Source organism: Dendrobates tinctorius, unplaced genomic scaffold (genome assembly GCF_039654945.1).
Source record: "Dendrobates tinctorius isolate UK_male_01 unplaced genomic scaffold, ASM3965494v1 ptg000051l, whole genome shotgun sequence".
Lineage (NCBI taxonomy): Eukaryota > Metazoa > Chordata > Amphibia > Anura > Dendrobatidae > Dendrobates > Dendrobates tinctorius.
In genome coordinates, this window is record NW_027361719.1 from 7,066,862 (window position 1) to 7,138,950 (window position 72,089).

General features: G+C 47.1%; 1 protein-coding gene across 1 annotated transcript; it reads left to right on the forward strand.

Annotated features, from left to right (window-relative positions):
* Nucleotides 1-16,381: 16,381 nt before the first annotated feature.
* LOC141091373 (chymotrypsin-like elastase family member 1) lies at nucleotides 16,382-30,705 on the forward strand. The gene is made up of 8 exons (XM_073576929.1): nucleotides 16,382-16,421; nucleotides 17,589-17,686; nucleotides 23,360-23,460; nucleotides 25,813-25,938; nucleotides 27,948-28,084; nucleotides 29,631-29,776; nucleotides 29,937-30,160; nucleotides 30,624-30,705. Exons 1-8 carry the CDS (start codon nucleotides 16,382-16,384, stop codon nucleotides 30,703-30,705), a joined length of 954 nt encoding a protein of 317 aa, XP_073433030.1.
* The last annotated feature ends 41,384 nt before the right edge of the window (nucleotides 30,706-72,089 follow it).

The window sequence follows — 72,089 nt, forward strand, 5'->3', positions numbered from 1 at the left end:
ACGACTCCTTAGCTTACAATGAAAACAGGAGAAAAAGTGGAGTCCAAAGCTATTTGAATAAAGTTAAGCTTTTATTAGCCAAAAGACACATATGAGAAAACAAGACCAATTTAATATATTAATAGATGAGGCATCATGTGAATAAATAGCCCAGAACCAATAGAAAAAACAGACCAACACCGAGATAATAATCATAACATCCAGTTGGATAGCCTAATGAGGGGTAAGTAAGTCAAAGTTACATTAATACGTCAGGGCGGGAAATAAATCCTGAGATCCCTAGATGACAAAATAAGCCCTCTCTTTTTTTTTTACAAATGTATAAACTATTGCACCTGACCCAAAGAGTATATCAAGGCAGTAACACCTTACTGCAGCTGTGAAGGTGGTAGACCCAGACATGGAAGAACCCCAATACATTGTATATGCAAAGTTGCCTTCATAGGTTCCATCACGCCCGAGACAGCCACAAAGCACCACCATGAAAAGGTCAGATCATATAAAACATACCAGTAAAGGACATATTTGTCACAGATGTGCCGGGCAAGGAGTGACTTCCCATTCGGTGCCCAGAGGGGCATAATCTGACTCCGCCCAATTCTGAGGAAAGAAAGAGTCGTTTGCCATAACAGACGGCTCACTACCCAAAGATGCCTTCAGCCAAATATTAAAATTCAAACATCAGAACCAACTGCCTTAATAACTCTGCAATGTCCGGACACTTTGAAGACAGTATATTAATGTCACCCACTACACCTGGGCTGTCCGACAACAAGGTTATTCTTTTATTAGACAAATTTGTATCCCAAAGATTCATGGCAAATAAGACGGCAAAAACCTTGGTCAAAACCAGGCGACTTCTGTCACCTTTGCCGGTTGTATGAATCGGAAATAACTCCACCACCCAAAGCTTACTGAATCGGAGGCAGAAGCCCGTGTCCGTAACTAAATCCAAAAAAGGCCCAAGTCTGATGAGAAAAAAAACTGGTCTTGTATATAGCATATCCCGTTAAAGCCTCATAAAGATCGGAGCCAGATAAATAAATCCTCTCTCATCGCCTTAGAAACCCGTATATGAGCAAAACTGGACAAGAGTCTCTTCATGCTGTCATGCAAGTGCCTACAAAAAACCCTACCGAACGGCATAATCCATAAGGCAAAATTGAGGCTACCTAAGGGGGTATAAATAGAGCACCTTCCCCCGCACTTTTTCCAACCAATCCAAACGACAGCTGACAGACAGCCAGGCCAGCCAATCAGGGCGATCACCTGCTTCTGTTACATGACAACAAGGACTATTAACCCTTTACCAGATCAAATCCCTACATACCATAAGTTTAACCCTAAGTGCCACGAGCCCATGCAGCCCCTGCTCTAATTGATGAGGGGATTTCCAAGATGTCCGTTAACCTCTTTCTGACATCGGACATACAATCCCGTCCATGTATGACCGGGAAAAGGATAGTATATCTAAGCGATCAGCGGCGCCCCCAGGGGGGAGCGCCACTGATCACGGCCGGGTATCAGCTGACTATCACAGCTGACACCCAGCACTATGTGTCAGTGGCGGTCACGGACCGCCCCCGGAACATTAAACCCTGGCACACTGCGACCAAACATGATCGCAGTGTACCGGGGGATCAGGGAAGCATCTAGCAGGGAGGGGGCTCCCTGCATGCTTCCATGGACCTTCAGAACAGCGCGATGTGATCGCGCTGTTCTGAGGGCCTCCCTCTCTGCAGGCCCCTGGATCCAATATGGCCGCGGGGGCCTTCGGGGCCTGCAGGGAGGCGGTTTCCTCCGTGCCTGCTGAAAGCAGGCACTGAGAAAGCCTGCAGCAGCGCCTGTAAGATCGCTGATCTGACAGAGTGCTGTGCAAACTGCCAGATCAGCGATCTGACACTAGACAGTGATGTCCCCCCCGGGACAATAAATAAAGTAAAAAAAGAAAAAAAAAGTGTAAAAATAATTTATAAAAATAAATTAAAAAAATAAAATTCCCTAATAAATTCATTTCTTGTTAATAAAAAAACAATAAAAGTACACATATTTACATATTTAGTATCGCCACGTCTGTAACGACCCGCCCTAGAAAACTGCCCCACTAGCTTACCCCTTTAGTGAACTCCTTCGAAAATAAAAATAAAAAACAAAGCAAAAAAACAATGCTTTATCACCATACCACCGAACAAAAAGTGCAGTAACGCGTGATAAAAAAAATGGATATAAACAACCATGGTACCGCTGAAAACGTCATCTTCTCCCGCAAAAATGAGCTGCCATACAGCATCATCAGCAAAAAAATAAAAAAGTTATAGTTCCAGGAATAAAGCGATGCAAAAAGAATTATTTTTTATATAAAATTGTTTTCATTGCATAAAAGCGCCAAAACATAAAAAAAGACATAAATGAGGTATCGTTGTAATCGTACTGACCTGAAGAATAAAACCGCTTTATCAATTTTACCACACGTGGAACGGTGTAAAGGCACCCCCCAAAAGAAATTCATGAAATGCTGGTTTATGTTCATTCTGTGTCCCAAAAGTTCGAATAAAAAGCGATCAAAAAAGTCACGTGCCCGAAAATGGTAACAATAAAAACGTCAACTCGTCTCACAAAAAATAAGACCTCACATGACTCAGTGGGTGAAAATATGGAAAATTTTTAGCTCTCAAAATGTGGTGATGCAAAAACTATTTTTCCAATAAAAAGCATCTTTTAGCGTATGACTGCTGCCAAACATAAAAACCTGCCATATATAGTGAATCAAACCCCCCTTTATCACCCTATTAGTTATGGAAAAATAATAAAATTAGAAAAAAGTATTTATTTCCATTTTCCCATTAGGGTTAGGGTTAGAGCTAGGGTTAGGGTTAGGGGTGTGTTGGGGATAGAGTTGGAGTTAGAAATGGGGGGTTTCCACTGTTTAGGCACATCAGGGGTTCTCCAAATGCAACATGGTGTCTGATCTCAATTCCAGCCAATTCTGCATTGAAAAAGTCAAACGGTGCTCCTTCCCTTCCAAGCTCTGCCATGCGCCCAAACAGTGGTTTACCCCTCACATATGGGGTATCAGCCTACTCAGGACAAATTGCACAACAATTTTGGGGTCCAATTTCTCCTCTTACTCATGGGAAAATAAAAAAGATTGGGGACTAAAAGATCATGTTTGTGGAATAAATATGATTTTTTTATTTTCACGCCCGGGCGTTATAAACTTCTGTGAAGCACTTGGGGGTTCAAAGTGCTCACCACATGTCTAGATAAGTTCCTTGGGGGGTCTAGTTTCCAAAATAGGGTCACTTGTGGGGGGTTTCCACAGTTTAGGCACATCAGGGACTCTCCAAAGGCAATATGACACCCGCAGACCATTACATCAAAGTCTACATTCCAAAACATCACTACTTCCCTTCCGAGCTACGACGTGTGCCCATACAGTAGTTTTCTCCCACATATGGGATATCAGCGTACTCAGGACAAATTGGACAACAACTTTTGGTGTCCAATTTTTCCTGATACCATTGGGAAAATAAAAAAATTGGGGACTAAAAGATCATGTTTGTGGAAAAAATATTATTTTTTTATTTTCACGCCCAGGCGTTATAAACTTCTATGAAACACTTGGGGCTTCAAAGTGCTCACCACACATCTGGATAAGTTCCTTGGGGGGTCTAGTTTCCAAAATGGGGTCACTTGTAGGGGTTTCCACTGTTTAGGCACATCAGGGGCTCTCCAAAGGCAACATGACACCCGGAGACCATTCCATCAAAGTCTGCATTCCAAAACGTCACTACTTCCCTTCCGAGCCCCGAAGTGTGCCCATACAGTAGTTTTTGTTGGCATAAGCAACAGAAATGGACTTATTGTTTATGTAAAGGAGGACTTTACACTAGCCTGACAGCAGATGGCGATAGTGTGAAGTTATATGTTTGCTGTATTGTGGGGAGGGAAGCTCTCTTGTTGTTGTTTAGGTTTTACTTTCACTTTTGACTGTGTTATAGCAGCAGCACGGCTGTGTGCTTCTGAATTCTTATCTCATGTTTACCCATAAGAAGTAAATCCTGTTTACTCAAGATAACTTGCTCAGTGAAGTTCTCCTGTGTACCAGAGGATTCTCAAAAGATACACTCTGCTACAGGTTATGGGCCCAGACACCCAGAACAGGAGATAGTCCCAGACACCTAGGACAGAGACACCCAGAAGATAACTCCAAGCAATAAATCCAGACACCAGAGAAGCAGATAATCTCTGTTAACAGAAGGAGATAAAACCCAGTGAATGGAGACTGAAAATAAAAATCCAGCTACAGAGGGACAAAGGAATTTATGACCCAGGAACTGGAGGGCCGCACAATGGAGATAATTACAGAGAATCACCACACACACAGGATATACAGGAACTCAAGAAGAAAGAAGAATATCTTCATGAAACAAGTAAGATTATATAAAAATGATGTGCAGCACTGAGCTGAAACTCACAGTAGCTAAGCTGAACAGTGAAAATTATCAGTTATGGAAATTCAAAGTAGAGATGTTGTTATCTAAAGATGTTTTATGGGAAGTAATCAATACAGATAGACCTGATGAAGATAATCAGACATGGGATAAAAAGAATAGAATAGCGAGAGCCACCATTCGGTTTTTAATGGATGATGCTCAATTAATACACATAAGGAATGAAGAAACAGCGAAAGGAATGTGGGACGCATTGAAAAAGCTATATGAAAGATCTAGTTTAAATCAAAAGTTATTTCTATTAAGAAAGCTTTACAGTATGAGATTGAGTGCAAATGACGATATGCAGAAGCACATATTCTAAATGATGGAAGTAATATCACAGCTAAAGTCTATTGGTGAAGACATTAAAAGAAAGTCATGTAGCAGCAATATTATTGTGCAGTTTACCAGATTCGTATACAGCCTTGATAAATGCCCTAGAGACAAGACCAGAAAAAGACATCACATAGATTTTGTGAAAACCAGACTAACAGATGAATATCAGAGAAGAAAAGAACAGACAAATGATTCTTCTACTGAAAAGGACAGTGGAAACGCTCTTAAAGCTTGAGAATTTAAAAAAAACCTATAATAAAGAGACAAGAGAATGTTTCAGATGTAAGAAAAAAGGTCATTTAAAGAAAGACTGTACCATATAGAAAGCAGAACAACAAAAATTACAACATAAAGAGCATACACAGAAAGTGAAAAATACAATTTCCGATTCATGTGAGAATAATTGGAATGGCACATTTAAAGTAACAGACAAGAAATCATCACTTGGTTGGTTTATTGATTCAGGAGCAACGAGTCATATGACAAGTGACAAGAATTTCTTCACTGATTTGATTTAGAAAAGAAAGAAGCCATTTATCTTGCAGATGGAAGCAAAATAACCGCAGAAGGTATAGGACAAGGTATGCTAAACTGTTCAAACAAGTTCGGACAAGATTAAAAGATACTTGTACAGGATTTGTTGTATATTCCAAAATTGGAAGGCAGATTGTTATCTGTGAAGTGTTTATCAGCTAAAGGACTCACTGTAAAATTCAAAGACAATGAGTATGCAATTCTAGCAGGAAACAAGGTGATAACCAATGTCAAGGCAGATGAACAATTATATCATCTTGACACACCAAAGGAACAGATGAAGGTATGTAAACTGTATTTACATGTGGCATAGACGTCTAGGACACAGACACCCTGACAGTATAAGGGAACTACAAAGAAAATAATTGACAAAAGATCTAAAGATATCAGATTGCTCAATTACCGTAAGATGTGAATGTTGTATAAAATCTAAATCCACAAGAATATCTATTCCAAAAGAAAGTGAGATGAAAAGCAAAAGACCACTTGATTTGGTGCATACTGATATATGTGGACCCATGCAAGTGACTACATCAGGAGGAAATAGATACATGGTGACTTTCATAGATGACTACTCAAGATACACAGTCACATACTTAATTAAGAACAAAAGTGAAGTTTTTGATAAACTTGTAGACTATGTAACAAGGTCGAGTAAGAAATTTCAAAGGAAGCCAGTTGTCATCAGAAGTGATAATGGAGGTGAATTTACAGGTCACAAAATAGAAAACTACTTAAGACAGAATGGAATAGAACACCAGAAAACTGTTCTGTACACACCTGAACAAAATGGAGTAGCAGAAAGGAAAAACAGAACTCTGACAGAAATGATGAGATGTATGCTGACAGATTCCAAACTACCAGAGAAATATTGGGGTGAGGCAGCAATGACAGCTACATATCTACAGAACAGACTTTTTTCCAGAAAACTGAAGAAAACTCCATATGAACTGTGGCAAGGTATGAAACTAAGTGTAAATCATTTAAAAGTTTTTGGATGTAAAGTTTTTATATTCATTCCAACAGAAAAACGTTCCAAACTTCAAAACAGATCCATGGAGGGAATAGTTGTTGGATATAGTGAAAATTGCAAGGGATACAGAATCCTAGATCCCAAAACAGACAGTCATGGTGAGTAACAGTGTGACATTCATTGAGGATCTAAATGAAGACACTATGATTTCAATTGACACAAAAAATGAGAAAAACAGCAGTGACATAGCTGAAGAGGTTTCTGATGAGAAAGTAGTTGAAATTGATGAAGAACAGAATACTGAAAATGAAAAATACAACTACAAACAGACACAGAACCAAGACGTTCAATGAGAGAGAACAAAGATAAACCACCAAAACGTCTCTAATACAAGACAAGCAGATGTAAAATTTGTGAACCTACTTCCTGGGAAGACATATCTAAACTCCCTAAAGAACTAGCTAGTAAATGGATAAAAGCAACAGAAACAGAAATTAAATCTATGCATGACTCAAATTCATGGACACTGACAGATTCACAGAAGGATGAAAAGCCATAGGATGTAAATGGATTTTTAAAGGAAAATACTAAACAGATGGCATACCTGAAAGATACCGAGCAAGACTCGTAGCTAAAGAGTATTCTCAAAAATATGGAGAAGGCTATGATGAGACATTTGCTCCAGTTGTCAAACATACTACAATAAGAACTTTACTTACAGTTGCAGCAATGAGACAGATGGAACTGATACATCTGGATGTAAAGACAGCATTTTTGAATGGAGATTTAACAGAAGACATTTACATGGAACAACCTCCAGGATTCAAAGATGAAAGAAACCCAAACAAAGTGTTACAGGATGGTGGAACACACCAAATAATATAATGATAGTAAGTGCGTTCGCAGCCCGGGGTCCACCATGCAAAGGTGGTAAAATGCTGCTTAGTAATGGCGGATGTATATAGCAGTATACAAAGGTCATACGAGGGTTAATGTCACCCGGTGTGAACAGGAGCGGTCTCTGTTACGTCACAGAGCCGCAGTACCGCGAAACTTAAATGCCGGAGTCTGTTAGCACTCACAGAGCTTGGCAAGGGGGCACTCAGAATGTGGTCACGGAACTCTGCCCCAAGGACATGGGGTCAGAGTCCCTCTAGACCTTCTGAGCACGTGGCGTCGCACCTGCAGACACCACTATCGATGCTGACCTTGGAATATTGTCGAGCACGTGCACTGTGGCATGTAGAGCCAGCGGTGGACACTGATTCTAGTCTCTGACTTAGCCTCTACCTACACCTAGACCTGGGCGCTTGACAGGCTAGTCTGCACAACACATGCGTACCAAGGGTAGGGGTTTCCAATGAGTCATTCACCAGAGACATTCATACATGCATACAACACTCACGCCACATGGTCTAATCTTCATCTATACTAGCGCATGGCTGTGCGGCCATGCGACTCTTTTATAGCAGCGTCCTTCCGGGACCTTCCTGACCTTCTTGATGGTCCAATCCGAGCTGGAGAAGGACCTCAGCATGTGACCTCCGATCTCCAATGAGAGATCATCCCACGGGCATGCTCAGTGGACCGAAAGGAGACCTTAGTCCCTGGAGGAACTCGCTCCTGGCCAGCCTGCATTGCTATAGCTGGACCAGAGGTGGCAGCAGCAACTAAACCTACAGAGCTGGTCTGAGCAGAACGCCTGGAACAATGAGTCTGCTGAGCAGCCTCCTGTGCGGCTGGAGAGGCATGGGAGACTGCCACATGCAAGGCTCGGAATTCCTGCTGTGCAGGGACCGGAACCTGATGCCTAACATTACCTCCCCTCCTAGGGCCCCCTCCTCTCTGAGCCTCGCTACGCTCAAATGCCGAAATAAGGAGCGGAGCTTGGATGTTCTCCACTGGCTCCCAGGTCCAAGCCTCTGGACCATGACCCTTCCAATCCACCAAATAAAACTTTTTGCCCCGCATTACCTTGCATCCCACGATGGCATTGACCTCAAACTCATCTGAAGACAGGTCTGATGTCCCGGCAGATGACTCAGAGAACCGGGACATGTGAACAGGCTTAAGGAGAGACACGTGGAACGTGTCAGAGATAGCCAAGTGTGGTGGAAGGGCCAGACGGTAGACCACAGGGTTGATCTGCTCAAGGACCTTGAAGGGGCCAATGTAGCGTGGTGCGAACTTAGCAGACTCAACCCACAGCCTGATGTTTCGGGCGGAGAGCCACACTAAGTCGCCAGGGGAAAAGGTCGGAGCAGGGCGCCGGTGTGCATCAGCAGAGGTCCTCATTCTCTCCTTGGAGGCCCGGATAGCATCCTGAGTGTGATCCCAAAAGTCACGTGCCTCCAGCACCCAGTCTGCCACCCTAGAGTCGGTGGATGATATGGGCATGGGCACAGGGATGTGCGGATGCTGGCCGTAATTTAGGAGGAATGGGATCTGACCTGTGGAGTCAGCCACAGCGTTGTTCAAAGCGAACTTCACCCACAGCAGCAAGGATGCCCAGTCATTCTGCCTAGCCGAGACAAAATGTCGTAGATATGTGACCAGGGTCTGGTTGGCTCTCTCTACCAACCCGTTCGTCTCGGGATGATAGGCCGAGCAGAGATTTAGCTCCATGCTGAGCAGGGAACAGAGCTCTCTCCAGAACCAAGACGCAAACTGAGGACTCCGGTCGCTGACAATCTTATCCGGAATGCCGTGCAGGCGGAAAACGTGCTTAATAAACAACGCTGCCAGGCCCCGTGCAGAAGATAGCCGAGAGAGTGGTACCAGATGCACCATCTTGGAGAAATGGTCAGTGACAAGCCAAATGACGGTGCTGCCACTGGACTTGGGCAGTCCCACTACAAAATCCATACCGACCATCTCCCAGGGCCTATCCACTACCGGCAGGGGGTAGAGTAGCCCAGCGGACCGCTGCCGAGAGGACCAATTCTGGGCGCAAGAGACGCACGCCTGAATATAGTCCCTGACGTCACGGGCCATATGCGGCCACCAGAAGCTCAGAGGCCCGTTTTGTCCCAAAGTGTCCACCCACCCTGGAAGAATGAGCCCAAGAGAGGACCTCCGGTTGCAGACAGGCAGGGACAAAAGTCTTGCAGGGAGGTACAGACTCAAGGGCGACCGGAGCCACGGTTTTCAGGCTCTCAGATGGGACTATCAGCCGAGGCTCCTCCTCCTCTGATGACACCACGGAGCGGGAGAGAGCATCGGCCCGGACGTTCTTCTCCCTGGAGAGAAAATGCAGGGTGAAGTGGAATCGGCAGAAGAACAAGGACCATCTGGTCTGGCGAGAATTTATCTGCTGGGCTGTTTGTAAATAAACCAAGTTAATGTGGTCGGTGAACACCTGGAAAGGGTGGCGAGCTCCCTCCAGGAGGTGTCTCCACTCTGAGAAGGCCAACTTCATTGCTAGCAACTCCCTGTCACAATACTAGTGGAGATAACTGGACACCAGTGGCTAGGTCAAAGAGACTGCAGACACAATGGGTTGCGCAAGCAATATTGTATTAGTGATCTGAATGCAATATAGCATATAAGTCCAGATAAATGTTCAGTCAATCTGATAAATGGTAATGGCAGAGTTGATACTCTGCGACACAGCATTCAAAGTTACTGAGCAATGTGGGCACAAGACACAGACTCTTGCAGAGTGGAGGAACACACTAGTTGGCTGGAGTTCTTACTTCACCGCAGATGTAGTCAGGCAGAGGTTCCTGAAGTCAAGTGTTCAGCAATCACTCCGTCAGCAAGCAGGGATCCAGACGTGCAGGTCGACAGAGGACTCCGCCATTAAGAGAGGACTAACAGGGATAGTAAGTCCAGGCTTGGGACTGCAGAGGCACAAAGTTCAAAACATAATACTCAAGCAATGAAACAGAACAGGTGCTGGCTTTATATACAGCTTTGGCAGGAAGCAAGATGGCCGACTTGTGAAACATCAAGATCCATGTTAACTAAGGGCAAGTCTAAGGGCAAGAAAAAACAGATTCTAGGACTAGATACTGACATTACTCCCACCTCAAGGACGGCCTCCGGACGACCCTAAACCAGGCTTGCCAGGGTACCTTTTATGGATCTGCTCAATCAGTCAGGAGGCGTTAATATTATCCATGGGTTCCCAGGAATTCTCCTCTGAGGAATAGCCTTGCCATTTAATCAAATACTGCAGTTGATTTCTGTAGATTCTTGAATCCAGAATCCTCTCAACGATGAACTGCTCTTGACCATCCACAAGAACGGGATCAGGAGGAGGAGATGAACGTCAAGGAAAAAGGATTTGGTACTACAGTCTTTAGTAGAGAAGTATGAAAGACAGGATGTATCTTCAGTGTTCTTGGGAGTTTTAAGCGACATGCAACAACACCTACCAGGCCACTGATCCTATAAGGACCGATGTACTTCTGTCCCAACTTAGGGGAAGGGATCTTCATCTTTAAATTCTTCGTAGATAACCAGACTAAATCTCCTACCTTAAATGTAGGTGTTGGTTTGCGAAATCTGTCAGCTGCATTCTTGTACCTCTCTTGTGCGGAACCCAAAGTCTCTTTCAGAAGTTCAAGGTTCTATTAAAGTGAAGAGATCCTGTCGGCAACTGCTGGTAAAGATGTATCTACTGGTAATCTGGGGAGAATGCTAGGGTGATATCCCAGGTTAGCGTAGAATGGAGACTGCTTGGTGGAGGCACTCTGAGAGTTGTTATAAGAAAATTCAGCCAATGGGAGTAGCCTTACCCAATCATCTTGGAAATGGCAAACGTAGCAGCGAAGATATTGCTCTAGTGTTTGGTTGGTACGTTCTGTCTGCCCGTTGGACTGTGCGTGGAAAGCAGAAGATAAGTTAACTTCTATGTCTAATGCTGAACAAAAGCTTCGCCAAAACTTTGAAGTAAATTGAACTCCACATTCAGAAACAACTTCATCCGGAACCCCGTGCAGGCGAAAGATGTTCTGGATAATTTGGTCAGCAGTGTCCTTCGCAGAGGGTAAACCGGAACAAGGGATGAAATGGGCCGCCTTGGTCAGGCGATCGACCACCACCAAAATCGTACTCTTTCCCTCGGAAAGGGGCAGTTCTACAATAAAGTCCATAGAAATGGATCCCCACGGGCGAGACGGCATCGGCAAAGGCTGTAACAGACCAGTAGGGGAGGCACGTGGAACCTTGAATTTGGCACATACCTCACAAGATGAAACGTACTTCTGGACATCCTTCCGAAAACCTGGCCACCAGAAGAAGAGAGATAAAAATTCTTGAGTTTTCTGAATTCCTCTGTGCCCTGCAACCTTAGAATCATGAACCAATCTCAACACTCTTAACCTCACGGCTTCAGGAATGTAGAGGCGCCATTCCCGGGTCCAAACTCCATTCCTAAAAAGAAGGCTTACCTCATCAGATGGGTGAGTCTGGAAAAGATCAGAGTTGTAAGCTTCTTTGATGACCTGCAACAAATCTTGATTATGAATGACTCCTACAAAATTGCAATCAGAAAGTATGGTCTTAGGTGGAGCATCTGGAACAGCGTCAGTGGAGTACATCCGGGATAGAGCATCTGCTTTTCCATTGCGCGAACCTGGTCTATAAGAGATTGTAAAATTGAATTGATTAAGGAAAAGACTCCAGCGAGCCTGCCGTGGGGTCAGGCATCTTGCTGACCTGATGAACTCAAGGTTGCGGTGATCCGTGAGGACCACGATCGGTTGTGAAGCTCCTTGCAGAAGATGTCTCGACTCCTTGAAGGCGGCAATGATAGCCAGTAATTCTTTATCTCCTACGTCGTAGTTCTTTTTGGCAGGAGACAGTCGTTTGGAAAGAAAAGCACAAGGATAAAGTAAATTCTTCTCACCTGTTCTTTGGGACAGTATAGCCCCGATGGCACAGTTTGAGCCATCTACTTCAATAATGAAGGCGAGTTCCGGGTCAGGGTGGATCAGTACCGGTGCTGACGTGAACTCGGTCTTGAGCCGAGAGAATGCTTCTTGGGCTTGAAGGGACCAAATAAATGCTGTCTTCTTCTGTGTCAACTGGGTGATGGGCGAGACGATGTCAGAGAAGTTCTTGATGAAACGTCTGTAGAAGTTAGCAAATCCGATGAAGCGTTGGACCTCTTTGATGTTCTTGGGGATTGGCCACTCCTGAATCGCCTTGATCTTGCTGTTATCCATACTCTGACCCTGTGGGGAAATTACATAACCTAAGAATTGGATCTCCGATTTGTGAAATTCGCATTTCCCCAGCTTGATGTACAGATGGTGTTCCCTCAACCGCTGCAAGATAGTCTTGACATGTTGCTGATGTTCCTCCATGGAGCTAGAAAAAAATCAGAATGTCATCCAAATAGATTACGACAAAAAGATCAAGAATGTCTCTGAAAATATCATTTACTAGATGTTGGAAAGTTGCTGGGGCATTGCAAAGTCCAAATGGCATGACCAAATACTCAAAGTGTCCATATCGAGACCTAAATGCTGTTTTCCATTCGTCTCCAGATCTTATACGGACTAGATTGTAAGCACCGCGTAGGTCCAATTTTGAAAAGACCTTGGCCTGACGAACTCTCTCGAGAAGCTCCGGAATTAATGGCAGGGGGTAGCGTTTCTGGATGGTTACCTTGTTAATTTCCCGGTAATCAACACAGGGTCTGAGGGATCCATCCTTCTTTTTAACGAAAAAGATGGGTGCACCGGCTGGAGAGGATGAGGGGTGTATAAATCCCTTAGACAGGTTCTCGTCGATATATTCTTTGAGAGTCTTGAGCTCAGGACTGGACAATGGATAAATATTACCAAAAGGAATGGAAGCAGCAGGCAGAAGCTCGATTGGGCAGTCATAAGAGCGGTGTGGTGGTAATTTATCTGCATTCTTTTTATCGCACACATCCGAAAATTCTTTATAAACTGCCGGTAACCTTAGGTCCGATGATGGGTTGCCCGGAAATGGATCAATCGATTTCTCAGAAGTTACCTCTTTAGCTGGGAAGCGTAATCTCTTAGTCTCCCAGTCAATGATGGGATTTTGAGCCTGCAACCAGGGTAAACCCAAGATAATAGGGAAATGTAGACAGGAAATCAGAAGGAAGGGCAATTTCTCCTGGTGATCATCTCCCATGAGGACCTTCAGTGGTTCAGTCTGCTGGTCTACGGGCCCCGAGGTCAAAGGGGACCCATCCACAGTCTTTATCAGAATTGAAGATACTCTTCTCTGTGATCGGATTCCATATTCCTTAGCAAAAGAAGTGTCCATGAAGTTACCGCTAGCCCCAGAGTCTATCAGGGCGGAACTGTTCACCCAACGGGAGTCAATCCAGATCTTGATAGGAAGGTAACAATGTGAATCTTTTTTTTTATTGCAAGGGTATGAAACTGCAGAAGATAGAATAACAGCATTAATGGGTAGCATCGTTTCGGATGTAACAGAGTTCATATCTGAAAAGTCATAATCAGGAACTGTTGCTGCAATTTTGGGTGGCCCTGATTCAGAAGTTATGGAGTATGATTCAGAGAAGTCGCGTTCTACCACAGCTGCGGTTGTCCTGCGAGAACGATTGGGGCAGTTGATAATAAAATGTCCTGACTTCCCACAGTAAAAACATAAATTCTCCTTGAAGCGAAATTCCTTCCGTTCGTCACTTACTTGACTTCATAGGGAAATTACCTGCATCGGCTCAGGTGCGGACTCCTGAGGACTTGGGTCTGGATTCTCCTTAGGAAGGAAAGGAAGAAGCGATTTATTGCTGCGGTTCATCTCAGACCACCTTTCTAGTTTTCGTTCAGAGATGCGAGTGTCTAGGCGAATACAGTGATTGATGAAATCACCTAGAGCAGTGGGAGCCTCTGCACGTGCAAGCTCGTCCTTGATAGAACTGGACAACCCCTTCTTAAATATTGAGTACTTTGCTGCACTATTCCAGGTGGTGTCCTGAGCCCACCTTCTAAAATCCATAGCATACTCAGTCACTGGGCGTTTACCTTGACGCAAATTCAGCAGGGCCGTCTCAGCTGTAAGGCCACGGTTCGGATCGTCAAACATCTGCCCCATGGTGGCGATAAACATATTGAAGTCGTTCAGACATGCATCCTGTGATTCTATCAGAGGGTTTGCCCAGGCAAGAGCCTTATTAGTCAGCAACATGATGATAGTCAATACTTTGGATCGGTCCGTAGGAAACTGTGTGTCATGTGCAGCAAAGTATAAACGACACTGGTTCAGAAACCCACAGTATTTGTCTCGGTCGCCACCAAACCTAAATGTCGGTAGTTTGGGGATGGCAGGAACAGAAGCCTGAGATTGTGCCTCCAGAGCCGCAACTCGGCCACGCAATTCCTGAAGGGTCTGACTGAGCACTTGCATATCATATTTAGTCTGCCCCTCTAGGCCTTCTATTCTGTTGTTCCATGTCTGCACTTCAGTGTGTAAAGTGGCAGTGATATTATTTAGCTTCTTAACACGCACTTCTAAAGTCTCTGACCCAGCGGCATCCATTTTTTATGGCTTGAGTATCCTGTCACGATACTAGTGGAGACAACTGGACACCAGTGGCTAGGTCAAAGAGACTGCAGACACAATGGGTTGCGCAAGAAATATTGTATTAGTGATCTGAATGCAATATAGCATATAAGTCCAGATAAATGTTCAGTCAATCTGATAAATGGTAATAGCAGAGTTGATACTCTGCGACACAGCATTCAAAGTCACTGAGCAATGCGAGCACAAGACACAGACTCTTGCAGAGTGGAGGAACACACTAGCTGGCTGGAGTTCTTACTTCACCGCAGGTGTAGTCAGGCAGAGGTTCCTGAAGTCAAGTGTTCAGCAATCACTCGGTCAGCAAGCAGGGATCCAGACGTGCAGGTCGACGGAGGACTCCACCGTTAAGAGAGGACCAACAGGGATAGTAAGTCCAGGCTTGGGACTGCAGAGGCACAAAGTCCAAAACATAATACACAAGCAATGAAACAGAACAGGTGCTGGCTTTATATACAGCTTTGGCAGGAAGCAAGATGGCCGACTTGTGAAACATCAAGATCCATGTTAACTAAGGGCAAGTCTAAGGGCAAGAAAAAACAGATTCTAGGACTAGATACTGACACTCCCTGTCCCCGATGGAATAATTCCTCTCCGCCGGTGTGAAGGTCTTGGAGAAGAAGAAGCATGGGTGCTTCCGACCTTGTGAGTCCTTCTGGAACATGACTGCTCCAGCACCGACGGAAGAGGCATCCACCTCCAGAATGAAGGGTTTATCCACATCGGGGCCGATGCAGAATGGGAGTGCTAGCAAAATGGAATTTAATAGAGGAGAAGGCCACCTCCACAAGTGGCATCACTACTTTAATGTTTCTTCAGTGATTTTCTCATATGAAAAAAATAAACTGTAAAGCTTCTCCTACCCATTACAATGTAAATCATGGACACCACAAAGACTATACACTGGTGCCCTATGTGTGCTGCCCATGATTTTCATGGACTTATAAACTTGTATGGGTAAGTTTTATTTGTGACTCATATCACAATGGTCATTTCTCCTTGATTTTTTTTCTGGACAAACGTTCCGCAAAAAAAATCAGACATGTGAACAACTCCATAAATTATAATGGGAAAGTGTCCTTTTCATGAAGAACACATTCATGAAATTTGGATGACTGAACAAAGCCCATAAGAGATTTTGGGCCTTATCTATTTCCTCGTTTTATGTTTTAGACAGGATACCTAAAATTACATGGAGTCAAAAAAAGTACATCCTAGAAAAACCTGAAAAAAAATATTAATTATTAACATTTTCATTAATGGAGAAATATGCTGGTTTAGTAAATCCATATGCTCTGGAAAAAGCGTTGCAATCTTCTCTATATTATTTCCATTTCTGATGCAAAACTTAAAAAAAAACATATTTATTTACATAAGTTTCTTGACCTTGAGAAAAATTGTATTTATATTTTCCACTACACCTGGAAGCGTTCCCACTATAAGCCAGCACTCCGATAATGGTATATAAGCCAAGGTAAGCACAGGAGATTTCTCAGGGAATTGTCTAACAATGCTCAGGCTTCTTGTTCTCGCTGCTCTTGTCATCTGCGGTAAGGTCTCCTATTATTTGCAATATATATTAATACCTGTTTTTAGACCAAAAATTTTATTGCTAATTTTTCCCAAATCTCTTAAAAAAGTAACCTAACAACAGGAAATGCAATGCTTATAAGTGAATATATAGTGCTATTATATTAATAGATGTTGATAAATAAGCATCAGAAAGATATTAAATGTGACCATGTACTTTAGATAAATATCAACTAAAGCAGGCAATTATTACTGTGGGCCATAAATGCAAGGAAATATAATGGCTTCTTCAGGAGATTGCTGTTTTCTCAAGGGGTGTTCTGCTCTTAGAATTTTTTGACAAAATTGTCTGATCATTACCAACTAGAGCATATGTGTATTATGGTTCGTCAATGAAATAATTGATCAAAATAGTGTCCCTGGTCAGACATCTCAGTCTGACAATGATTTGAGGTAGAATATGCATGGGAAACTGTAGTCATTCTGTTTTCAAAAAGAAGTGAAAATGATGCATTTACACTAATAATCATATTTAAAGGGAATCTGACACCTGATTCACGCTCCCTGTACAATGGGTGGAATGAATCATGCACTGCACTGTTTCAGGAACAATATACATTCAAAAGTTGGCTGAGGATCAGGCTTGGACTGGCCCACAGGAGTAAAGTAGAATCATACTGTGAGCCCCTGTGCAAGAGTGGGCCACCACCCTCTTATATAAGCAGTACTTGGCACAATATACTTGAATCACTATGTACAGACAAAGGCAAAATCTTATTAATTTAACAATCTATCCTATTGTTATATAGATTTGTGATTGAGGATAATGTCACATTTGCATGTAGTTGAAAAGTGGGGCCCTGGAGTTGGTTACTGGTGGGCCCTTGGCTCCCTCATCCGACACTACCGAGGACTATAGCGCTTAGGTGACTAGTCCAAGAAGCCCATTCTCTTTGTACTCTACATGCCCCCTCCCCATACATACATCCTACATAAAAATTATACTAACTATTAAGATTCTGAATCGTCCTTGCAAAGTTATATGCAGTCCTGTCCAATATTAACACCTTCCAAATAATTTAAGAAAAATAAAATTGCACCATTCAGACAAAACACCTTTGTCTTAATAAACATACTTTTTTTTCCTATTCCTGCGATTTCTAATATCTGTATTATTCTGTCTATAGGACAATGTCTTGATGAAGACATCCGTTATTTTGAAGATAATGAAAATGTACGTGTGGTAGGAGGCAGTAATGCAGCAAAGAATGCTTGGCCCTGGCAGGTTAGTCGTCACTTTTATGTACTGATAGATGGATACATTCTATACAGAAAATATAATGATTACTAATCTGGTTTCAGCACTATGACTTCATAGAGTACATTTGTATTTTGTAATATCAGTGTTCCACCTTATTGACATTCTTTTTTGACGATCACCTGATAATCTAATTGTTCTAGTTATTTATAGTTTATCAATCTCATTTGTAGTAAGTGAAATTCCTGCTGGGCTTGTGCTAATACGGAGCAGTCAATCAGAACAGGCTGGGCTAAAGAGTAAAATATAGGAAGGGGCAAAAAGTCTACAGTCCCCTTATGCTGTGAGGTCAAGTAACTTTTTCAAGGTGGTTTATGATCCATGTAGGTCTGGACACTTTTTATCTGCTCACTACATTTATTGTGTCCTGCTGTGTCAACTTAGTTTGATTGCTAATGACAAAAAAAACTAAGATCTTAGAACTAGCCCCCTATATATTGAGACATAGTCTGGAGATGGATTTATGCAGGGGTAGCATTTATGTACATTTAATCGAAGTACATTTATCAAAGTACTTGGCAGTTAAACATGGCAGACAGGGCACGATACAGGTAAGACAAATAAATAAATCTGTTCCCTGTACACTTGGATTACAACACATATTCACCATATGCATTTGTATAGTTTATATCCTGGCTGCTGCATTCACTCACATCCAGCGTTCTTGCATTAAATCTTTCAATCCATCCATATCGGTCCCTCTGTCCTTTCCTCTCCTATGTATAGCACTCATGCTCTTTTCACATTGCTAAACAGCACAGATCCATTCAGTCCCACCATCCAACACACGAGATGCTCTCACAAATCACTTAGCCATCTGATCACTCTTTCTATCCTCGTTCTCCTAGTCACAGGAGATATCGCTCCAAACCCCGGATCCCCATGTTATAGCAAGTCAAACCTCCCAACTGCTACACTCAGAAACCCCTCTAATCTTGCTAATATTCCCTGCATGCCTTCTGTCTCTTTCAATTGTGCCCTTTGGAATTCTCACTCAGTGTGTAATAAACTCTCCCTCATCCATGACTTCTTCCTTTCTAATTCTCTTAACCTTCTAGCTCTTACTGAAACCTGGATCCAACAGTTAGACAACAATGCTGCTGCTATCTAATATGGTGGACTACATTTCTCTCATACCCCAAGATCAGACAACTGAGCAGGTGGAGGCATTGGTCTGCTCCTATCACCCAAATGTACCTTTCAAGATATTCCTCAAGTACCCTCACTTTTCTTCCCTTCTTTTGAGGTCCATGCTGTCAGACTCTACATCCCCTTCTCCATGCAAGTGGTAGTGGTGTATCGTCCCCCCGGCCCCTCTCATCAGTTCCTGGATCACTTTGCAACCTGGCTTCCACATTTTCTCTCTTGTGACATCCCCACCCTCATCATGGGTGATTTCAACATCCCCATTACTTTTTCCCTCTCCCCATCGGCTTCTCACCTTTTAACTCTAACCTCCACTTTCAGCCTCTCGCAGCATACTAACTCCCTCACACATGAAGATGGAAACTCCCTCAACTTGGTCTTCTCCCGGCTTTGCTCACTGGATGATTTCACAAACTCCCCTCTCGCGCTTTCTGACCACAACCTGCTTTCATTCGCTCTCAAGAACTGCCACCCCGCTAAGGTCACCCCGACTTTCCACACTTATAGAAACATACAGGCCATTAACACCCAGAAACTTATGAAGAACTTGCAGTCTTCATTGGCCCTTATCTCCTCCCTCTCATGTCCTGATTCTGCACTGAAGCATTACAATGAAACACTGCAAAGTGCCCTGGATGAAATTGCACCTCCTATACATAGAACAATACAACACAAACAGCGACAACCATGGCACACGCTGCAAACACGTTTCCTGCAGCGGTGCTCCAGGTGCACCTAGCGTATGTGGAGAAAATCTAATCTACGCAAAAATTTCATCCATTATAAGTTTATGCTTAAAACATACAACACTGCCCTTCACCTCTCCAAACAAATCTATTTCAACACCCTCATCACCTCACTATCCAATAATCCTAAATGTCTCTTTGACACTTTTCATTCCCTACTCAACCCAAAAGTGCAGGTCCTAACCACAGATCTCCACGCTGATGATCTAGCAAATAATTTCAAAGAAAAAATTGACCATATCCGACAGGAAATTATCTCTCAATCCCCTCATACCATGCATTGTCCTCCCTCCCCCACTGCATCTAGCTCACTCTCTGATTTTGTACCAATCACAGAAGAAGTATTCAGGCTCCTTGCATCTTCTCGCCCTACCACTTGCACCAGTGACCCCATTCCATCACATCTCCTCCAGTCCCTTTCCCCTGCTGTCACCTCTCACCTAACAAAAATATTCAAACTCTCTCTCTTCCAGTATCTTTCCCTCCTCATTTAAGCATGACATCATTCATCCATGACTTAAAAAACATCCCTCGACCAAAACTGTGCCGCTAACTATAGACCTGTCTCAAATCTTCCCTTCATCTCTAAACTGCTGGAACGCCTGGTCCACGCCCGTCATCCGCTATCTCTCAGATAACTCTCTTCTCAACCCTCTTCAATCTGGTCTCCGCTCTTTATACTCTACTGAAACTGCCCTCACTAAAGTCTCTAATGATCTACTAACTGCAAAATCTAATGGTCACTACTCCTTGCTAATTCTCTTGGATCTCTCCGCAGCATTCGATACTGTGGATCATCAGCTCCTCCTCACTATGCTAAACTCCATCGGTCTCAAGGACACCGTTTACTCCTGGTTCTCCTCCTATCTCTCTGACCGTTCCTTTATTGTATCTATTGCTGGCTCCTCCTCCTCTCATCTTCCCCTTACTCTTGGGGTTCCTCAAGGATCAGTTCTAGGCCCCCTTCTGTTCTCTTTGTATACCGCCCCTATTGGACAAACAATCAGTAGATTTGGTTTCCAGTACCATCTCTATGCTGATGACATCCAATTATGCACTTCTCCTGATATCACGCCTGCCTTTTTAGAAAACACCAGTGATTGTCTTACCACTGTCTCTAACATCATGTCCTCCCTCTATCTGAAACTGAACCTGTCAAAAACTGAACTCCTCGTTTTTCCTTCCTCTACTAACCTACCTTTGCCCGACATTGCCATCTCCTTGTGTGGTCCCACCATTACTCCCCAGCAACATGCCTGCTGAATTGGGGTCATACTTGATTCCGAGCTTTCATTCACCCCCCACATCTGATCACTGGCTCGCTCTTGTTATCTGAACCTCAAAAACATTTCTAGAATTCGACCTTTTCTTACTTTGGACTCATTTGACTCTGGACTATTGTAACTCTCTACTAATCGGCCTCTCTCTTACCAAAATCTCTCCTCTCCAATCTGTCCTGAAAGCTGCAACCAGGATCATATTCCTCACCCATCGTTATACCGATGTCTCTACCCATTGCCCGTCATAACATTGGTTACCCATCCACTCCAGAATCCAGTACAAACTTATTACCCTCACCCACAAAGCACTCCATGGCTCAGCACCACCCTACATTTCCTCCCTCATTTCAGCCTACCACCCTACCCGTGCCCGTTCTGCTAATGATCTGAGGTTAGCATCCTCAATAATCAGAACCTCCCACTCCCATCTCCAAGACTTTTCACGTGCTGCGCCAATTCTTTGGAATGCACTACCTCGGTCAATACGATTAATCCTCTATCCCCACAGTTTTAAGCATGCCCTAAAAACGCATTTGTTCAGACTGGCCTACCACCTCAACGCATTAACCTAACTATCCCTGCGTGGCCCATTCAAATTTTTTTTTACCATAGTCAGGTTCCTTGCATTATGTTCTCACATGCTTTATGCATTTAATAGCCCTCTGTGTCTGTACTGTTATATACTTAGACTGTTAACTGGTTCATGCAGCATTACAGGAACACCCGATTCGTACACTATGGCTGATCCGAACAATGAAAGCAATTGTTACCATCTACCTTTTGTGTCTCCCCTTTTTCCTCATAGATTGTAAGCTTGCGAGCAGGGTCCTCATTCCTCTTGGTATTTGTTTTGATCTGTGTTTATTATGCTGTAATGTCTATTGTCTGTTCAAGTCCCCTCTATAATGTAAAGTGCTGCAGAATATGTTGGCGCTATAGAAATAAAATGATTATTATTATTATTACTGCCACATGGTCTTCAGTCATTAATGAAAACTGTGTTCCAATGGAGCAAAAAAGTAAAAAGTAGTTAAAGGGAAACTGTTACCATGTTTTTGCTACTTCAAAAGCAGCATCATGTGGGAAAAGAGACCCCGATTCTAGCGATGTATCACTTAGTTTACTGGGTGCAGCAGTTGGGATACAATCAGAGTTTTTTCTGCTGTAGATGTAGCATGAAATAGAGGTCAGAAAGCAATCCTCTCCCCCACCATAGCGCTCTATGTACATTGTATATTGACTGTGAGCTGCTTATCAGTGCTTGGGGCATGGTTGGACAAGGATGCATGTGAGCTGCTAGTCCAGCAGTGATAAAAAAAACAATCTCCTGTTGATAAAGCAATTATTGTATTGAAGCGACAATACACAGCCTAATAAGAGACACATCCCTAAAATCAGTGTTTCAGCCCCTACCTCATGCTGCCCTCACATTACATAGCAAAAGCCTGCTGACAAAGTCCCTTCAAATGAGTGAGAAAATAAAAGGCAGGTAGATATTAAGTAAGAATATATCTGGCAAATGGCGATTATTAAGGTCTCTTGAGAAAAAGGCAGTAGAACAGGATGAGGAAAAAGAATAACTTATGATCTCACCAAACTAGCTAAAACTCATTTGCAACAAGGCTAATTGATAACACTGAGCTGCCAGAGCCCAAGGCAAGTTTGCCATAGACACAAAGGCTGAAAATCTCTGCTATAAGTAAATTTGTGACTTCAACTTCTCGATAAAAAAAAATGTATATTTACTTTTATAAAATGCCTCAATTATACATTTTCTATTATGGGATAACTTTAAGAAGAATCATTCACAGGTTGTAAAAAGTAAACAAATTTTATACTGCATGTCAAATTTAATTTAATAATCTAACCAATTTTTAATGTACTTCAATTCCAAATTCCCTACACTTCCCTCTCTGCTCGAACTTTTTGTCTATGTTTTTTGCTTATTACTTCCGATGATGACTTGTTTGAGTCTTCATCATCAGGGCCCTGTGGCTGCTGTCACTTTCACTAATTCATTTCTTACATGAAATGAATTATCATTGGGTTGCTGGGCTGCTGTCACTCACCCTGCTTCTATCTCCATGCCCTGGAAATTCTGGCTAATGGTGACATTTAGGGTCAACGCAGCTGTAACCCAACTTTTCACAGCACACAACACAAAGGTTGGCACAGACAAGGGAAGAATTGTACTGCTAATTTATGATCTCAAGCAAAGAAGTAAACAACAAATTGCTCAGAATTGATACACTTATTGGTCATAACTTTAACAAAATTTTTCACTAAAACATCATAATTGGTAATAAAAGTATATTAGCCATTTTGATAGTGATTACATTGGCAATCTAAGAAGTAAAAGTCTATTGAAATGACATGGACCATTGCATTTCCAATGTTTAAAAAGAGAGAGAGAGGTTTGTCATTATTGATGCTGTAATGTATAATATTTTGTTACTGGCTTCCTCCAGGTATCTCTCCAGTATCAGTCTGGCAGCAGCTGGTACCACACCTGCGGAGCCTCCCTCATCCGTGCCAACCGTGTGTTGACCGCAGCTCATTGTGTGGACAGGTAATCATCACTTTTGCAATACTGTCTTAATATTTTATCAGATAAATCGATGGATGGATAAGTGAGTAACTTTAAGGGTCCCGTCACACCAAACAATGCACCAGCGATCCCGACAACGATACGACCTGGTGCATCGCTACATGATTGCTGGTGAGCTGTCAAACAGGCAGACACACCAGCGATCAGGACCAGCAAGGACCCTGGTATCCAAGGTAAATATCGGGTAACTAAGCGCGTGCGCCGCATAGTTACCCGCTGTGTACCTTGGATACCAGCGTGCTCGCGCTGAGAGCTGGTATCCAAGGTAAATATCGGGTAACTAAGTGTGCGTGGCACTTAGTTACCTGCTGTTTACCTTGGATACCAGCTTCCAGCGCTAGCACGCTGGTATCCAAGGTACACAGTGGGTAACTAAGCGCTGCGCGTGCTTAGTTACCCGATATTTATCTTGGATACCAGCTCCCAGCGTCTGCTTACAGCGCTGGAAGCTTGCTGATCGATGGTCTCCCGCTGCCACAAGCAGCGATGCATGCTGGCCAGCGAGAGACCAACGATCAAAAAATGGCCCAGGATTATCCTGCACAATCAGCGATACCCGGCGAGGGGGCTGGTCGCTGATACGTGTCACACACAGTGAGATCGCTGGCGAGATCGCTGATGCGTCACAAAAACAGCGATCTCGCTATGTGTGACTGGCCCCCTAAGTTCAGTGTTATCAGTAAAACTAAACGGTGGTCCAGGTAATGGGGCCATGATAGAGATGGCAGATATAACTAGTATTAAAAGGGATTTCTGTTTTTGGAAAAAGAACTCCGTCCGCTGAGTTCATTTAAAAAAAAAAAAAAAACTTTTCCTACTCTCCCTGGGTCTAGCGCTGAATCTCCTCCATTGTTCCTGATGCACGTATGGTGTTGTCTGCAGCGCTGACTTCACGTTGACAGAACTGCAGCCAATCAGTGAGTCTGTGGCTCTGCCTAAGTTAACACAAGCTGCACAGACACGTTCAAATCACTGATTGGCTGCATCGCTGCGATATGATGTCAGCGCTGCAGACAGTAATGGACATTGGTCACAACGGTAGACTCGGTGCTGGACCCGAGAGGGAGAATAAAGAACAGTTAATTTTTTTTAATCAAATTGTAGCCGGGGGGCAGGGTTTTGATTTTTTTTCCGAAACCTGAAAACTCCTTTAATTAAGTATAATTCTTAAAGCAAGGCCACACATCACATCTGTAACATTTTGTCCCAATTTTCAGAAAATCACATAAAAATCACAACCCAGTCACTATGTATGGGCTCGCTGTATGTCACCCATCAATGAGTGCGATTGATGGCAGCCATGCACAAGCTAATATGTGACACCTGGGTAAGGCCTTTCACACATCCGGCGTTGGAAATCCGGCGTGGTGGGGCGAAAAGATGGAGAGCCGGATGCGGCTGGGAACGCAGGGCATGCGGCGCAACTTACGGCGCCGGATTAGCTGTAAAGAAGTCGGGGAAGAAAAGCGAGGCCGGTGAGGAGAGCGGGGAAGAAAAGCGAGGCCGGTAATGAGAGCGGGGAAGAAAAGCGAGGCCGGTGAGGAGAGCGGGGAAGAAAAGCGAGGCCGGTGAGGAGAGCGGGGAAGAAAAGCAAGGCCGGTGAGGAGAGAGAGAAAGAGGAGAGAGAGAGGAGAGAGAGAGGAAGGAGAGAGAGAGAGCGCTCCGGGCATGCGCACAGGGTCAAATGGTGCATGCGGCGGCCGGATCAGGTGTAAGCCTGATCCGGTGGCCAGAATGTGCCATAGAGTAACATTGTCCTGCAGAGCCGGGAGGGCCGCATCCGGCCATGTCCGGCTTTTTGCGCCGGACAAAAAAACGCTGCAGCATGCGTCCTGTCCGGTCACCGGACGGGAGGATTCTGCCGGGTCCGGTAAAAACCGGAACAAGCGGAAGCACATGCGGCGCAATCCGGCGCATGTGCTTCTCAATGACAAAAAACGCATCCGGCGTTAAAAAAAAACGGATCCTTTTTTTTTACACACATGCCGGATTGTGCCTGACGGCACAAACCGGATGTGTGAAAGAGGCCTAATTCTGCACATTTCTCCTGCCAGCACAGGACTGACCTTTTTATACTGAAATGTTTGTTAAAAGCAAAAGCCAACATTACTTTCTGCACCTCTATGTTGATTTGTGCCATATTGTAATTTGATATTTAATAGGAGAGACTAGATGTCAGCGACTCTGCTATAAGCGATACGTTATTGCTGAAAATAAGTGATTTTCCAAGGCTTCTTGTTGCTTGAACAAAATGACTGAATGTACATCCACGAAGTATAGAGTAACCTTCTTCCATCTTGTCTTTCCTAACAGTTCTTATAACTTCCGTGTGGTTCTTGGAGACCACAGTCTTAGTGCTAACGATGGCACTGAACAGACCATTTCCGTCTCTTCCATCAGGAGACACGCTAGCTGGAACACCAACAACGTTGCTGCTGGGTAAAATATTCTTGAGATTGAAAAGAGTTCATATTAACATACAACAACCCCCCCCCCCTCAAGAAAAAAATAAAAAAGTAATGAAGGCCGTATTCCATGAATTATGAAGCCTTAAACGAAAAATACATAAATAATTCACAATGACATAAAATCATTCAATCAAATGACAGCCATGAGCTGCACTTTTGTTAAGCACATTAAAGTGTAGCCGTCATTATCACTTTTACTTCATAAATCAATAATTCACATGAAAATAAGCAACTGTGTAATATACGTTATCTGAGAAATCTGCTTCTTTCTCTGCCAAAATTATCAAAATTCTCAATTCTGAGGTAAAATCTATATTCGGCGAATACAGACTGTCCCATTACTGAGAGAGTAGATGGCGGGTGCTACCAATACAATTCTATGTAGATGGAGGAGGGAGGAGCTTGGGGCAGAGCTCCTCCCTTCTCTCACTCCTATTTATGTAGGAATCAGTAGCAGCTGCCATCTCCTATCTCAGTAATAGTAAAGTCTGTCTTCACTGAATACAGACTTTATCTCAGAATTCAGAGTTTTGATAATCACTAGTGATGAGCGAGTATACTCGTTGCTCGGATTTTCCTGAGCATGCTCAGGTGTCCTCTAAGTATTTTGGCGTGCTCGAAGATTTAGTTTGTGTTGACGCAGCTGCATGATTTGCGGCTGCTAGACAGCCTGAATATATAACAAACAAGCAATCCTCACATATATTCAGGCTGGCTAGCAGCCACAAATCATGCAGCTGCGTCGACACAAACTAAATCTCCGAGCACACCAAAATACTCGGCGACCACCCGAGCAACGAGTATACTCGCTCATCACTAATAATCACTGATCAATTTTGGCTGAAAAAGAAGCAGATTTCTCTGATAAGAGATACTGCATAGTTGCCTATTTTCATGCGAGCTATTGATGTATGAAATACAAATTAAAACAATTTACCCTTTAATAATTTATTATTATTATTGCCGCTATTAATATGGTAAGTAATATAGTTACTATTATGAATATAAAAGTGAAAAAGCAAGAGCAGCACTGGCAATCATAGGTCGGGTGCAAGTCCTCCTAGGTAACCACCAAACCTGAAGTAGATATTCAGAGATTGGAGGCAGCACACCATTCAGAGTGAAAAAAAGCTGTCTGTTTAATGGCCCAACATGGCAACTTTCGGTTCATTAGTGAGAACTTTTCTCAAGCCTTTCTCACTCTGAATGGTGTGTTGCCTCCAATCTCCGAATATCTATTATTATCATTAGATCAGCCAGCCACCGCTACAGACCACACATGTGCCAATAATTTCTTACAATAATTTATTATTTTTATTAATATAACTATTATTATTATTATTACTGCTACTAATATGGTAAGTATTATAGTTACTATTATTATTAGTAATAGGTTGTACAGCCACCAATACAGACCACACACGAACCAATAATTTCTTATAATAATTTATTATTTTTATTACTATTACTGCTACTAATATGGTCAGTAATATAGATACTATTATTACTATTATTATTATTATTATTAATAGAGAACCTACAGAAGAATGAGTTCAACATAGCCCAGCTAATATAAATCTGATATTAAGCACGAAGACAAAGGGTTTTCTTTCTGTGCAAACTGTATTTTTATTTATATATTTCAATACATACATGTAAACTAAAAAGATAGACATACAAATAAGAGTATATGTAAGGTGGTAAAACCAAGGTACAGACCATCCAAAGCTACTTAGTCACATTGAGAGAATCTCCATTAGAAGGAGAACGCGTTTCGCTACAAGGGCTTCCTCGGGGGGCCAATTTGCCAATAATTTCTTAATTTCACATCGTATCTGTACCAGTGAAATTCATCTTTCTGCTGTCACATGAGTCTTTACCTCTAGTGATGTGACTCCGATCAAGACTTTTTATTTCATTTCTATGATACAATCTCTCCATGATATGCAGAAATACATGTGTATCTATCACCTCCTACAGGTATGACATTGCTATCCTGTGGCTGGCCTCCAGCGCTACCCTGAACAGTTACGTGAAAGCGGCTACACTGCCAGCGAGTGGCGATACCCTGGCCCACAACTACAACTGCGTTGTTACCGGATGGGGAAGAACCAGCAGTAAGTCCTTTGTGCACAATGTTTTCTATTCAAGGAGATTATTCTACTTTAGCAAAACTCATTTTTGCCACCACAGCTGGACAATACAGAGTCAGATGTCATTTTCCTCACATCCACATCTTGTCTTCACTGACATTTTGATATGATGCAGTTTGCACTTTTAACTCAGTTCCCATTACCTCTGGATAACAATTTTGGCTGCTCAACAGACTGACAATTTCCCAAACCATAATTTTGTGATCAAGACTTGATCAATTGTCGACTTAAAATCCAAACATAATAAGAGCTTTGTGTGATGTTGATGTTCTAAAATTACCCTTAATTTTTTTTCTTATGAGGATGTTCATGACATGCATTTATGATTTTTTTTTATATCAACAGATTGGAATTGAGTAGTTTTTTTTTTTTTTGCAATATACAGTCAATTTGTTTTTTTATATAATGTGCTTCATCAAATGAATTTATAAAGAAGTTAAAATAGATACCTAGGGAATTAAGCATTCTCCTGAGGATGTTTGGGCTAAGTGGTGGGCACTTGCACATGAGCTCTCTACCTGATCACATCTCACCAGTGCTACTATTTTCTATAGTGTGTATATGGGACAAAAATGTAGACCTTCCGCATTGCCGATAGATAATATGCAGATTTTAGTAGTTAAGGCGTTTCGAAGTTTTCATACTTTTTCCTCAGCACATAGCCACTCATGTGGTTTTGTGGTTGTGTCCTGAGAAATAAGTATGAAAGCTTTGAAACTCATTGACTAATAAAACCGCAAACCTACCTATGTGTATCCTGGATCTGCATATTATATAGCAGCAGCGCAGAATGTCCACTATGGGGGTGTTTTATACTGTATGAAGGACTATGGGTGCAGCATAATATATGAAGGATTATGGGTTCCATTATAATATATGGATCATAATTATAATATTGGAGGGCTTTGTGGGGTCATTAAAATACTTGGAGGACTTTGTGGGGGCCATACTTAGAGGGTATGCAAGCAATTATACAGTGTGAAGGTTTGTGTTGGGTCAATCATACTGTGTGGAGGGCTGTGGTGTCCATTATATCATTTAGGGGGCTAGTGGGGGACATTATACAGTGTGGTGAAGTGTGGGTCCATGAAACTGTAAGTAAGCCTATTTTACTACGTGAAGGACTGTGTGAGAGTCACAGTTGAGGGATCGTACTGTGTTGAGGTCACCATACTTTGGCAGGGGAGTTGAAGTGGTTTATATTAGGTCATCATACTGTGCGTGTGGAGGGTACTGTGGGGGATTTCACTGTGGGGGTATCATACAGTGTTTGTGTGGCACTTTTGTTGGCATCATACCTTATAGGTGCAATGAAAGGGGAATTTAGGGCTTCAGGAGTTGAAAAAATTTTTTGTAAAGGCTGTAAAGTTGTGTGATATCCTCTTCTGTGATGCCGCCGAATGTTATTTTTTTTTTGGGGGGGTAGGGGGCAAATTAGAGCATCTGTCCCTGCCTTAATGTAACATACAGTTAATAACAATTACTGCAAGGGACTATTATTTTTACACAGCCGGTGGATCTCTTGCCACTATTCTCCAGCAAGCCACTCTTCCCGTCGTTGCCCACGCCACCTGCTCTCTCAGCTCCTGGTGGGGCAGCACTGTCAAGACAACCATGATCTGCGCTGGTGGAGACGGAGTCAAGTCTTCCTGCAATGTAAGTTGTATTTGCATACAATTCTTTTTTTATGTGGAACTTTCCATAATGTTCATGTTTAGCCTACATTTTAAATAATGATACTACAGTATAAAACTATGCAAAAAATAATTTAGTAAAATATCCAATGAGGATTATGCTTCTTTTCACTGCACATTAGGGTGATTCTGGAGGACCTCTCAACTGCTCTGTCGGTGGTGTGTATCAGGTCCATGGTATTGTCAGCTTTGGATCTTCTCTTGGATGCAACTACTTCCAGAAACCATCCGTGTTTACCAAAGTCTCCTCTTACATCTCCTGGATCAACAGCGTAAGTGACAGATATGAACACTTAGATTATACCCCCCTCCTGAAAAAGGGTCTCAAGTATAATACTGATGGCAGGTGACAATAGGTGCAACGAAACTGGGTGCAGTGGGTCCTTCAATTATGCACTCAATTAGCGGCAGTACTACTTCATGGATGCCCAGCATCACGTCAGGCAGATGTATAAAGCAATTAACACAAATGTTATCACTTTTTGATTGCTCATAAAAAAGCTGTAATATGTGATTTTAGATGTTAATGATTAACTGTCATTTTATTATTTTTTTTATAAGAGAAAGAAGCAGATTTATCTGATAAGATATATTACAAAGTTGCTCATTTTCATGTGTACTACTGAATTACAAAATTATTAAAATAATAGTTACTTTTGAAGCTATAAGTTTATTTGGGCAGAAGGTTAACTGATCAAAATAATTTTAATTTACATTTCCAAGCTATTAAGTAACACTTTCACTGCCTCTTCTAAGCATTTCATATACAAATAGAAGTTTTACACTTTTTTATGTGTTTTCTTTTGCAGAACGTCTAAATGGATCATTCTTTTCTCCATCGTGGGAAACCTGATGACAGCTATGATGCATGACCTACCTGTGTTGTATTAACTAACAACAACTTGCTAATAAATAAATTACCTTCAGTATATTTTCGGCTCTTCTCTTCCAGATAGAATGCATGGGTTGCACATTGTACATCCAATTCAATATTTAATAATGGCAGATCATTAATATTCCCAGGGTGGTGGCAAGTAGTCTACTGATTCCAGGCTCTGCCATCCAGTGATTTGTTACTCTCAGACCCGGGTCACATGTGGCATATCACCTCAGTCCATTGACTTGTTGCCTATTATTCAGAGATGTATGGTATTCTCCTAATCCATAGTATATACCGTAACAGTTTATTGCGTCCCTCTTACCCCTCTGTTCCCCTCACAGCAATTGGTTGAAGTAGGAAGGCGCTTGTACAATTACAACATGCCAACAATAGGTCAATAGTGTGATGCCAAGATTTGGAAATCCATATTTGCCAAACTAGTATTCTTCCATAGCCATGTGCTTTATATTTTCTCTCCTATGTACATTTACCATAAATGCACGACTAGAACACATTGTATATCTTATTCAATGGTGGACACAAATCCACCAATGTTGGTGGCAAGGAAGGTGTATGCCTCCTCGTCTAAATACTGTGATCGGGACAAGCGAGAGACTAGACATTTTTTCATGTGTGGTGTGTGTGTGTGTGTGTGTGTGTGTGCATGTGTGTAAAATTACCAATTTTTATTTAGGTGTGTGTGTGTGCGAGTATTTGTTGTAAACTTTTTTACTTTTTAGAATACAAGAAAGAGAAACAAGTACAGAAGAAAATAATCTAGAAAGAAAAAGATAAATATAAAATAAAAAGAATATAAAAATTTCATAAAGAAAAAAACAAACCTACTAAACAGTGAAAAAAAATACTAAACGCTCACAACTGTCTGACACTAACCCTGACTATATTCAGCAAAAAATACTGTAGTAGATGTTGATTACTACAGTATATTTATAAAGTCCATAATCTAGCCCTATCAACTAATCTAAATTATTTTTTTTATTCTTTTTGTACGCTTTACTGACACTAACCTTAACTATAATCAGTAAAAAATACTGTAGCAGACACTGATTAGTACAATATATTTTTTACTGACCCTAATCTAGCCCTAGGGTCAGTAAATCTAAATTATTTATTTTATTTGATTCTTTTTTCACAAAAAAAAAACAACTGGATGCCGATCTGTGATGTGCGTCACTGATCAGCGCTCAGTAGCTGTAGGATACACGTGCTAATGTGGTGCTGAATGGGCAAAAATTGGACAGGAAAAAAAAAATTCCCTGCCAAAAGCGAGCACGGATGCTGATCAGGGATGTACGTCACTGATCAGTGCTCACACTGTGGGATGCATGCACAGAGGTAGTGCAAAGAGGGGAAGAAAAAATGGCCAGGGAAAAAAGTCCTGGCCAAAAGCGAGCATGGATGCTGATTTGTAATGTCACTTATCAGCGCTCGGGGGCTGCAGGACACATGAAAAAACTGTTAAAAGTACTGATTGGAGAACAAGCACTGATCAGCTCTTGATGTCAGAAGGGAGAGTGATGAAGGGGTTAGGAAGAGAGGAAGGCGAGAAAGGGGAATTACAGTTGATTGGGAAAGGAACAGGTCAGGAATGGATCAGGAACATCTTATTTGTTATTTCAGTAACAGCAGCTTCAGAAGTGATGACACAGGCTTCAAAAAGTCTGTGCAATAGGATGTCATCATCAGATCGCTCTTATCAGTGCTGGGGCTGCTGACACTGCAGTCTCCTAGCTCCAGCCTATGATTGGTGCACTAATCATAGCTGGACTTCTCTGTTTTAGGCAATTTAATTGCCTCAAACACTAAAGTCATGTGATTGACTTTTCAGAATTGAACAAGCCAATCACAGTGATCATAGATGTGGGAGGTTGGGGGGCCTCCAAACCTCCTGTTGCAACCAGCATAGATGCCCTGCTGTCAGAATCAGTTGGAACCTTAAGCCCTTCATGACCAGAGGTATTTCCATTTTTGCAATTTTGTTTTTTGCTCCCCTTCTTCCTACAGCCAAAACGTTTTTATTTTTTGGTCAATATGGCCATGTGAGGGCTCGTTTTTTGCAGGACAAGTTGTACTTTTGAAAGACACAATTGGTTTTAAAATATCATGTACTGGAAAAGGGGAAAAATTCCAAATTCGGTGAAATTGCAAAATAAAGTGCAATTCCACAGTTTTGTTTTTTTTTACCATCTTTACTAAATGCTAAAACTGGCCTGCCATTATGATTCTCCAGGTCATTATGAGTTCATAGACACCAAATATGTCTAGGCTCATTTTTATTTAAGTGGTGAAAAAATCCAAAGTTTGGTAAAAAAAAAATGCTGCCACTTTCCGAGACCTGTAGCGTCTCCTTTTTTGTGGTCTGGGGCTAGGTGAGGGCTTATTTTTTGCAAGCCGAGCTGTTTTTTTATATACAATTTTGGTGTAGATATGATCTTTTGATCGTTCGTTATTGCATTTTATTGCAATGTAGGGCGACTAAAAAAGCGTAATTCTGACAGCTTTAATTTTTTTCTTGTTACGCCGCTTATCGATTGGGTTAATTCATTTTTTATATTTATAGATCGGGTGATTTTGAATGCGGCGATACCAAATATGTGTATATTTGTTTTTTTTATTGCTTAATTTTGAATGGGACAATTTGAACTTTTATATTTTTTCAAAAACATTGTTTTTTATTTTTTACTTTTTGCATGCTTCAATAGTCTCAATGGGAGCATAGAAGCTCCACTACTTCGATCGCCTCTGCTACACACAGGCGATTATCAGATCGCCTGTGTGTAGCAGAAATGCTCACTTGGTATGAGCGCTGACCACCGATCGATAGATAGATAGATAGATAGATAGATAGATAGATAGATAGATAGATGGATAGATAGATGATAGATAATAGATAGATGATAGATAGATAGATAGATAGATGATAGATCTATCATCTATCTATATATCTATCGATATATAATAATAATAATTTTTATTTATATAGCGCCAACATATTCCGCAGCACTTTACAATTATCTATAGATATCTACTGTAATACCAAGATAATACCAAGCCCAATGTTTAGCAATATTTATAATAAAATGGTGCATAGAGAGTTAATAAAAGACATACACATAAAATCTGCTTTAGGCCGGGGTCACACTTGCGACAAACTCGCACGAGTCTCGCACCTCAATACCCGGCACTGCCGCCAGCACTTGGAACCGGAGCGTTCAGCCACGTAGAAATACAAAGACCATAAGAGGAAGAAAAGAGCCAAAGGTGTCTTAAAGATAAAAGTCAAATTTTTATTTAACAAATATTCATAGTATAAGTTATTATGACAATACATAGATCCCAGTGAAAAGGCAGAAAAGGGAAAACTAGCCCCAAGTGCCACAATGCCTTAAAGGTAAGCAACATGACACATAATTATTGTGAACCTAATGAGCCGTAGTAACAAGTATTACCCAGTAGGAGAGCAACAGCCATGGCGCAATGCGCATCAGGCGTTATATGGCGACAGATAAAGGCTCAATGTGCGGTGATGAAAATAGTCCGGCTTACCAGGGAAGGACAGAGGGCACAAGGTAGGAGGGTGTGTAGCTCCCCGACTCGCCTTTCGCGGCCTCAAAGAGCCGCTTCCTCAAGGGGAAGTAAGGCAGCAAACCGGACAGGACCCTGAAATAACCCAGTGAACTGGGTCACATGGTCATGTGTGGCCAATAGCAGTGAACCAAGCGGCGCATGCGCGGTGCGCCGATGAAGCCCTGCGTGCACCAAGGGCGTCACACACACGCGAACCGCCCCAGGAATTAACCCTGTATGCGGCGCATGAAATGTAGAGACGCCATGACGCAAACAGGACCCCAAGGGAAGCGCCGCCATGCGCACCGTCACCGCTGATTGGGGGACATAAATTGACAAGCAATAAATAATAAGGAGAGGGGAAGGGGAGGAGGAGAAGGGGAGAATGTCAGACATGGGATTAAACTTATATCACAGTATAACACAGATACAGCAATTGTGTACATATTGTGAAGGAGCACCCCAAACATCTATAAATCACACAAATAGAGAAACAGTAATATCATATCAAAAACATCATGATGAAGAAATTGAAAACACATAGATGAATATTTTCACAGAGCAAAATCATGTATATATAGGTTGTCTGTATCCTCCGTAATGGAAAGTCCAAAACCCCTTCCATCCAAGTGGTTAATATCAGGATCCCTCCGGAACATGATGAGTAGAATTAATAGGATGACTATTCACTAGTAAAAACAAACATAGAAAATTAAAAATATTATTAAAAAATGTAAAAACAAACACATCCTCCATTGGGGAAAGAATAGTGTGGTTGGGAATGGCAGGAGGAAAGGGGACGTCGCCAGGACTTGTCGAAGAATTTTTAGAGAAATGGGGCAAAACTTAGGGACTCGTTTAGACCATGGGGTGTGACGGTGTCGAGAAGCACAATCCACCTTGCCTCAATTTGAGCAAGGAGTTTCTTGTGATCACCACCTCTGATCCCGAGATGTAAAACATCGATACCCCTGACACTAAATGACTTAACATCACTATTGTGATGGGCCTTAAAGTGCCGTGGGATCGCTTTCAGTTCTCTGATGTCAGTCACAGTTTTTGCTGCGCCAATGTCCCGCACATGCTCCTGGACCCTCACCCGGAGCTCCCTAGTAGTAAGACCTACGTAGATGGATTTTCGCGCCCGTGATGGCACTTGGCGCATACAAATTAATAACGTTACCCAGGATAATGCAGATGAGGGTGTTGGTGGGTCTAACAAAGATCTGCAGGAGGCTAGGGCCCGTTTTAGGGATTTGTTATGCAAAAGGACACGCATCTGGTGGAATCACGAATTCCTGGACAGATACTTACAGAGAGACCTTATTCCAAGAGGTCTTCGGATACAGGTCTTTCCCTCCTTCCCAATATTAGATGAGGATTTTAAAAATAATTGGGAGGGTTTGGCAAATACCTGTTCCAGGGGTTTTTTGACCCTTCTTAAACAGATGAATCAGGAATCTTTGATAACCATTGAAACTGAAATTGACACTTTACAAACAATTTTAAGAAGGGACATGACTAGTGATTCCCTAAAGAAATTTAATGATGAGATTGATGTAGAGATGCAGAAATGGGTTATGGACATACAGACCACCAAGACCAAAAAATTCAAAAGGGACATATTGGATAAGCAGACAGGTCGAGTGTATAGATGGCGGAATTCATCTGGTCGCTCCCGCTCTCGATTTAGGAACGAATCTCGTTCACGTTCAAGATCCACCTCTTTACTGTCACGCTCGCGCCTTGGCTGAATGGCGCAAGCCGGGGGGTTGTGGCCCCACTGTGCCACAAACCAGACTACCCTGGAAGGGGCGTAACTACGGCAGCTTCCTTGGTCTTCACTGGAGCCTCTGATGGTGAGGTCAGGCTTGTGTGGCAGGTAGCTGCCGGGTGCCACTCCAGGGTGGTGTCTGGCTGTGGCTGCTGATCCCACTCGGGAACAGGACACCTTGACAGAGGCTATAGACAGGCAGGCAGGTGGACACGGCAGGCACGGCTGAGACACAGGGCAGGCGGGCATGGCTTGGAGACACAGGACAGGCGGGCACGGCTTGGAGACACAGGACAGGCGGGCACGGCTTGGAGACACAGGACAGGCGGGCACGGCTTGGAGACACAGGACAGGCGGGCACGGCTTGGAGATACAGGACAGGCGGGCACGGCTTGGAGACACAGGACAGGCGGGCACGGCTTGGAGACACAGGACAGGCGGGCACGGCTTGGAGACACAGGACAGGCGGGCACGGCTTGGAGACACAGGACAGGCGGGCACGGCTTGGAGACACAGGACAGATTGGCGTGGTATGAAAAGGAGCAGGTAGGGACCTGTTCACACAGCAGGAGTAGGCAGGAGGGAGTAGTGTATTCTGGAACAAGATCTGGACCTGTTCACACAGGAGGTGTAGGCAGGAGGGAGTGGTGTATGCTGGAACAGGATCTGGACCTGTTCACACAGGAGGTACAGGTATGGATATAGGCAGGAAGGAATGGAGTATGAAGGAACAGGTTTGGGCCTGTTCACACAGGAGGTGCAGGTAGACAGAGCCGCAGGAGTGCGGAGCAGGCAGACAGAGCCGCAGGAGTGCAGAGCAGGCAGACAGAGCCGCAGGAGTGCGGAGCAAGCAGGCAGAGCCGCAGGAGTGCGGAGCAGGCAGAGCAGCTAGGGAGCTGTGGAGACAGAGCTGCGAGCGTGCAGATGCACAGATAAAGTGGACACAAGGAAAGACACGGCAGGGAAGGAACCACAAACAAGGAGACTGACAGACAGAGGTAAGACTGAGTTCAGACAGAGGCACAGGGACAAAGACACTAGGACCAGGATATTCAGCCTCCTGGTAGGCAGACAGGGTACAAAGCAAGACTAGAGAATCCTCCAGAGAAGGAGACACACAGAACAGGGCCTGGCTTCCTCAGCAGCGAGATACTAACTGAGTATAGACATTGCTCAGGCAATGTTTCAGTTGGAGTGGCAAAACTAAATAGTCAAGGGCTCCAGGTGATTGGTCAGGGACAGATTACACAGGTGCACCCAGACTGCATAAGAACCAGAGAGTTCAGGCGCCGCCCCCCTATACACACAGTCTGGAAACATGGAGAGCAGAGGCACAGAGCTGGCAACAGACAGAATTCACAGCATGGCTTGAAGCAGAAAGTAAGTTGGTGTGCGAGGGATGGGAGACCATGCAGTGATGCCAGCAGGGTTGTTACAGTACCCCCCCCTTTACGGCCCCTCTTCCTCAAGCCTGCCAGAATGACCAGAAGAAGGAGTACGGGACCACACACAGTCCAGGTTGACATGACATCCTTCAGGTAGGGTGGAGTATGTGTGCCATCAGGAATCACAGATTGCCCGGTTTCTTGGTGCCTAAGGGAGTCAGTTTCCAACACAGAGGGTACAAAGACTTCTTCCTCCTGATTGGCAGAGAGCAGGGACCTGGAAGCTTTGACCCCTACATCAGCCGGCCAGCTAGAAACAGCAGACACCTTCACCAAGTCCGACTTCAGCCCGACATGCCAGAAAAATTGGACCTCCTCCTCCCGGTTGGTGAAAATCGGAGATATGTGGGTCACTGTTCCAACCTCTTCACCCACCTGCCAAATGGAAGCTGGAGGCATACATACAGGGAGCCACTTCCACCTGTTACCCTGAAAAAACTGGGCCTCCTCTACCAGGTTAGAGGGTGAGAAAATCTCTGTCTCAGTATCTTCACTCACTGGCCACACAGGGGTTGAAGGCATATATTTAGGACCCATCTTCAGCCTGAAATCCAGGGGAGGACAATCAAGAGACAGGGATGCTCCTGGGAGCAGATCACTGGTATAGTCGCTGGAGACGTGTGAGGAGACTGACACTGCCTCCCCTTCTTCGGAGACGTCATCACCCCTTGACTCGACGACTAGCAGACCAGATGAAGAAGGTGACATTGCTGACCGACTCTGACGTAAGGGAACCAGACACTTCTTGTCACTTGATTGTTTCAAGCGTGGTGCCCTACTAGGTTTCCAGACATAGACGGGTACTAGAATCTCTGGATCAGAATGACCCATGGGCATACCAGTCAGCAGATGGAAGATGAACTTCTTCATGTATAAAGCTCCGACCTGGAGCTGTAGTTGTCCCTGCAGGACTAGACTGTTTTCCAACAGGGCTCGGCCACCTCGAGACAACGCCCACGTCGGCTTCGGGAGCTGTATGACAGAGACGACACACTGACTCCGTATGGCTGGCGGTTTATACACACCAAAGCTCCCAGAAGGCAGAGAAACAGTCATTGGCTTTACAGAACAGAGACCGTCGGGATGTTCCTTCATGAGACCAGATTGCGGCTGTAAGCTTGCCAGCCGCTTTTTCTTAGACCTCTTGGACCTTACACGGGAGGCCGCCTTAGCAGGCTGAGGAACAGGAGTGTCAGGGACGGTCACAGACGGATGAGAGGATTCACCCATAGGTTCCTCTTGTCTGGTCTGTATCTGGAAGCTTGAAGAGGAAGACTTTTCAAGAGCAGCTGGACGAGGCACGTCAAACACTTTACGGAAGGCCACCAGGAAGGCCCCCAGGCTCATGACGACAGGGTCCCCTGCTTCCCAAAGGGGACAAATCCATATCAAGGCATCACCAGCTAGGTAGGACATGATGTATCCCACCTTGACCCGGTCAGAGGGGAAACAAGCTGCATTCTGCAGGATGTAGTGCAGGCATTTCTTCAGGAACCCTTGGCACTCTTTAGGGTCCCCATAGAACCTAGGCAGATCTGCTGGGTTGTGCTCTTCATAGGCCAGGAGCTGATTGTAGAGGGCATTGGAGACGATGATTGGTTCAGAGGTCTCCACAATCGGAACCACGCAGGACGGAACAAATTCCTCTGGTTGCTCATACTGGTGGAACACAGGTTCATGACGCTCTGCGAGCGTAAGGACATGGGACTCAGCGGGGACCATGGCCTGAGCAAACTGTCACGCTCGCGCCTTGGCTGAATGGCGCAAGCCGGGGGGTTGTGGCCCCACTGTGCCACAAACCAGACTACCCTGGAAGGGGCGTAACTACGGCAGCTTCCTTGGTCTTCACTGGAGCCTCTGATGGTGAGGTCAGGCTTGTGTGGCAGGTAGCTGCCGGGTGCCACTCCAGGGTGGTGTCTGGCTGTGGCTGCTGATCCCACTCGGGAACAGGACACCTTGACAGAGGCTATAGACAGGCAGGCAGGTGGACACGGCAGGCACGGCTGAGACACAGGGCAGGCGGGCACGGCTTGGAGACACAGGACAGGCGGGCACGGCTTGGAGACACAGGACAGGCGGGCACGGCTTGGAGACACAGGACAGGCGGGCACGGCTTGGAGACACAGGACAGGCGGGCACGGCTTGGAGACACAGGACAGGCGGGCACGGCTTGGAGACACAGGACAGGCGGGCACGGCTTGGAGACACAGGACAGGCGGGCACGGCTTGGAGACACAGGACAGGCGGGCACGGCTTGGAGACACAGGACAGGCGGGCACGGCTTGGAGACACAGGACAGGCGGGCACGGCTTGGAGACACAGGACAGATTGGCGTGGTATGAAAAGGAGCAGGTAGGGACCTGTTCACACAGCAGGAGTAGGCAGGAGGGAGTAGTGTATTCTGGAACAAGATCTGGACCTGTTCACACAGGAGGTGTAGGCAGGAGGGAGTGGTGTATGCTGGAACAGGATCTGGACCTGTTCACACAGGAGGTACAGGTATGGATATAGGCAGGAAGGAATGGAGTATGAAGGAACAGGTTTGGGCCTGTTCACACAGGAGGTGCAGGTAGACAGAGCCGCAGGAGTGCGGAGCAGGCAGACAGAGCCGCAGGAGTGCGGAGCAGGCAGACAGAGCCGCAGGAGTGCGGAGCAAGCAGGCAGAGCCGCAGGAGTGCGGAGCAGGCAGAGCAGCTAGGGAGCTGTGCAGACAGAGCTGCGAGCGTGCAGATGCACAGATAAAGTGGACACAAGGAAAGACACGGCAGGGAAGGAACCACAAACAAGGAGACTGACAGACAGAGGTAAGACTGAGTTCAGACAGAGGCACAGGGACAAAGACACTAGGACCAGGATATTCAGCCTCCTGGTAGGCAGACAGGGTACAAAGCAAGACTAGAGAATCCTCCAGAGAAGGAGACACACAGAACAGGGCCTGGCTTCCTCAGCAGCGAGATACTAACTGAGTATAGACATTGCTCAGGCAATGTTTCAGTGGGAGTGGCAAAACTAAATAGTCAAGGGCTCCAGGTGATTGGTCAGGGACAGATTACACAGGTGCACCCAGACTGCATAAGAACCAGAGAGTTCAGGCGCCGCCCCCCTATACACACAGTCTGGAAACATGGAGAGCAGAGGCACAGAGCTGGCAACAGACAGAATTCACAGCATGGCTTGAAGCAGAAAGTAAGTTGGTGTGCGAGGGATGGGAGACCATGCAGTGATGCCAGCAGGGTTGTTACATTTACGATCCAACAGATCTAATTTTGAGGATGATGTTGTATCCATGAAATCACAAGTTGGGTGCGCCGCAGCTATGGAGACCTCTAATAAAAGGATTGTGACAAGACAGCTCACCAAAACTAAGAACACTGGTGTCACTAATACTCAGTCCAGTTCTCAAGGGGGGCTCCAGGTAGTTAACCTTTCTTCCCACACACTCACTCCCTCTCAATTGGAAGTTCTGGCTAAGGGCCTGACCTTTGTGCCCACTAACCATTTTAATTATTTCACAGCCTTAAAAGATCTTCATCTCTTCTCGCGCAAACTGATATTAAAGAAACTTCATAGTAGACAACAGACATCTGAATTTATGACTGAGGTTGAGAGACAGGCACTTCATGATTTGGAGGACCTCCTAGAGGAACAGGATACATCACAGGTAAGTAAGTTTCCTCCTCATGTTCTTCCAAAGTCTACTAGGTTTCCCCCCTTGTCTCTGAGTTCTAATGTGGAGATTTTCACAAAATTGGTAAGTGATGACTTTAAGAAACTCTCCACCAGGCGCAAGTTTGATAATTTAACACATAAACAGCGCCAAGCCATTGGTGAATTGCAATCTTGGAGGGATGTTGTAATCAAACCAGCAGACAAGGGGGGGAACATAGTGATCTGGCCTTGTCTTAAATATGAGAAGGAGGTCTTCCGACAGTTAAAAGACTCTAACACCTATTCTAGGCTGCCTTTCAACCCCATGTCTTCTTTTTTGCGCGAGTTGCAGACGATCTTGATGAGGGCTGTGGATGATAATATTATCACAAAAAAAGTGTTTGATGGTCTCATGGTCATGTCTCCCAGAGCTCCAACATTTTATCTATTACCCAAAATTCACAAGGACGCCCTTGACCTGCCGGGACGCCCTATCGTGTCTGGTATAGGAGGCATTTGTGATCTTACGTGTCAATTCATTGATTATTATCTCAAACCTCTGGTGGAGACTTTACCTTCCTATATTAGAGACACGACGGACGTCCTGTCATGGGTCGATGGCGTCCTTGTGGATCCCCATGTCCTTTTGGTTACAGCCGACGTTGAGAGCTTATATACTTGCATCGACCATTCCCAGGGCCTAGATGCGGTTCGTCTCTTCCTGGGAGCCTCCGACCTGGGCGGCCCTTTGTGTGAGCTGATCATTGAGCTGGTGGGTTATATCCTCACCCACAACTTCTTTGTCTTCAAGGACGTCTTTTACTTACAGAAGCGTGGCACGGCCATGGGCGCGGCCTGTGCGCCCTCGTATGCTAATCTCTTCCTGGGGGCCTGGGAGAGATCTATTTTTGGCGACGGGGGTCCACAGGCCGCTTCCCATGTGCTGTGCTGGTATCGGTATATCGATGACATACTGTTGTTGTGGGATGGGGGGGCTCACCAGCTTGATAATTTTATGAGGACGCTCAATAACAATAAATTCAATATACGACTTACATACACTTTCCATAATTCCACAGTTGATTTCCTGGACGTGCGTCTGGAGGTCGACACTGATCGACGCATCCAGACGGACGTCTTCAGGAAGCCAACGTCAGTAAACTCGCTGCTACATGCGTCCTCAGCACATGATTCAGCCACCATTAGGGCCGTCCCGATCGGACAATTCCTTAGGATGAGACGAATCTGCTCCACAGACACGAGATTCGAGGCACAGGCTTCGGATCTCAAAGACCGATTTCACGCACGCGGTTACAGCTGCAGATGCGTGAAAACTGGGTACCATCAGGCAAGAAAAACGTCCCGCAGTCATCTGTTGAATGTTACAAAAAAACGCACTGGGGTGGACTTTACTGGCCCTATAAGGTTTATTTCCACCTTTAACCACGAGTGGGAACAGATGCGTGTCGTTCTAAAAAGACATTGGCCAATCCTGGGGGCTGACCCGGCCTTGGGGTCTGCTCTGGGAAGTTTCCCTAGTATGACATCAAGGAGATCTAAAAACCTTGGGGATCTTCTAGTAAGAAGCCATTATACTCTGGCCCCCAGCACTTATCTGGGTTCCTATACCCCACAGGTCGGCTCGTTCCCATGTGGCCACTGCCTAGCGTGCGCCAATGTCCTGCGCTGCTCCACGTTCTCCTCCTCGGATGGCTCCAGAAATTTTTCCATCAGACAACGCATTTCTTGTGGGACTACAAATGTTATATATTATGCCACCTGCTCATGCCCCAAGATCTACGTAGGTCTTACTACTAGGGAGCTCCGGGTGAGGGTCCGGGAGCATGTGCGGAACATTGGCGCAGCAAAAACTGTGACTGACATCAGAGAACTGAAAGCGATCCCACGGCACTTTAAGGCCCATCACAATTGTGATGTTAAGTCATTTAGTGTCAGGGGTATCGATGTTTTACATCTCGGGATCAGAGATGGTGATCACAAGAAACTCCTTGCTCAAATTGAGGCAAGGTGGATTGTGCTTCTCGACACCGTCACACCCTATGCTCTAAACGAGTCCCTAAGTTTTGCCCCATTTCTCTAAAAATTCTTCGACAAGTCCTGGCTACGTCCCCTTTCCTCCTGCCATTCCCAACTACACTATTCTTTCCCCAATGGAGGATGTGTTTGTTTTTACATTTTTTAATAATTTTTTTAATTTTCTATGTTTGTTTTTACTAGTGAATAGTCATCCTATTAATTCTACTCATCATGTTCTGGAGGGATCCTGATATTAACCACTTGGATGGAAGGGGTTTTGGACTTTCCATTACGGAGGATACAGACAACCTATATATACATGATTTTGCACTGTGGAAATATTCATCTATGTGTTTTCAATTTCTTCATCATGATGTTTTTGATATGATATTACTGTTTCTCTATTTGTGCGATTTATAGATGTTTGGGGTGCTCCTTCACAATATGTACACAATTGCTATATCTGTGTTATACTGTGATATAAGTTTAATCCCATGTCTGATATTCTCCCCTTCTCCTCCTCCCCTTCCCCTCTCCTTATTATTTATTGCTTGTCAATTTATGTCCCCCAATCAGCGGTGACGGTGCGCATGGCGGCGCTTCCCTTGGGGTCCTGTTTTCATCATGGCGTCTCTACATTTCATGCGCCGCATACAGGGTTAATCCCTGGGGCGGTTCGCGTGTGTGTGACGCCCTTGGTGCATGCAGAGCTTCATCGGCGCACCGCGCATGCGCCGCTTGGTTCACTGCTATTGGCCACACATGACCGTGTGACCCAGTTCACTGGGTTATTTCAGGGTCCTGTCCGGTTTGCTGCCTTACTTCCCCTTGAGGAAGCGGCTCTTTGAGGCCGCGAAAGGCGCGTCGGGGAGCTACACACCCTCCTACCTTGTGCCCTCTGTCCTTCCCTGGTAAGCCGGACTATTTTCATCACCGCACATTGAGCCTTTATCTGTCGCCATATAACGCCTGATGCGCATTGCGCCATGGCTGTTGCTCTCCTACTGGGTAATACTTGTTACTACGGCTCATTAGGTTCACAATAATTATGTGTCATGTTGCTTACCTTTAAGGCATTGTGGCACTTGGGGCTAGTTTTCCCTTTTCTGCCTTTTCACTGGGATCTATGTATTGTCATAATAACTTATACTATGAATATTTGTTAAATAAAAATTTGACTTTTATCTTTAAGACACCTTTGGCTCTTTTCTTCCTCTTATGGTCTTGGTATACTTTGAGCTGGTGCATTTTTTCTCTCCTGGACTGGCAAATGAGATCTAAACTGTCCGGAATATGTTTTGGGAACTTGGTGTGCTACGTAGAAATACATGCAGTTGCACACTCCGGTCCCCCCTTGTATGCATGGCTGTGATCATCCCCCCTTGTATACATGGCTGGGCTAATCACCCCCTTGTATGCATGGCTGAGCTCATCCTCCCTTGTATGCATGGCTGGGCTCATCCCCCTCTTATATGCATGGCTGGGCTAATCACCCCCTTGTATGCATGGCTGGGCTCATCCCCCCTTGTATGCATGGTTGGGCTAAACACCCCCCTTGTATGCACGGCTGAGCTTATCCTCCCTTTGTATGCATGGCTGAGCTCATCCCCCCTTGTATGCATTGCTGAGCTCATCCCCTTTGTATGCATGGCTGGGCTCATCACCCCCTTGTATGAATGGCTGGGCTAATGACCCCCTTGTAAGCATGGCTGGGATCATCCCCCCTTGTATGCATGGCTGAGCTCATCCCCCTTGAATGCATGGCTCATGGCAGACAAACATATGTCAGGTGTCACCTACATAAATATGTACTGTACAATATATATATATATATAGTAATACAGGACTTCATAAACGTCAATACAGGCATAAAAGCTACTATAGGATATGCTCACATTTCGTATGCAATTAAATAAACAAAAAAAGAGATATCAGTAGAGTTGAGCGATACCAGCCGATACTTGAAAATATCGGATCGGAATGGATCGGCCGATCTTAAAAAAAAGTATCGGTATCGCCGATTCCGATACCGGGAACCAATGCAAGTCAATGGGGCCAAAATATCGGAATTAAAAAAAAACCTTTCTTTCCTTGTAGGTTAATTCTACATGAAGAAAAACAACTAAGAATAATGTAGAATGTATTGTGGGAGGTGGAGGAGACATTAAAGCCATAGAGGTTTAGCCCAATCAAATGGAATAGCAGGAATTAAACTTTTTTTTTAAAGACGTTAGGAGTTACAAAGATATTGACTATGTTAGCCTAATTTATATTTTGCCAGACATGTATGTCTTCTTCTTCTTTCTTCTTTCTTCTTCTTTCTTATTCTTCTTCCTTTTTTTACCTTCTTCTTCTTCTTATTATTCCTTTTTTTACATTCTTCTTCTTCTTCCTTTTTTTACATTCTTCTACTTCCTTTTTTACATTCTTCTTCTTATTCCTTTTTTTACATTCTTCTTCTTCTTCCTTTTTTTAAATTCTTCTACTTCCTTTTTTTACATTCTTCTTCTTCCTTTTTTTAAATTCTACTTCCTTTTTTTACATTCTTCTTCTTCTTCCTTTTCTTACATTCTTCATATTCTTCTTATTCAACAATTATTATTCTACATATTCAACTTCTTCATCTTCTTCCTATTCTTCTTCATCATATTCTTATTTGTGTCAGGCATTCCTGTAGTTGTTATCTAGAAAAGTTAGAAGTTTACACCTTCCGTTCTGCCTGTCACAAAAGATTTACAACAGGATTTGTCCGCGTTCAGTTTGGCCTGCAGCAGCAGGCCTTTTCCAGGGGCACCACGAGGAGGAACGGACTCACCCCCATACACTGCTTAGTCTTCTTCTGCTTATAAATAAGATAATATCATTTGCTCAGAGTATTAGTCTTATGCTTAATGTTCTTCTGCTTTGTTTTTTTATGCTTCTTTGTCTTCTCTCTCTTGTTGTTCTGCATCTTGGTGGTTGTCTTCCTGTTCTTTGTCCTCTTGAACCAGCTGACGGTACTGGCACCCGGAGGGGCAGCAGAAGGAACAAGAGCCAATGGCACTACCGAGGACCAGCTGACGGTGCTGGAACCTGGTTACTAAGCAGGAGGTACCTGTGTTACAAAGCACTACCAAGGACCAGCAGACGTTGCCGGAACTCGGATACCGAGATGGAGGCACCTAGGCCAAAGGCTCTGCCGAGAACCAGCTGACGGTGCTGGAACCCGGATGGGTAGCATAAGCTGCAAGAGCAAATGGAAATAGCGAGGACCAGCTGACAGTGCTGGCACCCGGAGGGGCAGCAGAAGGAATAAGAGCCAATGGCACAACCGAGGACCAGCTGACGGTGCTGGAACACGGTTACTAAGCAGGAGGTACCTGTGCTACAAAGCACTACCAAGGACCAGCAGACGTTGCCGGAACTCGGATACCGAGATGGAGGCACCTAGGCCAAAGGCTCTGCCGAGAACCAGCTGACGGTGCTGGAACCCGGATGGGTAGCATAAGCTGCAAGAGCAAATGGAAATAGCGAGGACCAGCTGACAGTGCTGGCACCCGGAGGGGCAGCAGAAGGAATAAGAGCCAATGGCACAACCGAGGACCAGCTGATGGTGCTGGAGCCCGGTTACTAAGCAGGAGGTACCTGTGCTACAAAGCACTACCAAGGACCAGCAGACGTTGCCGGAACTCGGGTAACCGAGATGGAGGCACCTAGGCCAAAGGCTCTGCCGAGAACCAGCTGACGGTGCTGGAACCCGGAGGGGCAGCTGAAGTTACCCCTGAAAAGCAAAGTTGGCATGCCGCAAGCTGGCCGCAGTTACCGAATCACACAGTCCTACAGAGGGTGCTTGTCCTACTGGCACTACGGAACAAGCCTTTCTTACCAGAACCCGCAGTCCACATAGGAAGCACCTAAACTGCTGGCACCCTAGCCTCGGCTAACCCAACCGCAACACGACATGGCAACTTGGGGTGGCAAACTGACATTGACACTTCCCGGAAACAGCAGGCAGGGCTGGAACCAAGCTGGGCAGGAGGGAGTACCCGTGCCAAAGTCAGTTATGAGCAGCAACTGGCGATGTTGGAGCCCAGGGACAAGCACTTAGCAGGCTGAGGCCTGATGTGCTGTCAATTGGGAGGCAGCAGGACAGATTGCCATCAAAACAGCAGGGGAACAGCTGACGTTACTGAACCCCACAAACACAGGAGCTAGTGTTTTACTCTGTGAAGACGGCACTTCCGAGCAACAACTGGCTGTGTTGAAGCCAGTGGACAGAATGTGAATGTGAATGTGGACAGAGCAGGCGACATTGCCGGACACACATCAGGGGATTAACTGACCGGACTGAACACCTGTAACACAGGAACAAGTGTGGATTGTGCAGACGCCACTTCGGAGCTGTAACTGGCAGGGTTGGAGGACAGGGGAAATACGAGAGACAGTGGAGCCACAGGCCTAATTGGAGCACGGTTAAAAATCAGTAGTAGTAGGACTGTGTAGGCAGCAGGAGACTTTGCCATCCACACAGCAGGGGAACAGCTGGCGTTACTGAACCCCACTGAGACACGGGAGCAAGTGTCTCTTTCCGTGTGGACGGCACTTCCGAGCTACAACTGGCTGTGTTGAAGCCCAGGAAATAGGAGGGTGTAGGCAGAGGCCTACTGTCTTTGGAATGCGGAGACAGCAGGAGAGACTGCCATCCACACAGCAGGGGAACAGCTGGCGTTACTGAACCCCACTGAGACATGGGAGCAAGTGTCTCTTTCCGTGTGGACGGCACTTCCGAGCTACAACTGGCTGTGTTGAAGCCCAGGAAATAGGAGGGTGTAGGCAGAGGCCTACTGTCTTTGGAATGCGGAGACAGCAGGAGAGACTGCCATCCACACAGCAGGGGAACAGCTGGCGTTACTGAACCCCACTGAGACACGGGAGCAAGTGTCTCTTTCCATGTGGACGGCACTTCCGAGCTACAACTGGCTGTGTTGAAGCCCAGGAAATAGGAGGGTGTAGGCAGAGGCCTACTGTCTTTGGAATGCGGAGACAGCAGGAGAGACTGCCATCCACACTGCAGGGGAACAGCTGGCGTTACTGAACCCCACTGAAACACGGGAGCAAGTGTCTCTTTCCATGTGGACGGCACTTCCGAGCTACAACTGGCTGTGTTGAAGCCCAGGAAATAGGAGGGTGTAGGCAGAGGCCTACTGTCTTTGGAATGCGGAGACAGCAGGAGAGACTGCCATCCACACAGCAGGGGAACAGCTGGCGTTACTGAACCCCACTGAAACACGGGAGCAAGTGTCTCTTTCCGTGTGGACGGCACTTCCGAGCTACAACTGGCTGTGTTGAAGCCCAGGCAAAATCTGGGTGTAGGCTGAGGCCTACTGTCTTTGGAATGCGGAGACAGCAGGAGAGACTGCCATCCACACAGCAGGGGAACAGCTGGCATTACTGAACCCCACTGAGACACGGGAGCAAGTGTCTCTTTCCGTGTGGACGGCACTTCCGAGCTACAACTGGCTGTGTTGAAGCCCAGGAAATAGGAGGGTGTAGGCAGAGGCCTACTCTCTTTGGAATGCGGAGACAGCAGGAGAGACTGCCATCCACACAGCAGGGGAACAGCTGGCGTTACTGAACCCCACTGAAACACGGGAGCAAGTGTCTCTTTCCGTGTGGACGGCACTTCCGAGCTACAACTGGCTGTGTTGAAGCCCAGGAAATAGGAGGGTGTAGGCAGAGGCCTACTGTCTTTGGAATGCGGAGACAGCAGGAGAGACTGCCATCCACACAGCAGGGGAACAGCTGGCATTACTGAACCCCACTGAAACACGGGAGCAAGTGTCTCTTTCCGTGTGGACGGCACTTCCGAGCTACAACTGGCTGTGTTGAAGCCCAGGAAATAGGAGGGTGTAGGCAGAGGCCTACTCTCTTTGGAATGCGGAGACAGCAGGAGAGACTGCCTTCCACACAGCAGGGGAACAACTGGCGTTACTGAACCCCACTGAGACACGGGAGCAAGTGTCTCTTTCCGTGTGGACGGCACTTCTGAGCTACAACTGGCTGTGTTGAAGCCCAGGAAATAGGAGGGTGTAGGCAGAGGCCTACTGTCTTTGGAATGCGGAGACAGCAGGAGAGACTGCCATCCACACAGCAGGGGAACAGCTGGCGTTACTGAACCCCACTGAGACATGGGAGCAAGTGTCTCTTTCCGTGTGGACGGCACTTCCGAGCTACAACTGGCTGTGTTGAAGCCCAGGCAAAATCTGGGTGTAGGCTGAGGCCTACTGTCTTTGGAATGCGGAGACAGCAGGAGAGACTGCCATCCACACAGCAGGGGAACAGCTGGCGTTACTGAACCCCACTGAGACGCGGCAGCAAGTGTCTCTTTCCGTGTGGACGGCACTTCCGAGCTACAACTGGCTGTGTTGAAGCCCAGGAAATAGGAGGGTGTAGGCAGAGGCCTACTGTCTTTGGAATGCGGAGACAGCAGGAGAGACTGCCATCTCCACAGCAGGGGAACAGCTGGCAGTGCTGAACCCCACTAACACTGTAACGAATGTGTTTGGCTCTGTGGAGACGACACTTCTGAACACCAACTGAAGCTGTTGGAGCCCAGGATTAGGCGAGGAGCAGGCTGGGGCCTGTTGCTTTTGGCAGGTGAAGGCAGCAGGAGACTTGCCATCTCCACAGCAGGGGAACAGCTGGCAGTGCTGAACCCCACTAACACTGTAACGAATGTGTTTGGCTCTGTGGAGACGACACTTCTGAACACCAACTGACGCTGTTGGAGCCCAGGATTAGGCGAGGAGCAGGCTGGGGCCTGTTGCTTTTGGCAGGTGAAGGCAGCAGGAGACTTGCCATCTCCACAGCAGGGGAACAGCTGGCAGTGCTGAACCCCACTAACACTTGAACGAATGTGTTTGGCTCTGTGGAGACGACACTTCTGAACACCAACTGACCCTGTTGGAGCCCAGGATCAGGCGTGGAGCAGGCTGGGGCCTACTGGATTTTGGCAGGTGTAGGCAGCAGGAGACTTGCCATCTCCACGGCAGAGGAACAGCTGGCAGTGCTGAACCCCACTAACACTGTAACGAATGTGTTTGGCTCTGTGGAGACGACACTTCTGAACACCAACTGATGCTGTTGGAGCCCAGGATCAGGCGTGGAGCAGGCTGGGGCCTACTGGATTTTGGCAGGTGTAGGCAGCAGGAGACTTGTAATCTCCACAGCAGGGGAACAGCTGGCAGTGCTGAACCCCACTAACACTGTAACGAATGTGTTTGGCTCTGTGGAGACGACACTTCTGAACACCAACTGACGCTGTTGGAGCCCAGGATTAGGCGAGGAGCAGGCTGGGGCCTGTTGCTTTTGGCAGGTGAAGGCAGCAGGAGACTTGCCATCTCCACAGCAGGGGAACAGCTGGCAGTGCTGAACCCCACTAACACTGTAACGAATGTGTTTGGCTCTGTGGAGACGACACTTCTGAACACCAACTGACGCTGCTGGAGCCCAGGATTAGGCGAGGAGCAGGCTAGGGCCTGTTGCTTTTGGCAGGTGTAGGCAGCAGGAGACTTGCCATCTCCACAGCAGGGGAACAGCTGGCAGTGCTGAACCCCACTAACACTGTAACGAATGTGTTTGGCTCTGTGGAGACGACACTTCTGAACACCAACTGACGCTGTTGGAGCCCAGGATTAGGCGAGGAGCAGGCTGGGGCCTGTTGCTTTTGGCAGGTGTAGGCAGCAGGAGACTTGCCATCTCCACAGCAGGGGAACAGCTGGCAGTGCTGAACCCCACTAACACTTGAACGAATGTGTTTGGCTCTGTGGAGACGACACTTCTGAACACCAACTGACGCTGTTGGAGCCCAGGATTAGGCGAGGAGCAGGCTGGGGCCTGTTGCTTTTGGCAGGTGAAGGCAGCAGGAGACTTGCCATCTCCACAGCAGGGGAACAGCTGGCAGTGCTGAACCCCACTGACACTTGAACGAATGTGTTTGGCTCTGTGGAGACGACACTTCTGAACATCAACTGACGCTGTTGGAGCCCAGGATTACGCATGCCGCATGCAGAGGCCAATGGGCAGCGGTTTTTATGGAGGTTGTTGACTACTACTGATTCTAACCATGCTCCACTTATGCCTCTGGCTCCACTGTCTCTACTATTTACCCTGGCCTCCAACCCCGCCAGCTACATCTCTGAAGTGGCGTCAGCACAATCTACACTTGTTCCTGTGTTACTGGTGCTCAGTCCCGTCAGTTGATCCCCTGATGTTTGTCCGGCAAGTTCACCAGCTCTGTCCTCATTCCCACTACTGGTTATGGGAATGTGGACAGAGCAGGAGACCTTGCCGGACACACATCAGGGATAAACTGATGGGACTGAGCCACAGGAACACAGGAACAAGTGTAGATTGTGCTGACGCCACTTCAGAGATGTAGATGGCGGGGTTGGAGGCCAGGGGAAATAGTAGAGACAGTGGAGCCAGAGACCTAAGTTGGGCACGGTTAAAAATCAGTAGTGGTTTGAATGTTGATGGAGCTGGTGACTTTGCCGTCCACACAGCAGGGGATCAGCTGGCGTTACTGAACCCCACTAACACAGGAGCTAGTGTGTTTCTCTGTGCAGACGACACATCTGAGCGACAACTGGCTGTGTTGAAGCACAGGGATTATAGTTCAGGTGGTAGAAAAATGAACACACCAGCAGACCTGGATACAGTTGCCAACCACTAATTTAGTGTGTAAGAGGAATGGCAAAGTCTTTGGAGATCCAGGCCTTGTTCATTTTCAGAAAAGTCAGCCGGTCAACATTATCGGAAGATAGTCGCGTGTGACGGTCTGTTAGTACACCACCTGCGGCACTAAAGACGCGTTCCGATAATACACTGGCAGCAGGGCAAGCCAGCACCTCCAATGCATACTGGCTAAGCTCTGGCCATGTATCCAGCTTAGAGACCCAAAACTTGAAGGGGGAAGAGCCATCTGGGAGTACAGTGACAGGGCAAGACATGTAGTCTGACACCATCTGACGGAAGCGTTGCCTCCTGCTGACTCGAGGCGTCGCTGATGGTGTAGACAATTGTGGTGGACACACAAAACTTTGCCACATTTGGGCCAGAGTGGTCTTGCCTTGTGCTGCGGCGCTGCCTCTGCTCCCTCTTTGTGCAGAGTTTCCTCCACTGCCTCGACGCACAGAGCTGCTTTGTAAAGCACTAGCAACAATGCTGTCGGGTGGAATGGAAAACATTATGGACTGCACCAGTGACTCTTCATACTCCCGCAGTTTTCGCTCCCGGTTCAACGTTGGTATGAGCCTTTGTACTCTGTCCCGGTAGCGAGGATCTAGGAGGGTGTACACCCAATAATCAGCCGAGACGAGAATGTGGGCGATGCGGCTGTCGTTTCTCAGGCACTGCAGCATGAAATCAACCATGTGCTGCACACTCCCAACTGCCAAAGAACCGCTGTCCCCTGTTTGAGGCGTGACCTCGCCCTGCTCTGCATCACCCCACCCTCGCTGTACATACTGAGTAGAGGTTTGTGTACCTCCCTCCTCTGGAGAGATGTCTTCCTCCTCCATCGACTCCTCCTCATCCTCCTCACAAAGTGTCCCCTGCCTAGGCCTTTGTGAGGAAACACGTAGCGCAGACTGTCCAGAAGCAGATGGCATTTGGTACTCCTCATCCTCCACCTCTTCCGAAACCTCATCCCTTAGTGTTTGCAGTGTTTGATGAAGCAGGCAGATAAGGGGGACAGTCATGCTGACTAGTGCATCATCTGCACTCGCCATCCGCGTGGATTAATCGAAGGCACGCAAAACGAGGCAGATGTCCTTCATAGAGGCCCACTCAATGGTGCTGAAGTGTGAACGGCGCACAGTGTGACTTGTTTGCGCCTGATGCAGCTGGTACTCCATGACTGCTGCCTGCTGCTCACACAACCGCTCCAACATATGTAACGTTGAATTCCACCGGGTGGGTAGGTCACATATGATGCGATGTTCCGGAAGGCCAAATCGTCGCTGCAGAGCAGCGAGGCGCGATCTTGCCGTGCTGGAACGCCGCAAGGGAGCGCACTCTATGCGGACCTTGTGCAACAGTGCATCAAGATACGGATAGTCCCTCAGAAAGCTCTTCACGACCAAGTTAAGCACATGTGCCAGACATGGGATGTGTGTGAGGTTGCCTAGGCCAAGAGCTGCCACCAGATTTCAGCCATTGTCACACACTACCAAGCCCGGCTGGAGATTCGCTGGCCCAAACCACACATCGCTCTCCTGCTTGATAGCATTCCAGAGCTCCTGCGCTGTGTGGCTTCGATTCCCCAAAGAAATTAATTTGAGTACAGCCTGTTGACGTTTGGCCACGGCTGTGCTCATATCGGTCGTAACAGGCTCCTGCTCTTCTGTTTCTGAGGAACTTGAGTAGGAGGAGGAGTCTATGTGTACAGACTGGAGTCCTGCAATCCGTGGCGTTGGAAGAACACGTACAGCGCCACTCTCCAGATCTGTACCCGGCTCCACAACATTGACCCAGTGGGCAGTGAGGGAAAGGTATCGTCCCTGTCCATGGTTACTGGTCCACGCATCGGTGGTCAGGTGGACCTTGCTACTAACGGCGTTTAGTAGCGCATGTTTTATTTTGCCCTCAACATGTTTCTGCAGGGCAGGGACGGCTCGCCTGCTGAAATAAAAGCGGCTGGGCACGTTGTATTGGGGGACTGCCAATGCCATTAAGTCCCGGAAGGTGTCAGTGTCCACCAGCCTGAATGACAGCATTTCAACTGCCAGAAGTTTGGCAATGCCAGCATTCAGAGACTGTGCTCGGGGATGGTTTGCCAAGTAAGGGCGCCTTTTATCCCATGCCTGTGCTACCGATGGCTGTGATGGATGGGAACGTGCTGCTATGGGTGGAATCTGACAGGGTCTCCGGACAACAGTGGCAGAGGTTCTTCCTTGGCGATCCTGTGAGGAAGCCGAACCAGCAGTGTGTGAGCTGGAGGAAGAGGCCCCAACACGAACTGAAGAGGTGGTACGTGGTGCTGTACGTTGGCCTACGTCTTCAGGGTGTCTCTGCAACTCCAACTCGTGCTTGGTGCGCACATGTTTCCACATATTTGTGGTATTGAGGTTGCTGACATTTCTCCCTCTTTTGACTTTCTGATGACACAGCTTGCATTTGACAAAGCAAATGTCATCTGCAACTGTGTCAAAAAAGGACCACGCACTGCAAGTCTTGGGAGCGCCCGTTTTGCCTTTGGAATGAGGAATGCTCCTAACGGGTGCCGAAGTGGAGGGTACAGGCAACCAAGTCTTCCCCCTCCCTCTGCCTCCTGTTTTGGCCGGTAGGGGAATCTCTTCCTCCGAGCTGCTCCCACCACCTTCCTGTTCCTCACGCCATGATGGGTCAAGGACCTCATCATCTTCCCTCCCCTCTTCAAACAGCTGCTTCTCCGGGGTTGTCTCGCCAGCACCGTACGCACCAGAAAGTGGCAACTGAGTCTCGTCATCATCTGATGCGTACTGAGGTGTGCTGACCATAGGCACTGGCCCACTCGCCTCTTCAGATTCAGAGGGACAAAGAAGTTGCGCATCACTGCATACTCCCTCTTCTTCACATTCAGGAATGCTGCTTGGCTGGCCCCCTCTTTCCAAGCCAACAGATTCCGAGAACAGAAGTAGAGACTGTGATGGCTCCTGTCCATGTCTCTCTGACTGCCTGGGCACTTTGGCAGGTGGTGAAGAGACAGATGGTTGCTCTTCGGTGCTCTGGTCCTGAGAGGCTGTGGAAGTAATTGAAGTCGATGCGTTAGCTGCCATCCATCCGACAACGGCTTCAATTTGTTCCTCCCGCAGCAGTGGGGTACGTTGAGGTCCTACAAAGCTGCGCATAAAGGACTGTTGCCTGCTAAAACTGGGGGATGCTGATCCACTGGTGCCCGCAGCAGGCCCAGAATCCCCACGTCCTCTACCTGCAGAATCCCCACGTCCTCTCCCTGCAGAATCCCCATGTCCTCTCCCTGCTGAAACTCCACGCCCACGCCCACGCCCACGCGCCTTACTCCCTGCCTTCTTCATCTTGCCAGACTGCTTAAGATAGGCAGAAAAGTACAAAGGGGGGCCTTAGTGTGCTTATTCCTGAACAGCTGGTTACAGGTACAAGAAACACTAATTTTATGAAGTGTGTGTGTGTGGACTACACTTTAATAGGAGCTGATGTGGCCTACACAAGTTCCAAATGTAGTGTTTGGTGAACTTTTTTTGTGGTTTCTTTGTTGGAAACAAACTCAAAGTATGTGAACAAAGAATTGAAACTGATAGTATCACCAACTTTTTGGAGCTATTACAATGCAGGCAGGTAACCTACAATGCAAAAGATGAGGCTCCAAAAAAATTGGGTAATACTAATCTGGCTGCGCCGGCAGGGCACAAGCCAGAAAAAAAGGCTCCTCTATCTACTCCTATATAGTGTTTGCAACCAACCAATGTTGATGGATACGGATGGATGCACACTAATAGGAGAAAAAAAAATGAGCTGCACTCAAAGACAAATATGTGTGAGGCAGTGACGCACGTTGAGCGTGCTACAACCAGACGTAGCTGCAGGACACTCTACTCAGCGTGAGCTGCACTCACACACAGTCAGAGACCTCTCAGACAGCCGTGAACAGTGCAGCTAAGTGGGCACTGGCACTGACAGGCTGCAGAAAGGCTCCGCTGTGTACTCCTATATAGTGTTTGCAACCACCGTAGATGGAGACGGATGGATGCACACTAATAGAAGAAAAAATGAGCTGCACTCAAATAAAAATATGTGTGAGGCACTGACGCACGCTGAGCGTCCTACAACCAGACGTAGCTGCAGGACACACTACTCAGCGTGAGCTGCACTCACACACAGTCAGAGACCTCTCAGACAGCCATGAACAGTGCAGCAAAGTGGACACTAGCACTGAAAGGCTGCAGAAAGGCTCCGCTGTCTACTACTAGTGTTTGCAACCAACGTATATGGATACGGATGGAAGCACACTAGATTGAAATTATGTAAAAAATGCAGCTCAAAAATTAAAAGATGTATGAGGCAGCAGTGATCACACTGGGTGGCCTACAGCCTGACGTGGCTGCAGGACCCACTCCACAGCGTGAGCTGCACTCACACAGCCCTTGCAGACAGCTGTGAACACTGCTGCTAGGGCAAAGAAGGCTACAGTGGTGGTTTATGTAGCCTGGGTAAAGCACTAGATGTTTGGTGGAATCGCTATTTCTAACTGTCCCTCACAGTCTTCTACAGCAGTCTTCTAACTGAATTCACAGCAGAGTGAACCAGAAATGGCGGCTGCGGTGGCTTTTATAGTGCATCATGACATCATTTCGGCAGCCAATCACAGCCATGCCAATAGTTAACATGCCTACATGCCTAACAGGATGTGCCCACACTTCGGAGGATTCCCATTGGCTTAATCAAAGCAAGCAGGCGCATAGCATGATGGGAACTTCCGATTCCGGTATCTGATATGACAAAAGTATCGGAAGTCAGTATCGGAATTCCGATACCGCTAATATCGGCCGATACCCGATACTTGCGGTATCGGAATGCTCAACACTAGATATCAGTCTAAAAGGAAGAACAGATAATCAAAGTATGTATGCACCCATCGCAACTAGTAAATATTGTGTCTGTGTCTCCAAAATGATATTCTATTCATAAAATTAATTACATAATAATTCAAAAATGTCAATTAACGAATCATGGGTGACATTTAGAGTTGAGCATTCCGATACTGCAAATGTCGGGTATCGACCGATATTCGTGGTATCGGAGTTCCGATACTGAGTTCCGATATTTTTACAATATCGAATACCGAATTGGAAGTTCCCATAATGCAATGAGCCCGTTGAGGATCCTAAGAAGTGTGGGCACATCCTGTTAGGCATGCTGAAATTATGTCATCATGATGCGTTATAATGGAGTGTGGGAGGTGTGTGGGCGGAGACTGTGCGTGACCGTGGGGGGTCTGTGCGGGCCTGCCGGGGGTCTGTGCAGGCTGCCGGGGGTCTGTGCGGGCCTGCCAGGGGTCTGTGCGGGCCTACCGGGGGTCTGTGCGGGCTGCCGGGGGTCTGTGTGGGCATCTTCAACAAGTCCCATCGGGCTATGCCTGCTACAATGACAGTGATTGACACATTAGCCAATGATGGGACAGTAGTAGTCCCATCATCCGGCTAATGTGTTGAATGTAAAAAAAACCCCACAAACATACATACTACATACATACATACATACTACATACATACAACATACTACATAAATACTACATACATACTACATACTACATACATACAATACATACAGTACATATAACATAGAGTACATACTCACCATCACTTGTCACTTTGATCCCCGAAGCCAGTGTCATCTGTAAAAAATATTAAAATAACAAACAACCAATATACTCCCTGATCCGCAGAAATCCACGATTGCTCCATGAATTCATGTAAAGACTCAAATGATCCATGCCAGATCATCAATATGTCATCAATGCACTAGCGTCCAGATGACTGCCGATCCGACAGGGAGAGGGCCTTCTTTCACAACTCCAGGAACAGGTTAGCGTAAGGGGCAAAAGATGCCCACATAGATGATCCCTGGAGCTGCAGGCCCGCACAGGACCCCTTAAAAATAAAAAAAAAATTGTGAGTCACCGCAACATATTTAGATAGAGTTTGGTAGCACTGAGCTTGTCAGCCTGTTTGATATTGGTGTACAAGGATATTATGTACCCTATAAACAATATCATGTTGGGATTGATGTTGAGACTATTAACTCTTTTGAGTAGTTCACCTGTATCCAATAGGAATGACAGGAGACTTTCTCAACAAGCGACTGTAATTTGGAAGCTAACCACCGATTGGTATGTTCAAGATATTTCCCTGACTGATATAATTGGTCATCGTAAGAAGCTATAGTGTAGAGACATTTGGCTCCATATCCTATAGTGCTGAAATCAGCTCTTTAGTAATAACCGCATTGACCACATCGGAATCAAGAATCTTTAACCCCTTAATGACCAGAGGTATTTTTGGCTTTTGAATGTTAGTTTTTTGCTCCCTTTCTTCCCAGACCCTTAACTTTTTTATTTTTTGGTCAAAATGGCCAAGTGAGGGCCTGTTTTTTGTGGGATGAGTTAATCAATCTTGTTAATTCTTTTTTATATTGATTGGTCGGGCGATTCTGAATGCGGCAATACCAAATATGTGTATATTTGATTTTTTTATTGTTTTATTTTGATTGGAGTGAAAGGGGGATGATTCGAACGTTTATATTTTTTAATTTTTTTAATAACATTTTAAAACTTTTTTTACTTTTTGCATGCTTCAATAATTTTCATGGGAGACTAGAAGCTGCAGTTGTCTGGTCGGCTCTGCTACATACAGGCAATGATCATATTGCCTGTATGTAGCAGAAATGCTCACTTGCTATGTGCACAGACCACCAGTCGGTGCTCATAGCAATCTGGCTATGACAACCATAGAGGTCTGCTGGAGACCTCTGGTTGTTATGCCCACCCATCGGTGACCAGCAATCATATGATGGGGTCACCAATGGATGGGTTAAGTGACACGCTTCCGATAAGTGCGAGTTAGAGTGTCATGCCGCGCTCACCAGGAGGCGGGGCTTCGCTCCCGACGTCACTCCCACCGGTACGGCGGTCCCTCAGGGGCTCCCGTCGGGTGCGCATGCGCAGCTCCCGTCCCCGGGGCTCCTCCTCCTCCATGTCACGTTTGCGCTTGCACGTTCCTGTCAGTGCTGTCTCCGGGACGGTCCTCTCTATGGTAATGGAGGACCTGACCCGGAGCTGTAGTGGTCATGTGCTTTCTGGCTAGGATCTGACCCGGAACCTGTCATGGTCATGTGCTATATCAGGAGACCTCCCCCTATGGGAGGTGCCTGATTATTGTTGTGCTTCCTGGCTGGGACGTCTGTGTCTCTGCCAGGCTGTTCGCTGTACTCAGGTCCTCTGTTCCGCCTTGTGTTCTTGGTGCTCCAGGGCACCCTTTCTGAACTTCAATTCCGCTCTGTCCTTGCTCATTCGTGCCCTCTGGCATCCACTCGGATCTTGTGCTCTGTCTCTTGCTCCGCTGTGCCTCCGGGCACTCTCTCGGTCCCTATACTCTAATACTCCTCCTGGCACAACTGCTGCTCCATTCTGTACTCTGTCGTGCTCCTTGCACGCGTCTTGCTTGGTTTACCTCCAGACGTATTACTCGCCACACGCCATACGTGCTCACGTGTACCTGTCTCGCACTATCCTGTAGTTAGCGCACTTCTGTGTACACACCTGGTGTTCCTAGTATCCAGTACCGTCCCTCAGTCATAACCACCCGTGTCTCCTGTGAGCAGTCCCTCTCGATACCGGCTACCGTGGTACTCGAACCCCTGGGCCTGCTCCTAAGGGTCCCTGTATAGGGGACGGTTCCACCTGGCAGCTCGCCCGGGGCCCCTCCTGGAGTTTCCGGCTCCAGACCACTCTAACATAGAGATTGACAATGGCATTAAACTAGTTAACAGCCACGAGTGGATCGCGATTCCACCGGCAGCTGTTGTGGGAACATGTCAGCTGTATATATCAGTGCCAGATCCCGCATCAAACAGGGAGAGTCCGACATCAGCATACTATTACGTCCGATAATGGAAAGGGGTTACAAGTGGAGATAAGAAGGATTACAATGGGTTATAAGTTAATTAAACAGTAAAACTTGCTATAAAAAATTGTCTATATGCCTCCCTCTCATAGAGAGGTTTAGGCCAAATGACAATATGGCCTACCTAGTTGGCTCGCTTCAGCACTACTTCAGGGAGGTTCTGCAGAACACGTAAATGTTCATGCCAGCATACATCCATTAATAAAAAAAGCATCCCTTGACGTGTCTTAAAACTCCCCTTCATCTCTAAACTTCTTGAACACTTGCTCTTCCCCCATCTAGTCTGCTATCTCTCTGATAACGTTCTTTTTGACCCTTTGCAATCTGGTTTCCGCTCTTTACACTGTACTGAAACTGCCCTTACTAAAGTCTCTAATGATCTACTAACAGATAAATATAATGGTCACTACTCTTTGCTGTTTCTCCTGGATCTCTCTGCCGCATTCGACACTGTGGATTTGCAGCTCCTCCTCACTATGTTCTGCTCTGTCGGGCACTAGGATAATGCTCTCCTTCAGTTCTCCTCCTTCACTATATTTTTTGCTGGCTCCTCTTCCTTTCTTCTACCCCTTACCGCCAGGGTTCCCCAGGGTTCAGTCCTAGGTCCCCTCCTCTTCTCTCTATACACTGCTCTATACATTCTTACTATCTACTAATCCGACTCCCTCTTACAAATCTCTCCTCTCTCCAATCCATCCTGAATGCAGCAGCAAGGATCATATTCCTGTCCAACCACTAAACCGATGCCTCTGTGAGCAGGTTGTGGGATACAGTAACAGACAGGAGGCAGAGCAAGGGCTAACAAGATATAATAATTTAATAGAACAAGGTGTTCACTCCTCGCAGGGAGGTTAATGGTTAAAGGAGGGGTACAAGGTGTAACAAATAAAATGCAATAACAGTCCTATGAAGGAAATTATCGTGTCCTGTATGCTCCTTTGCAGCAGACGATCCCACATGGGGTTGCAGAACCAGCAGCGGCCAGATGATGTCATCAGATGGGGTCCTTTAAACGATGGTCCCTCTTCTGGCGGCAGCGGTTGATCTCTGGTACCTGCCGCTGAGCCCTTAGTCCATAAGCATGTGCGGCTGAAACAAACAAGGTCACAGCACTGTCAGGGTCCAACTTGAACTGGCAAAGTATGCTGCAAATGTCTGTCCAGTACTCGGCTTTCTCTGTGCGGCACGTGCGCTGTACTCACGGCCATGAAGTGCAAGGGCACCTTGCTCTCTGGCAGTTACCGGGCACACAGAACAATCTTCTCTCAGAGTCTTAAGCTTTCATGAAGCGCTCAGCTGAACAGGGCTCCCGGCTCCCTCCCTGTTACTGCAGCAGGCTCCAGCAGCGTCCTGGTGTATGGCCAGCCCCGATTCGTCTTTGCTCGTCTGCGCACCCCGCGGAACACGCTGCGCACACACCACATGCCTCTCTCATGGCTGGTGGGAAACTGCCTGAAGCTGCAGCGCTTTCATATTTAACCGCGCCCCCAGCTTCCGGGTCATAGCACCTGTCGGGGTCTTTTTGCCTCTCCCCGGGAAACAAGGAATGCAGCCTCGACAGTTCCGGACCCGGCGCAGCACAGGTACCTGCAGTTTGGTCATCCTCCTTACACCCCTACCCTGTGCCAGTCATTGTACTAGTTGCCCATCCACTACAGAGTCCAGAGGTGTATCTAGACTTTCTGGCACCTGGGGCAAGAATTCCTTTCAGCAACCCCCCCACCAAGTACATATGCGATTTGCACAGTTGGTCATGTACCGATGAGCTGCTCTTCCTAATACTCTCATTTTTCAGTGAAAAACAGAGAAGCAGGAAGAGAAGCTCGTTGTCACAGGACCATAAGTATGAAAATTGCATGTGAATGAAGTGTCCATGTGATGACTGATGGAACCTGCAGAACTGAATCCTGATATTGCAGGCTTCTGAATTCTCACAACAAATGCACTTTACACTTTTAGGATTCTCCCTTGCCGGTGGCAAGAAAGGACAGTCATGTCAGCACAAGCATGTGATTAGAATACTTCTGGCCACATTCCAACTAGACGTGCCTGGCCTCGCTCCGCTCATTTTCATTGAGTAAGGCCACACATGTCTAGTCAGCATGTGACCACATGTATGTAAATCACCGGCACGAGAGAATCCTAACAGAGTGCAGTGTGCACTGTGAGAATTCAGAAGTCTGCAGTCACAAAGAATGACTGCAGATTCATCACAAAATTGGACAACCCCTTTCATGCTGCTAACATAAATAAAAACATGAGAATTAGTCAATTTCACAAATAATATTTACATCCAGGTACCTTATTGTGACGGACTCGGCTTCTGCTGAGCCCATCTTCCTTTTTAGAGTGGACCCTCTGGGCCGTGGCACCCACTCACCTAGGGCGAGCTGACCTAGTGAGAACCCACCCCCTGTACAGGGAGTGTCAGGGGCAAGACCAATGGGGTGAGCCACCACGGCAGCTGGACCAGACGGCCGGCTCAAGGAGACACTATTAAGTGTCTGACAACAGGACGGACAGGATACCAAACATAAAGCGAAGTCACACAGTTTCTTCCTCAAACGTGGATTCACACTTTATTCAGGTGCAAGGCATAACAGGGAATCAGGTGCAGGGCACAAACAGTGAAACACGGCAGGATGCGTGCAAGGGCACGCCAAATGTTCCAGGCATAGTACGTGCATGAAAACATACCAGGGTCGAGGACAGGATACGTGATAGGGATCACACAAGAGTTCCTAGAAGGGATGCATGCTAGGATGTAGGGAAGGTGACCTGACGGACGGACGGACTAGTCAGAGTGAAGAAAGATAGGTTTGCACAGTGTAGGTAGGTGTCGGTTATTACAGTGGGGAAACAGCTAGGAAAGTGTAGTGGACGTGCAGTACCTTGGGATGACCATTAGATGGCAGGGAGGAGTGTGAGCAAAGGACTTTACAGCAGCTTAGGGCTTTAGAAACCGTTGGTCATGGGGGGCGTGGTGACAGTTAGAGTGACAGTTTCAAGGAACCGGGAGAGTTATAAATACTGAGGGAGGGTTCCAGAAAGTTCCAGTCCCCAGGGGGAGCTCAGGTGACAGGAGGACTACGCCAGTCTGTGTGCCCTGAGGAGAATCCGACCAAGGGGACTGAGGAGAGGAAACGTCAGGGGGGTGGTCCTGAAAGGAAAGGACCGCAGCAGAGACGAGGCTCTGGGTGAAGGACACCGTATGTAACACGACGACTGAGCAGTAGAAGCGCTGTTGGTTTACGGGCCTAAGGCGGCCACAGTGACGGACCTGTCAGGAGCGTCGACAGTAAAGGAGGGGACGGTGTGTGCAGACACGTCCCTAGTGTACGGTGTGAGAAGCGGCTCTGGAAACGGAGGGCCGCGAGGTGTGCCGTCAGTCGGACGGCCAGCGTGAATAAACTTGGACCTGTTGCACCCAGAATCTGCCTCTATCGTGTCTCTGTTATCATCTCTGCGCGGTAAGAAGTGGGACCACCCCCTATCATCCCACAGCTCGGCCCACTACCGACACTACATTTGGCGTAGTCGGCAGGATAGACGCCGCTAATACATCATCTTCTGCGGCAGGCCTGCCTCAAAGAATGGAAAAGGACTCGGACTACTCAGTTTGGATTACAATTACCTGTGGATTACGATTGGCTTACCAGTGGATTACAAATGAGGAGCGCAGTGATGAATCTGTGTGGCCAGTAGAGGATCCGGGGCGGTACCAGGGACAGTGCAGTATGGCGGTGCTCCTTCAACGCAGAGGCGAGGTCCGGGTGTTCGCAGTTGTTCAGAATGGACTGGGACCCCCTCCAACGTACCCCCGTGGACAGCAGTATGTGCCCGGAGGCCGACGTTTCCATATATTGGACCCTGACAGGAGGGTGGAGAGGCCTGCCGACACCTCACCTCACAGAGGGAGTGGCACAGAAGAAAAACTTGGCTGCGGCTGTCTGATGCCATTCGAGTGCTGCCCAACGGACGGTATGAGACTCTGCAGGTGTCGGGGCATCGGCCGCCTAGAGTGGCAGTGGCGGCAGGGGATGGAGCTGTGCCAGAAGTCACCCTCAGAGCCACGGGAGAGCAGCGGGATGCTGAGCTGGGGAGCGGAGCCTGAGCGGAGTCAGCGAGAACGGCCGCCACCAATACCAGCAGAGGACTTCTCAGCGGAGCCCCCGAGTTTGGGGGAAAGACCCGCGGGACAGTGGAGCGAGGGACGGAGGCTGCGGGTGAAGCCGCGTATTGATGTGATGGAGGCCGCAGCGCCGGGGAAGGTGAGAGTACCCCCGGCACCACCAGTGCCTCCGCCAGCGGCCCTCATCATTCCGCCGCAGCACGCTGCCCCCTGCGCACCGGAAGGCCTGGGTACATCGGGCCCAGTGGTGTATGCAGAGTTGTGCGAGGCCCCTGCTCAAGTCCCTGAGGTACCCCGCCTGGAGCTGCCAGTGCGGAAGTCATCCAAAGAAGACGCTGCTGCGTTCCCCCTGCTGATAGCAGCTGCGTCGTTGGAACCGGCCGTTACTCCGGCTCCATTGGAAGTAGTGGATGCGGCCTGTCCTGAGGCCGCGGTTATGCCGCTGCTGAAGTCGACTGCGGCCGACTTAGTGGGCCTTGTGATTCCAGCCTCCAAAGACCCGGTTGTCCCCATTTGCCACCTGGCCCCAGCGGCTGTTGAGCCGCAAAAATCATCGGCCGCCTCTGATCCACGTCCTTCCTCGGTTAAGTCCCGCCCACCGGACTCCAGGGCTCATGCCGGACCCTCTGTTTGGGTCGCAGGAGTTATAGAGAAGAAGAGGGCCAGGGGGCAGGAAGTCTGGAACCTGCTCCATGAGAGGGGAGAGGCTGGCATGGAGGCTGCACGACCCCCGGGACGGCTCGTTTATACTATCTTGCAGAAAGGGACACTTCTTGCATCCTGGGAGCTCCACGGTTGTGGGGTCCCGTACTACTGACCACCGAAAGGAGGATTGAACTGTCAGGAGTTCGTTGCACCGTTGTGCAGGTCAAAAGGACAGTTCGCGGTCAGCTTTTAAAAAAAAAGAAATGTTTATCTGTGATTTTTATGTCTGTTTTTCTATGTTCCTCTTACAGGATAGTTTGTGTTTACTTTTTAGACTGACAGAGCGCGGGATACTTAGAAGAGAGGGAGTGTCCATGTCCAAGGAAGGGAGGAGGAAAGGAGACATGCAATGTTATGTTATATTTTGGTTTTAAAAGCAAGAAAAAAAAAAAATTATAAAAATGGGTACTTGTGCTATTATAAAGTTGTTTAATGTATAATATGCCAAAGTAAATGCAACAGGTCCGGGTAAGGGAAGGTCTGCGGGACGAAAGGAAAGTGTGAGATCCGGTCGGGATCTAAGAGTTGAGGTCTGGGAGACCGGGACGCCGACCATGACATGTAATTGAAAGAAGGAAAATGAGTTGGAAGACGTGAGAGAGACAGCCGTCCTAGGTCAGGTCCCCAACACCACGGACACCCCTGAAGAAGGAAAGGCGGGCGCCGGCAATGATCTGGTAGGTGAGTGGCCTCGATCGTGGCGTACCGGATAGTGAAAGGTAACATTAGGGGAGAGTAGGGGAAAGATACACGCCGTAGAGAGAATACGGGTGTACCTTGCCCAATTTGAAAGACGTTGTCATGTGGCGTGCGCGCTGGTGAGTAGCAGTAGGCTGCTCAGAGCATAGTGCTCCCAGTATGGTTCGGCCCCCGCAGATAGTGGGTTTGGCTCAACTTCTGGTCCGACAACAGAATGTAGGTGTAGATTCAGAACGACGAAGGCAGGGATGACGATTGTCGAGAACGACAATGGACAAAGGAAGGGGGAGTGTAGGGAAGGTGACCTGACGGACGGACGGACTAGTCAGAGTGAAGAAAGATAGGTTTGCACAGTGTAGGTAGGAGTCCGTGATTACAGTGGGGAAACAACTAGGAAAGTGTAGTGGACGTGCAGTACCTTGGGATGACCATTAGATGGCAGGGAGGAGTGTGAGCAAAGGACTTTACAGCAGCTTAGGGCTTTAGAAACCGTTGGTCATGGGGGGCGTGGTGACAGTTAGAGTGACAGTTTCAAGGAACCGGGAGAGTTATAAATACTGAGGGAGAGTTCCAGAAAGTTCCAGTCCCCAGGGGGAGCTCAGGTGACAGGAGGACTACGCCAGTCTGTGTGCCCTGAGGAGAATCCGACCAAGGGGACTGAGGAGAGGAAACGTCAGGGGGGTGGTCCTGAAAGGAAAGGACCGCAGCAGAGACGAGGCTCTGGGTGAAGGACACCGTATGTAACACGACGACTGAGCAGTAGAAGCGCTGTTGGTTTACGGGCCTAAGGCGGCCACAGTGACGGACCTGTCAGGAGCGTCGACAGTAAAGGAGGGGACGGTGTGTGCAGACACGTCCCTAGTGTACGGTGTGAGAAGCGGCTCTGGAAACGGAGGGCCGCGAGGTGTGCCGTCAGTCGGACGGCCAGCGTGAATAAACTTGGACCTGTTGCACCCAGAATCTGCCTCCATCATGTCTCTGTTATCATCTCTGCGCGGTAAGAAGTGGGACCACCCCCTATCATCCCCCAGCTCGGCCCACTACCGACACTACAAGGACACGCCAGGATCCAAGACGGGGTGCGATGGCATCGGACTCCGGACTACTGGCAACGACCGACAGGGTCCAGGCATCAGGCTGCGGACATCAGGCCGCAGTCATCTGGTTCCGGACCTCTGGCAACGGTCGGCAGGTTTCGGGAATCCGGCAGGCAAGCCAAGGTTCAAGGCAGGGTGCGTGCTTGGAGCCACGCCAGGGTTCACAAAACGAGACAGGGTGCATGTGTAGAGACACGCCAAGGCACAAGACAGAGTGTGTGTGTGTAGAAACACGCCAAAGCACAAGGTACAAGACAGAGTGCGTGTGTAGAGACACGCCAATGCACAAGATACTAGACAGAGTTCTGCGCGTGCAAAGGGGCACACCAGGGTCAGGCGAGGCAGAGTCCTGCGCATGCAGAGAGGCACGTCAGGGTCAGGGTTCCAGGACAGGGTTAGGGCCTGTGCGTGCAAGAGGGCACGACAAGGGACATGGCAAAGCCTGCGCGTACTTTTACAGAAGCACGGGGAGGTATGCCATGGGCAGGCGAGGGCCTGCGCGTGCTTTAGAGAGCACGCAGAGCACAGTGCGGAAACAGCGTGAAGTGCAAGGGAGCACAGAGGGCATGGCTGGGGCACTGGCTAGCTGATCAGGCTGCGGCACTGACAGACGGGCAAGACTCCAGCAAACCCGACTGAGGCATAGCAGGCCACACAGCTGTCACTGACCGACGAGCACGGCTGAGGCACAAGCAGGCTGGCACGGCTAGGGCGGGCACGGCTAAGGCACAAACAGGAGGCTAGGAAGGCCAGGCGCATGCAAAGAGCATACGAAGCAGCAAGGGAAGACAAGACAAGAAACCAGGCAGAGCTTAGAGTACAGAACCAGGGATGGAAGCATAGGCAGAAACACGGAATCAGGTCAGAGCAAGAACAGAGCTAGCAGCGGAGCGTAGGCCGAAGCCCAGAGCCGGGCCAAGGGAGAACCTTGGGATTAGCCTAGAAACGTGCAAGAAAGCACAATAGGAAAGAGTCTAGCAGCGGAGCGTAGGCCGAAGCCCAGAGCCAGGCAAAGGCAGAGCCTTGGGACTAGACATGGAAAAGAGCACAAAAGGAAACAAAGGAGGGATGGTGCGCGTGCCAGGGAGCACTACAGAGCACCATAGGAGAGAGCGAGGCAGAGCAAGCAAAGACTGAGACCATAGGGAGGAACAAGGCAGAGCAAGGCAAGGTACGAAACAAGGCATAGCGAAAACAGGCAAGACAGAGAATAACAGAAGGACTATAAGTCCAAGCAGGACAAGGATGAACATGGCACAACGGACAAACATAAGACAAGGCACGGGACAAGAGACGGAGTACAAGCACAGAGCGTGTGCAGAGACGCATGATAGAGCTAGGTGCACGGGTACAGAATAGAGGGAGCGCCCCACAGACCAAGCAGCCATGCAGGGACACGACACAGTTCTCAGGCCCTGAGCATAGGAAGGGGAGGTCTAATATAGGGCATAGGATCCTAGGAAAGGTCACATGATCAGAGTTCCAGACATGAGATGATTGCAGAACCAGACAGTGCAGGATCTTAGGAAACGTCACATGATCAAGGTTTCAGACATGATGAGATGATTGCAGAGCCAGACAGTGCAGGATCCTAGGAAAGACACATGATCAGGGATTCTAGACATGACGAGAAGATCACAGAAGGCAAAACAGAAACGCAGGCATCTTGCAGCTCAGCAGACATGAGGTGAGTGTGCACACTGCTCTAGGGAGCAAGCAGGATAGCAGACATGAGATGCGTGTGCACACCACTCCAGGGTCATGAGGCAAAACAGACATGGTGGACATAACAGACATGGCGAGCATGACACTTATAGATGTCATCATCTCTGGAGTCGTTCTGCTTCTTTTCTTCATCTTCTCCAGAGACCCCGTGATGAGTTTTCTTATCCACAGTCGTCTCTGCAGACTTCCATCTTCTCGGGTCTTCTGCAGCAAATCTCCACATGATGCCTTTAAAGATAACAGTGTCATTAGAATTCTCCTGAATAAAAATATCTTCCCACACTGAGCCCCTGAATAAATTATTGCCCCTCATTATATTGTCTGCACAAAACATGACCCCACGCTGTCCCTCTTATGGTACATGCTCTTCGCACTGTCCTCTAACACTGTGTCCTCCCTATAGGGCTCAGTCTCTATACTGTATGCTTTCATAACACTCCCCCATCCTTGGTATACTGTCCCCTTACACTGTCCCCCCATGCTACAACCCCACTACTCAGTCTATATTCTTGCCCACCCACTTTTCTTCCACTATACTATCTCCTCACACTATTCCCCTCCTTCCTCATACTATCTCCTCTCACATCCCCTCTGTTCACCATACTGTCTCCTCATATATTTACCCCCTCACTCTCTATACTGCCTGCTCACACATACCCCTGATTCCCCATACTGTGCCCACATACATTTTTCCCATCACTACTCATACTGTGTCCGCATACATTCCCCCGTTTGCTCCCCATACTGTCTCTGCACTAATCCCCCATACTGTTTCCTCATACATGCCCTCCATTCCCCTATACTGTTTCCTCATCCATGCCCCCCATACTGTTTCCTCATACATGCTCTGCATCTCCTCCTTTGCTCCTCATTTTGTGTCTTCAAATCCCCACACACATTAAATCCCCCCCATCCCCACTCCAAATCTCCCCACACACATTTAATGCCCCCATCCTTACACACATTAAAGGGAACCTGTCACCTGTTTTGGCCGCTATAAGATGCGGCCACTACCTTTCAGGGCTTATCTACAGCATTCTATAATGTTGTAGATAAGCCCCCGATCTGACCTGCAATATAAGAAAAATAAGTTTTACTATACTCACCTGGGGGTGGTTCGGTCCAATGGGTGTCGCAGGTCCGGGTCCAGCGCCTCCCATCTTCTTGTGCCCTCCTGTTTGCTTCATCGCTTCCGTCATTGTGCTCCTGCGCAGCCATACTTCTCTGCCCTGTTGAAGACAGAGCAAAGTACTGTAGTGCACAGGTGCCAGGAAAGGTCAGAGAGGCCCAGCGTCTGCACACTGCTGTACTTTGCTCTGCCCTCAACAGGGCAGAAAAGTACGCCTTTGCAGAAGTGTGATGACAGGAGCGAAAGGAGGTGCCGGACCCGGACCTACAACACCCATCGGACCGGACACACCCCCTGGGTGAGTATAATAAAACCTATCTTTCTTATCTTGCAGGTCAGATCGGGGGCTTATCTATAGCAAAATAGAATGTTGTAGATAAGCTCTGAAAGGCAGTGGCCACATCTTATAGCTGCCAAAACAGCTGACAAGTTCCCTTTAAATGCCCCCATCCCTACTCCAAAATCTCCCCTCACACATTAAATGCCCCATCCTTACACACATATTAAATGCTCCCATCCCTACTCCAAATCTCCCCACGCACAATACATGACCCCATCCCTTCTCCAAATCTCCCCACACACATTAAATGCCCCCATCCCCACACATATTAAATGCCCCATCCCCACTTCAAATCTCCCTACACATTACATGCCCCATTCCCACTCTAATGCTCCCCGAATGCATTGAATGCCCCCATTCCCACTCCAAATCTGCCCACATGCATTAAATTCCCCAACCCCACTCCAAATCTCCCCACACGCATTCAATGCCCCCATCCTCACTCTAAATCTTCCCACATGCATTAAATGCCCCATCCCCACTCCACATCTCCCCACACACATTAAATGCCCCTATCCCCACTCCTAATCTCCCCATACACATTAAATGCCCCATTCCCACTCCCCACATGCAGTAAATGCTCCCATCCCCACTCCAAATATCCCCACATGCATTAAATGCCCCATCCCCACTACAAATCACCCCACACGCTTTAAATGCCCCATCCCCACTACAAATTTCCCCACATGCATTAACTGCCCCATCCCCACTCCAAATCTCCCCACCCGCATTATATGCCCCATCCCACTCTAAATCTCCCCACACACATTAAATGCCCCCATCCCCACTCTAACTCTTCCCACACACATTAAATGCCCCCATCCCCACTCCAAATCTCCCCACATGTATTAAATGCCCCATCCCCACTCCAAATCTCCCCACACACATTAAATGCCTCATACCCACTCCCCACACACATTAAATGCCCCCATACCCACTCCTCACATGCATTAAATCCCCCATCCCCACTCCAAATCTCCCCACATGTATTAAATGCCCCATCCCCACTCCAAATCTCCCCACACACATTAAATGCCCTCATACCCACTCCCCACATGCATTAAATGCCCCCATCCCCACTCCTCACATGCATTAAATCCCCCATCCCCACTCCAAATCTCCCCACACTCATTAAATACCCCTATCCCCACTCCTCACATGCATTAAATGCCCCCATTCCCACTCCCCACACTCATTAAATGCCCCCATCCCCATGTGGTACTAGCAGGTACGCAGGATGCAGTGACGAGACGCGAGACGGTCTTGTGTTTTTGGTAACAACTTTTATAGGTTTATAGGTAACTATCTGCAGGGATAGTCTAAGCAACCGAACAAAATAACAGGAATTGTCCTCGCAGGGACTCAATACAAGCAAACACGGAAATATAAGAGCACGGTTACGTCCGGCAAAGCCGGTCACTATAGGGCAGTGGTATCGCCGACTACAGGTCCTTAACTATATAGTGTCACTTAACCGGCTCGACGTCCCTCGGCGTTCCGGACGTTGGTTCTTCGGCATAGCAGTCGCTGGGCCCAGCCGCTGAAGATCTGTCGCAGACTTCGAGCGTTCCGACGCTCCAGTGAAGCAGGGGCACGACAGGCCCCGGAGGAGTCCTTGGACAGATGGGCCGCAGCCCCCAGATTGTGGCAAACAGCAGCAATGAGGGGTGGCGGCTGGCAGGCCACCTGCACAGCCAGCGACTGCAATGGAGGACCCGCGGCGAGCAACAACCCAGCCCTTGCCGCGGACTGGAGCGGGACAGTGGTGGCCGCCGACGGCACTGAACTAGCCACGGCCACGGGTAGAAGCAGAGCGGCTGCGGGCGGCGGGAGACAGGCCGCAGCTGCGGGCTGACGTGAGGCGGCAACGGCCGCTGGGACCCGCGGACAGGCCGCAGCCACGGGCTGGGGTGAGGCGGCAGCGGCCGCTGGTGACCACGGGCAGGCCGCAGCCGTGGGCTGGAGTAAGGCGGTAGCGGCCGATGGTCGACGCGGGGAAGCGGTTCTCGGACGGTCGTCTCGGCACCGTCCCACTGATGTCCAGGGGGAGTGTCTTTCCTGCCTCTGGCCTCCTTCCTGGCTCCGGTGAGTAGCTCTGGCTCTCAGTTGCTCCCACGGTCTCCTGCTCCTTCTGTCCTGTTCTGCTGACTCACTGTGACTCTCATTCCCCGTCCCTTTTATATCGGCTCCTCCCCCCAGCCCATCTGTCAGTCTTACCAGTCCGTCCCTGAACTCTGTCCCCCGGAAACAGTTTCCCCCAGAACCTAGGTGACGGTCCCCTTGGTTCCAACCCGGACACTCGACGGGGACCCTCTCTCCCACACTCACGCACATTAAATGCCCCCATCCCCAATCCAAATCTCCCCACAGACATTACATGCCCCCATCTCCACTCCA

What these genes read in the sequence shown, in the direction of transcription:
- LOC141091373 (XM_073576929.1), top strand. Translation starts at nt 16,382, where the DNA reads ATGCTCAGGCTTCTTGTTCTCGCTGCTCTTGTCATCTGCG. An exon ending in AGAATGCTTGGCCCTGGCAG is followed by an intron (nt 17,687 to 23,359) that starts GTTAGTCGTCAC and finishes GGCTTCCTCCAG; the next exon opens with GTATCTCTCCAGTATCAGTC. An exon ending in ACCAACAACGTTGCTGCTGG is followed by an intron (nt 25,939 to 27,947) that starts GTAAAATATTCT and finishes CACCTCCTACAG; the next exon opens with GTATGACATTGCTATCCTGT.